Source organism: Corvus moneduloides, chromosome 5, assembly GCF_009650955.1.
Source record: "Corvus moneduloides isolate bCorMon1 chromosome 5, bCorMon1.pri, whole genome shotgun sequence".
Classification (NCBI taxonomy): domain Eukaryota; kingdom Metazoa; phylum Chordata; class Aves; order Passeriformes; family Corvidae; genus Corvus; species Corvus moneduloides.
The window spans coordinates 61,322,974-61,383,921 of NC_045480.1; the positions used below are offsets into that span (position 1 = coordinate 61,322,974).

A 60,948-nucleotide genomic window follows, 5' to 3' on the forward strand; every position below is an offset into this window, starting at 1 on the left:
AGAATAGACAAACTCCCCCTCCAAGCTCTCTCTCGTTTCCGGTGCTGGCACAGGTGACTGCGGGCCCCGTGTGGGGACCACCGGGCCTGGCCAGGCCCTGCTTGGGCCAGGCCGGGCCGGGCCACGGCCATCCTGGAGCCGATGGACCTGTTCCACCCGTGGAACCCCCCCACTGCCTTGCCGTGGGCAGCCGGAGCGGCTTGGCTCTCCCCCCTCTCCACTGCGATAAGAGAAATTCAACATTCCAGCTGCAAAGCTGCAAGGCCGAGGTGAGATTAACCCTTTTATTGCTGTGAAGAGCTGAAAACCTGAGGGCAGAGAGAGAGGAGATGCTTAAAGCTGAAATTCTGTTGTGAAGCTATGATATATCAGAGTATCCCATTGTAATTTCATGAAGATATGGGGGGTGGAGTGTTCAGCTCGTAAGCAAAAGCACCTGCGCTGAGATAGGCAGATGCTGACAGAGCTGTAATTTCATGAGAAGTTTGGACAGGGAGAGATGGACCAGATGAGGACTTTTGCTCCAAATGGGAAAGGAGAAAACCTCAGTTCCTAGAGATGCTCCCAGAGATAGTCCTAAAGATGAAGATGATGAAGACCCTTTGCTCCCAGGGAAGGAGAAGGGCCTCTGTTTTTGTTTCTGAACGGCTCAACCTTAAAATTGTACCCCAAAAAACTTCAAGAGTGGACCCTCGAACGTGGGAAAACCAATTGCTATCTGTGTGTGACCTTGAACAAGCTGCAAGTCAGGGGAAGGGACTCACACGCAGGCAGAGAGACTCCTCTTCCTAAATGGACTGAACAATATTTGGAAGTGGGTGGCTGTCTTGTTGTGATACGTTTTCACAGCATGAGCAAGAAGAGACTTCTCTTTCTAAATGGACTAAACAAGGTTATTATGGAAGTGGTAAACAGACTGAACATCTTAAGGGTTGTCTTTTCACATTGTCAGTGGGAGAAGGGAGGAAGGTGGGGGGAGGAGGAGAGTTCTGAAGGTGGTATAATTTTTTTTTCCCTTCTTTTAGGTCTGTTAATAAACTTCTTTATATTCTTTCAAGTTTGGTGCCTGCTTTGCATTTCTCCTAATTCTTATCTCACAGAAGATAAACAGTAATGAGTATTTTAGACCAAACCACTACACTAAATTGGTGTTTCCGCCCGGTTACAAACCGAACCCGCGACAGTGGTGCTGGACCAGGCAGTGTCTGTCTCCCGGCTTCTGAGCCCAGCCTGGCTTTCCATGAGGGATTAGATCTGCTATCTCATACCTTCACCATAGCAGTTCTCCTTCCAGTGTCCCAAGCCTCTCCTCAACACCCTGGCTCTAACCTCATGCACTTAAAACATGGCACATTCTCAAGTATCAAAAGGAGTTTAGAGGAGCAGTAAGCATCAAACTGCACAGCCAACAATTTTCAGAGCTATCCTGCCCTCCAGGATTACAGGGCCTTTCCTTTCAGTATCTATGGCTTCAAAAGCTACCAGCAAAGAACAACTGCTAGAGCTGCCAGAAAGCTCTGCAGACCAGCCTGGGGAAAGAGCTGGACAGTAGGGGACAGAGGCTAAGTTAATGCATTTATTAATAGCTGGCAGTGATAGCTGGGTTACCTGCCAAAGTCAGACCTGACTCTTCGTTCTTAAACGCTGTGTCTGATGAAAAAGCCAAAATCACATTTCACCACTGCACCTGGTATGCAGCTACAGAGCCATCTTCTAATTCTTTGTTTTACAAAGTGCCTCATAGCCCAGAGGTACTTGACCACACTTGAAAGGTTTGTCAAGGGATGGCAACAAGACTTTGACCAACGCCCTCTTTATCTGCTACAACCCTTTCCATATGCACTTTTGACAGCATCACAGCATAACTGAAAGGAGCATAAGCTCATCTTTCTGCCTGAAGACTTCTGTCATTGAACATTCAGAATGAGGAACCAAAAAGATCCCTTGTTCCCTCACCTCATCTTCCTACACCCAGTAAATTTAAAATGGAAAACACTGAATATGTAAGGAGTACGTGGCACAACCCAGAGAGTTTTTGATGTGCTCATCAAATACGATTTTACAAAACTTAATTTCTATATATACATGCATGTATGTTTGCACAGAAATGTACTTATCACCATACAGTTTTCTAAAAAAACTACTGCTATACCACAGAGACCATACTTGATCCAGATACACTGTGCAAAAGAGGCACAACTGCAGGGAAAATCCACTTCTTTGACCTTACTATTACCGTCAATAAATACAGGTTATTAGCATTTAAATGTATTTAAGCATATGCTTTTATTTTTCTGGAAAAAATAAAAATCTCAGGTCACTTACAGGGAAAAGGTCTTAGACTGCATAGAATGGAATCTGGCAAATGGGCACAACCTGAGGGTTAAAAAAAAAAAAAAGGAAATTTAAAAAATTATCAGCTAGTAAAAATTCAGTGGATTGCAAGTGGCAGCAGCATTTTAAACCACGAGAAAACTTGGCCCTGAATTCTTCACAGAAGGTGTATAAATAGTTACAGTAAAACTGTTTCTAGTTCCAGAGCTTCTCTGAGACCACACAAGGATCTTCTGCCATCCCTCTCCAGCCTTTTTCTTTATCTGTGAACAATGACAATGTCTCCATTATCAAAGAACCTGGGGTAGAAAAATCATCTTGTCTTTGCATAAAGCATGACTCGTTTTTATGCTTTATATAAAATGATAATGAATGTGAAAGGATCGCTAAGTTCCAAATCAATCACAGTCTTTTGATGTTATTATTAACTGCACATACTCCATTCTTGTGGTTTATGGTATAATCAGAACCCCTCAATTGATTTATACCCTAGTGATCTAGTTGTCTCTATTCATTATCCCATATTTAATTAATATATGCCTCAGAAGGAGTTGTCAAAAGACAAAGTTAATTATAGCAGGAAAAAAATCTAGTTGAAATCATGTCATATTTTAGCTTAGTGACAGCCCCCACAAAAGACCATTTTAGCTGCTTCTGTATTTTTTCTGCTCATCTGAATAAACACTATTGTATTTTCCTGCCCAAGTAAGAAAAAAGACTTGTCTCTACTCTTCACTAGGCACTTTGGATTGCAGAAAGATTTCTTAGATAATTAATGTTTTACTAAATATTTGCAATTCTTGAGCTGTGCTGAAAAACCTGATCCTGAAAAATGGAGAATTTGGCAACAGATTATTAACCTTATTCATCAGGCTCAAAGAGCACCTTTTATGAGGGGAAAGCAAGTATTATACAAACTATAGGTAAATACATCAGAATTTTTATTCAAAATTATCCCAGCTGTGTGGGCAACCTTCTTTGAGATGCTTTCACTGTGTTCAAACAAATTACTCTTCTGGAGGAATATTTGCAGAAACAGTATGTTTTAACTTCATGTTGGAAAATATTGATGTAAAATGAACAATTTAGGTCTTAAGTATAAGTATTCACTGTGAGAATTTGATTCAAAACTTTACAGCCATCCAATCAGAGGTGTGAGGCTCACATATCCAAAGTAAGTTATCCTGCTTGTCTTGACTTAGGTACATTTAAATTACGTCTGTCAGAGCCCTCTTCCAAAAAATCCTAATATAAAGACGCATCTGCAGAATTTTAGTGAATTATTTTGAATTATGAATGTATTGAGAAAATCTTACCTGTTCACAGGTATAACTTAATAAAAGAAATAAAAAACCACTAATCTCAGCAAGCTGGGGATGAGTGCTGCTGCCTATGTAGCACTTACACTCTTTACATTACACACGCTGATGCAGGGAAGCTCTCAAGCTGATATTTTTAATGCTTCTTGTTTATGATTCTTCTCTCAGAGTTCTGTTTTGCCACTGAACTTTTAGTCTAAGTCAGACAGTAAAATCTGAGAGCAATGGCAAAGTTAGAAATAGAAACCATGTCAAAAAGTGACCTAGAGCTCTTCCATCCATTAAAAACCTCCCTTATTCTGTGTTCTCATACCTTGCATTGCACAGAACCTTTCTGTATACAGCACCTGTCTAGATTCCTTTCCAGACACTGATGTTCCTTCACCAGAAAGATTCCCAGACATTTTAGATTGGCTCTTGCTGCCACCCCCCCCAAATTTTCTTCACCACTAGCACTACTGCTTAGAAGTCTGTGGTTATATAGATGTTATTCTAGGTCTGAAGACCACCCATCATGATCCCATGGACCACAAAGGTTTCAGAACTCTTCTGAATGCTGTTGCTGGTTTGGAATCTGCAACATTAGCATCCACTACAGTCACACAGTAGTGGAATGTGTAATTGAGAAATATCTGCCTCTGTGGGCAGGAACAACAAATATTCTATCACGCTGGAAAACACACCCCACTATCCTCCTTGTTCACTGCAAGAGGAACACTGCTTCATGAGCTGCCTGGATGTCAGCAGCATGTCCCAGACAAGGATACAGCAGAAGCAGTTTTTGCTCTTCTGTAGAAAACAGGACTATCAGCAAAGACCTGACATCCCTCGAGCCCTAAAGCTGACATTTCAGAACTGGGTGGACAAGACTGGACTCCTTGGTCAGCATTTCAATATTTGGTGTCTTGGTCTTGCAGAGCACATACTCATCCTCTTTTCCGTGTGGCAGCATTTTTTACACCAAGAGGCTGCTCCACATGCAAAATTGGTCCCAGTTTCCAATGGTTTGCTAAATTTCCAATACCTGATCTAAGAATGCCACTGTGGGCCCCACAGAGCCTCTCTTTTGTTACAGTAGCACTAAAGGCACAGTTCTGCACTTCCCCTGCCACCCACAAATCCTAGGGGATGCAATTTCTGGAGGAACTATAAGCATCTAACAGAGTTGGTCAATTTATTCTTTAAGTTAACCAAGCAAACTGGGCAACATTATTTATGTTCATTAACCATTTTGAGCAGGCTTCAACTTTTTACCTATTCATTTACTGTTTGTAGCAAGTTTTAGCAAGAAGAGAAAGCATTTAAGCCTCACTCCTTATTTAAATTTCTTGAATGCACACCTTAAAATGTTTGAAATAAAGAACACAAGTAAAGAATGTAAGAAACAAGTACAAAACAAAAATATGGATAAATATATTAATTGCATAAAATATTGTTTAGATGAATACTACTAATATATATATTATGATTATTATAACTAATAATAAATAAAAATAATGTCTATATAACTAAAATTATATCAATATATAACAACACAGGTATGTACAGATAAAAACAAAGAACAAACAAAAATCAAGCTAGACTCTGTAACTATGAAAAAAACAGAGATGCATCATGTACAAGTCATTTGAAAAGGGAAATATACTTTTTCAGTGCTTGCAATATTTGACCCTCTATGATTTCTAAAAGTGAGGCTGACCACAGAGCACCACAGATTATAACCATTCACCTTCCATAAATCTGTTTATTGACTTCCATATTTCTCTCCTAATTTTTAGCTTTGTTCTGTATTTTTTCTCCTTAATATGCATGCATTCACAGATTTGGGATTTTCTAATAAATCTCTTTAGACAGGATTATTGGCATTTATTCATGAATAAAGTATTGGGCCCTTTAGATTCTATCTCAGCTGGGACAGTACAGTGACCAGAATCAGAGAGCTACTCTGTCAGGGTAGGGAGCAAACATCTCCTTCTCAGAGGCACTTCCTACTCCTGTTTAAGGATAGAATATTATTTCCTTGCCATATTCTTTTCAAGTAATGGCAGAATACACATTGGCACTCAGGTACAGTGATCATGGATACAGGCTGAGGGAAAAAGGAAAACAAACCTGTGTAGAATGGAGGGTATCAACATTCTTCCACTGATACAAGGACGCTAAAAACACATTTGAAAAAGCTTCATCAGATCACCTGTGTGCATGCCTGCCACAAATCACCACCGTCCTCATGAATTTACAGAGGAACCTAGTAAGTAAATACCTCTTCTTGACTTGTATAGTAAAAATGGTAGGAAAAAAAGGTTGTGAAGTGTCTGCTTGGGAGTATATACAAACTAAATCAAAGGTATTGTTCAAAATTTACAGCAGGTCATCTCTTCTTTTTTCCTATTTCTTTTCAATATCGAATGAAGGGCTGACCAGCAAGGTCAAACTTTCCTTATTAATGAGGCATTGCTAGAGCTTTGTCTCATTAGGGCACTCAGAACTATGCATTTACTGCAATTTGCAGCACTTAATAGAGAAAGGTCAGAGCGGGTTACGTTCAATTTCCACTTGGCAGAGGGAGGAAAAATGGAAGCAATTCATTTGCACAAATTTGAATAATTCTTCTCAGTCTCCTTTTCTTTATCTATGTCTAGATAATTCCTGCATCTTAGCCCACTCACAATCACCCCAAACCTGCCAACAGCCGGCTTTCTATGAAGGCTGTAATGGAGCTGACAGATTCTATGAATCCAGGTGTCAAAATAAAGCCATTCAGCTCCCCCTCCTCCCTCTCTCACAACAGGGAATAGGAGCTGCCTCTAGTGAGCTCTTAAACTTATCATAAATGTATCAAGATTGCTGTGGGCCATGAAACAGCTGTAGACAATTAATCTTTCCACAATTCTTCGCCATAAGAATTGCTTTCCCTGCGAAGTAACATCTGCCATGCTGAGGTGATTATTCATGGGCAATGGGCGCCACCATAGTTTTATGCATAGAGCCATCAGTGGCAATGAAGCAAAATTTATAGTTTTCCCTGGTTCAGTAAAAATAACATTTCAGCTGCATTAAAATGTCATCCATCAGCATTGTCCCAGAGCACAGGGCTCCATCTCATCCAGAGAAATTAAAAAGTATTCATTTTAATGGTAACTTGCGAAGCTTGCAGTGACATGGCTTTTCTTCCCCCCTCCCTCTCTTTTTTTTGTAAGCAATATTGAGGAGGAGGAGGACTGGAGGAAAAGGTTATGTGGTGCAGTGAAGCTGAGGATTAAATGTGCTACTAGGCAGTAATGATATACCAATTACTGGGCTGCTGGTTCTTATTTATTCATAACCCCTGAACGCTTAATCAAAAATCCTTGAATCAAACTGAACAACTAAAGAAGGAAAGTTATTTCACAGAGATAATGTAATTCTTCAACTTAAAAAAAAAAAAAAAAAGAGAGAGAAACTCTGCCAAATGGATATAAAGGCAAGACGTGGAACTTGCCAGAGTGGTAGGGTTAGTCTTTTAAAACATTAGCTTAAAGGAGTAGGGAAATTTCAGCCGGAAATGTAATGGTCGTAATTTACAAGCGAGTTTCTATTCTACCTCCTAGAGTAAAGCTGATTAATGTCTGCTTTGGCAGAGTGATCAAGGGAGAGAAGTGTGCAAAAACTTACTGTGTGAGTTTAACACTTTATTCTGTGTTGCTCCTGTGCCACTGCATCAGATTGCTCAGGTAGCACCTCGCTCTGGAAGCACTGACCAGTCAAGGACTGCTCAGGAACTGAGGTGCCATTCACCTGAGCAAAGATAACACATCCCAGATTTTAGACTATTTGGATGCTTATATGGATAAAAGACATTCTTCTGTGTTAAAGAAGTGACTGAAAAGAAGAACTAATCACATCTGCACCTTCTGGAATTGGACCTGGACTATAAAGGCTCCACAGCCCAAAGGCAGTGGTGAGCTGCAGTGGGTCTAATTCACATTTCTCAGTTACTACCACTGCTTCTGACTTATTTTAGGGTAAAATAAACTGGTTTTAGTGTAGGATATTATGCGCAGAAAACCTTTCAAAATCTCTGAGAGCTAAATCTGAATATGTCTACATTCAAATTTTCAGCAAAATTGTGCTGACTCGATTTCTAAAGCATATTAATTTAATAATCTGCACATCAAAAGTATTTTGGAATGAGAGTTAGAAAATATCTTCCCTTAGCCTTTAAGGATAGACTATTTACAAAGGCGTACAGGCAGTAAAATATGAGATGAAACACAGCACTGAAGGAAGAGCTTCCGCTCTAGAGCAGATTTGGTTCCAGGCAGACTGAAACACCCACATTTCAAGTTTTGTCTTTTTTATTTTTTTTTACCTCAGGGTGACTACAGACTGATTTTACCGATCAGTTTTAGCATTTTACCTTTAACCACTCAGTTGTTTTTTTCCCATAGTGTTTCTGTGGAGACGAGCTCTCTCTGAGGGTTCAAATCCTCTGTGTTTTGTGTTTCTCTCTCTTGTGATACACCTCATTATGACATGAGTGTCCAAAACAGAAATTCAGGCTTGGACCAGGAGTCACAGCTCAAATCCTTGAAAAAGTTAAGTGATACCAAAATATATGCTGGCAAGTCTGGAACAGCTTGAGTTTCAATAAAACACCATAGCAGGTAGATGGACTTTTTTTTACACTACCTGATTCTGAAAGTACAGCTTGCTATAAGAAAAATACCTCCCTCTCTTTTCTGAGAGTCTCTAAAAAATGTCAAACGCACAGCAAGAGACAAACTCCCCACCTATTGCTTTTGTCTAAGAATGCAATTAAATATGGTCTAAAAGAAAAACTAAATTCCCTTAGTGAGAGGGAGGGCTGTCAGCAGCTGAGTGGTGGTGAGCGATTCCAGTGAAGAACAAACAGGTTTGCGATAAATTGTTACATGAAATGCTTGAGTTTAGCTCCATTCTTCTGTTTCCTGTGCAGTAGGGGGACTGACTCAAGGCCCACATCTAGGATGAGGGAGGCCTGGGCTGATCTTTAATGGATCATACACTTTTTACTGTTTGCTGCAGAACAGAAAAAACTGAACAGTGCTGTCAGACCTATCCCCAATACGGGAAACAACAAAATAATTTTGATGGTTTGCATAAATTCTTTCAATCCCACTGCTGATTCATTGGAAAGGACAGGTTCAACTCCTGGGTCTTGACTGACCTCTCTTGAATTATGAGGGACCTTGCCTGGAAGAAATATTACAGTTGGCAAGATTGGAAAACAGCAACAGTGCCTGCCAGACCGACCCTCTTGAGACTTCAGCGATCAGCTGAAGTGGCACATGCTGAAGGACACAAGACTCAAGAGCAAAGAAAATACTGAAGGGGAATTGCAAGTAACAAACCCTGTATGAATTCAGAGAGAGAAGGTAACAGCTAGTGAGAAATCCTTTAAGAAATATTTTGACTTAAGGAGAAAATACAGGTTGACTCATCAGTGTGGAAAGGAAAAGACATCTGACCAAGGACCCTCTCAGTTCCCACAAGCAATCTGGACTTTCCTAGATTCAGCCTATCCCCAGGAAAAAAGCAACAATCTCTGTTTTGTGTGCTATGGAGCTGCCTGAAGGCTTATAGCAAACCATTTTAGTTATAAGGTGACAAATGGGTTTTATGGGCACTAAGAACAGACTCAAGGACCATTTAGTACTGGACCTATCTCTGCCAGCCACAAGTGGCAGACGCCACAGGAACCTGCTAAGAACAAGGCAAAGCATTTGTTCTCCTGGATATTATTCCCAGTTTCCAGCAATCAATGTTTCAGGGATCTCCTGAGCCAGAGGCTGCCTCTTCCTCTTACACATTACTTGTAATATCCAATCCTCCTCAACAGTGTAATTGTGCTTTTGATCAATTAGCAGTTTCAAGCAGCTCTAGAGAGCTGCCCCTAACTCGGTGCTATCCCTGCCCCCTCCCAATACCACCCATCTCCAAAGAGGGGCACTAAGGTAGATGTTGGTCAGTGCTACTGGCAACAGCCCAGACACAGGAGCATCATGTGAAGGGCTCATGGGGAAATTGGCCTGCCTTCCTTCCTTGGCAATAACCCACCCTGAGCTCTCCAGCTTTTCCCAGCAGCTCTCAGAGTCTTTGCCTTCCTAGGAGGCCAAATGTCTTCTGCATTCAGAGGAGAGAGAGAACCCTCCACAGGACTCCTTTGAGTCTCAAGAGGTGTTCAAATATGTGAACCCTTTTATGAAAGTTAGCATTACAAGCGTGATTTGGCTTTCAATTTTAAAATGTTTCAACTGAAATGGTAAGCCACAGGCTTTTACATTTTGGCTCTTTTTTAAGCTGTACAGTTACCCTTCCCAAGAAATGTTAGGACAAGACAATTAACCATGCTATTGATTTTCTAAAATAGCAATCTTACTGTGACTTCATCAGGAAATCTGCTGATGCCGGGCCATAACTGCACTCCCTGGCCACACCAAGCCATCCTTTCAGACTGGGAAGGTCTCTGTCACCTTGAAAACAACTGGGTTTCACCATAACACAGGCTGAATACTTTTAGGGATTTGTGATGAGCTCTTAACTATCATTTATTATCTGAGGTGCAGAAATTCCAGTGGAAGTTCATGCTCGTAATAGACCATTATCCAACACCTCTGAACTAGTTTGCTCTGACAGAGTAAAAACACGCAGGGAAGCCCCAGTCCCATAAGCTGCAGCATATCCCAGCAGCCTGGATACATCCCCAGGTCCTCCAGGAAATCTGCACCTGAGTTGCTCATCCAGGGTGAAACTGAACCTGTGTCCTCCCATCCAAGTTCAGCCATGCAATTAGACTTAACCCATCAGGCTCCACAAGAAAGTACAACTGTTCTTCTTTTTGGATGGGCAAACGCACATTAATTATGAACAGTAATTAGGAGCAGTGTGTCAGCTCCCGCCAGAGGAGTTTCCCACAGGCAGAGAAGAACAAGGAAATCCTGGCAGATAAGTGCTCTGTTAGCCACTGAGCAGGTGAGGTGATGAGGGGATTACAGATGGCCTGCCTAAAATCATGTGAGACTAAAACCAGCCTGGGAACTCTACCTGCAGTCACATTCATCCATCAAGCACTCCTTCACATGCCTCTTCCTTCTTGGAACACGTCAAGAGGCACCACTGTCCAGCAATTTCTCAGCACCAACCACTGTATGCACTGAAAGAAGCAATTCAAGGAGAGCTGAGGGTTTTCTGTTAATTTTGGAAACCCCCATTGTTTTCTGTCCTACCAAGACAGAAAACTTCTCTCCACTGCAAGGAGAGAACCTGCAGTGAGAAGGAGCAACATGTTTCTGCGACATCAACTCTCATCCAAGAGCAACTATTCATTCACTTTCTAGCAGTAACAAAAAACATGAGGTGTTCACATTTGGAGCCAAGGAAAGAGAAAATGAAATCTTCTCATATTCTTCCCATGGAGCTAAATACATTTTTCTACATGTACATGGTTATGTAGTATAACTTTACTTCATTAGTGTTAAAGACTGTATGTTAAATGTTGTGGGTCTTTTAAAATAGGACACACTGGAGAAAAAATAAAGTGTTGCTTCATCAAACACATTAAACCCTATCTCTAGCTGATTTTAAAAAATTGTGAAGCACAAATTATCCAGAGCTTAGCACTCAGTGTCTCTTCCCTGGCCCATAAAGTCAACAGTTATGGTGTTAAAGTTTAATCAATCCCATAAAATGTTACTCAGAAAGTGACCCTGGTGTTACGGCTGAAGTACATCTCCTACATTAAAAAGCACTTTCATGGAAGCCAGAGCAGTGTTATTGAAACAGAGAGCTAATAGGTATCTAGATGAGGTTATGGAAAGGGAGGAGAAAGTAAAGGAGAGCCCTGGGAAAGGCAGTTGAAGGAGGAAAGTAAGAGGAGAGGGAGGAGAAAATCCTTTTTTTCCCAGTGGTTCTCCACAAAGCTAAATATAAATACATGAATGTTCAGGTTGAAGTATAAGAAGCTGTTTTGACAGTTGCTCGAAAGCAGAGATCTTCATGAATTTCATATTAAAGCCAGATGCAATTTTCACAGTCAACACAGGAAGATTACAGCAAACAAGAGCAGTGGTAACATCACTGTAGACAGATGACAGGACATGATGGCTTCCTCCAAAGTATAGGCTTTTGGATACTGTTAAGATGAAGTTAATTAAATTATAACTCCATCAGAACATATATTTGCTGGCAAAAAAATTAAAGCCAAAAGATCAGTAGTTATTGTCGGTGAGCATCCTTTTTGACTATTATCATCCTGACTATTGATTCACTTCCTAACATCCAGCTGAACTCCATTGCAACATGCAAGCACTAGATAGGGCACAGTGAGTCTTGCCACATATTCTACTTTATATATGTTTTGGGTAAGAACAACCAGCATTCTTCAATATTTGTGTCGTGGTACATAAATCTGTTTGGAAAGTGTCAGCAGTGAAGAGGAGGAAAGCACACAAACTCTTCTGAGGGAGGCAATAGGGCTTAAAAACAGAACAGTTAAGCCTACCAAGAAGTATAAAACTGCACAGTGAGCTGCCAGACCTCTGTATTTCATCCAGCAGAATTTAGGCTCTGCCACTCACCAACAGATTCACAAAAGTTTGTCACATTTCAGGTCAAGATTATTAACCACACTGAACCTTTGGTGTGATATTTGATGTCTTCCAGACCCATGTCCAAGTATACTCAAACCACTGAGATTATCAGAGATATTCAGAAACTGCCCAAGTTAGCACCTTACCAAAACTATTTCTATGTGTTAGATGTTATGCAGGGAGAACTAAAGAGAAGACAGAGCCTGAGGACAACCCAGTTTTGAGAAGCAGCCAAACAAAAGCTATTTTAAGAGGGAAAAAATATTTCTCTTTCAAAGGTCTCTGTCTCCAGATTAACGCACAAGTGATTAGCAGTGTATTTTCAAACCCTAAAGAAAACAACATTTGTTTGCTTACTACCTTTGGTGAAGGTTTTGGAGCACAAATCCTATGAGGTGAATCTGAGGGAGGTGGGCATGTTTAACCTGGAGAAAAGGAGGTGGAGGGGGGATCTCATCACTCTCTACAACTCCCTGAAATGAGGTTGTAGCAAGGTGGGGGTCAACGTCTTCTCCCTACTAGGCAACTAGCAGGACATAGCCTCAATCTGCACCAGGGGAGATTCAGAGAGTCAGGTTGGACATCAGGAGGGATTTCCTCACAAAAAGGGTTGTTAAACATTGGAATGGGCTGCCCAGGGAGGTGGTAGAGTCACCATCCCTGGAGGTGTTCAGGTCTGGATGTGGAACTCAGTGTCATGGTTGACAAGGTGGTGATCAAAGGTTGGACTCAATAACCTTAGAGATCTTTTCCAACTTAAATGATTCTGTGATACCTATGAGAAATTTCAACTGACTTTTTTTCTCAGGGATATGGATGAGGAGAAGGCCATATTTTGGAGATAATTTCAAGTTAGTTGTACCCTGAAGTGAGAATGTTCATCTGCAGCATTGGATGTAAGGTGCTGGTGTTTCAGCCTAATTTAACTAAGGTAGTTAGGACTTGCTATTTTATTAAAAGATTATGTAAGCCTGATCTGTGCTGGAATTCAGTACTGCTATTCCAGAGCAACTTTGACTGAAGTAAGGATTTTCTTGTAGTTCTGGAGCAGAAAGCAGAAAAGCTCTCATCTGAAGGAAGGCTAAAGAAACATTAAGAATCACCCCTGCAAGATTCATGTAGAAAACACGGCTGGACAGCTCCCTCCACCAGGCCCTCCCAGGCAGACCCAGCAGCAGGCAGACTCCTGTCACAGCTGTTCTACAGAATCTGCTACAGTATCCAAAGAGAAGCATTCTCCAAACCAATTTGAGCTACATCTCAAATAACCGAATGTTCATTGTGAATTGCTTACAAGGAAGCAGATATCTGCCATGGCACAAATAAAAGACAACTCTGAGGGCTTTGCAGATCAGACCGTGTCAGCAAAAAGAGCACAACCTAAAGAGAAAATTATGACAAGTTATTTCGAATGTACCTGTTTGCAGTTTTGCACAAGCTAAGCTGTAAAGGCCATTAAATGCCGCAACTCAGCTGAACAAACTTGAACCAAGGCATCAGAGTGTATCTTCCAGGCCCATGCAAACTATACTAATCTGAATTTAACTTTGAACCTCTCAGTTTACACAATGTGGGATTCCTTTAAGTTTTATAGTGTACAGAGTTGAAATTTTGACTAGTTTAATCTCGAAATGTATGGCAGTACAAGAAGTAGTTTAATAAATGTAATCCTTTGATCAGGAGAGAAATCATGCTAAGAATACAGTTGTTACTTCTAAGCAGGACTCACACCTAAAACACTGAAGCATTCTGTACAGTCTTTATACCTAACTACACCAAAATTTGTCTTGGACATTCCTATTCTGACTGCAAGACAATGAGAAAATCCACCTTACTAACTCAAAGGTGTCAATTTTTCAAGTGAATTCGCAGACATGCAGAAGTTGACATCAATGGAACACAACTTCTAAAGTCCTCAACTTGCTAGTGGGCTCAGATCCTCAGAATGACCAAAGCTGCAAGTGCAAAAGACCAATTAGCTTCTTGAATCTGTCTTCCAGTCTGCTGGAGCTTTATATGCTATTCTATCTCCCAGGATGTTTTTAAACAGCTTTAACCAGAGTTTTTCCTCCCTATCAAGAGACTACAGCAAAGCCATGGCTGCCACCATCAGTTTTCCTTCAATACTTAAACTAAACCTTTTGCCCTCCTTTTCACCCTGCTATACTGATTTTTTATGTCCTATATACAGTAAATAATTCTTTCCCCTTTTTATTTTTTTTCTGATGAAAAATATTTGTAGACTTCTTGTGATTTCTTGCTCAAAAATGGATATCTTGTAAGGCAAACAGCGAATCATTCATCTCCCTGACATCTCTCAGAATAACAAAAATAAAAGTGAAGTTCTCTTCAAATAATTTTACACTGAAATAAAGTTCTTTATCACCATTTTGACTAGGAACAGATTGCTAGTGAAGACATAGATAATCTCCAGTGGGAGTTAGGTCTAGTATTTAGCAGAGATGCAATGAATTATGAATAAATAAATAAAACTACAAAATTGAGACAAAGATTAGTGTTTGAATCTCCCCAACACAGAGGAAGTGTTGCTATTTCAGCATTCTTCTGATCAGTCTATTCAAATTATGAGCTAAAAAGGGTTCCTTTTTTTTTTCTTGTTCCCTTAAATAACTTATTAGTTAAAAGGATGTGAATTAACTTAGAATGGACGTTCAAATCATATAGTAGAATCACCATCATCATTATTACAGGAAGCTCTAATCATTATGCAGCACTAATATAAGACATTCTGCTAGCTTGCCTTTAATGAACATGACTCACATTTCACTTTAATGATTCCTACACCCCTGTCTCCTCTGAGCCTTCTACTCAGCCATGGGGGAAGGGTGGCCTAAATACCTTTCTAAAGATAAAGAAGGGAGTCACTTCCAGTACCTCTGTCTTATAGCAGCTCACACCAAAGAGCCTTGCAGAAATCTGAAGTCCAGAAAGCACTCAGAGCCATCTCCTTTCAGGAAGTCTCCAACTGGGCTACCCAAAATTGAGGCACATGGAAAGAGTGATCTCAAAGGAGCTGAGCCATCTGCAGCTTTTCCTCCAGAAGAGTCCTTCCCACCTTACTCACTGTTTTCTACAAAAGCATGCGGTGGCTTAGGCAGAGCTCCCAGGGAAGGGGCTTGCATTGGTGGCAGTGAAGAGATGCATTAAGTGCATTATTCTCTTCCCAAAGAGCTTGTGGAAATATTCCAAAGAGAAGCCCAGCACCCCACGCCCTCCGTTCCACCCAAATCTAGCCTCACGATAACAATCAGATATTGAGAGACTGAAGCTTCAGATTGCGAAAACAGTCTCAATGGTCCACTTACCTCCAGGTCTAGGGTCTTAACTATCTTCACAGCATAGACCATTTCTCAAAAAAATCCACCTCACTCAATCAGGTCAAAGTCAGAAACATCTCTGTGGCAACTATAAACTATTGCTTGAGAAACATTACTAATAACAGCACAGAGATAAACACAAAGGTAGCTCTTCGCGTGTCTGCTACATTAAAAAACCACCCCACCAAACCACGTTCATGGCATGAGGGATAAATAAAACTGCTAATTTTCACAGGACTTCCATTACATTGCACCTTTCTTGCCACTAAGTGTACAATTGAACTGCAGACCAAATTTCACTACGAATTCCGTCACTTAGACAGAAGTCTACTCCTAATAACCTCCCTGCCAGAGCCAGTGCTCTGCCATGTGTTATCATAGCCTTCCCAAAGGATAAGGTTCCAATAGTTCAATGAAATCAGGTTCTGGTTTTATGGATGGTGATTACAGGTATGAATAAATTACTTCTTTACACACCAAGAAATTCTCAATTGCACTCCTTGGTCAAATAGCCAAATATTTTACAGCATTCCTGAGAAACAGATAAAGGAAAAGCAGAGACAACTTCACAGAAGTTCCCTCATATCCATCCCATCCAGGTGTGATGTCTGGCACATAAGCATGAAGCATTCAGACACGTGAAGCCAGGACTGAACAACACTACAGCCACTTAAAACAGTGGCATCAGTCTAGGGGGGAACGATGACATTACTAAAACTAGTTGAAAAGTTTAACATTACAGTTTTCTTCCCTTTATTTCATAGTCTCTTTTGTTTCCTTAACTTTTACACAAGCTCCTTTCCTCCTGTCATTAAATTTAGAGAGGCTGGCAAAGTTAAATATCACTAACTTTCTTAAATTACTTTAATTGTCCAGAACGTGTTTAATATCCAGCCTTACAGGCAGTACTGTACAAGAACAAAGTTTGGTCCTCTCCTGACTTAGAAGCTCAAAAATATCATTGCAACTCCACAGAGTGCTCCTTGCAAGGGACAGGGAGTGCAGCTGCCATGTCAAGAGACTTGATTACAAGAGAGGGACAGAGGACATTTGAGGAACAGCACTGGGAGCAAAAGGGTTCTCTGATACTGCTCTAAAGCAACTAAAGCAAACTAAAGCAGCTAAAGCAATCCTCTCCTTATCACCTGAGGAATGCAAAAGACTGTCCCTTCCCTATTCCCTATCCCTGTACATGACACTTATGCTTATGCTTAGCTATGCAGTTTTATTCATTATCTGTTTACAGGACATCCCTTTATGCCCGAAGTTCTTAGGAGATGCAGGACTGTTGGGGTCTCCTCCCCTGCCATGTAGCCCTGGGAGAGGGGCCCTGAGGGCACAGACACGGGGCTTCCCTGCTCCTGCTCAGCCTCGTTCCCATGGGTTGGTTTGTGTTCCCTGCGCGGGCAGAAGGACCCTTGGTCCCGTGACTGGAGCAGTTCCTCGGCAGAGCTCCGGCCATGCGGCTGGAGAAATAAACATCTCTCTGAAACAGCTATCAAGAATCTGTCTGTCCATATATATTTCCTTTCCACAGGACTCCTGGTTTGGTATATGTATGTTGCAGGATCCCCACTGCAACACAGGACTTTCCTCAATTTCAGTTTTGGAGGACCATAGCTGTTACTTCATGCATTCAGCTCTGCTGTAGTTGCTTCCTGTTATTCCTTAAAACTACACAACAACCTTTTCTCACTCTCTGGTCTATGGCACACAAGGATCTGCGGGATCACAGCTGAACTATTCCTGGAAATGTTAAACATCTCATGCTCAAAATTCATCTGTGGTGTGGTTCAGCAGCTCAACCCATCATTACTCAGTTAGGCCTAACATGTGTGAGTAATTTTGGACCAGGAATGGAACAACAAAGCCAGCCAAAACTACATTTTTGGTATTAAATGTTGACCAAAGATTTAAGAGATCCCAGAACAAAATGTTTTCCTTTTTGGCTTTGATGATGACAAAATTAAGATCCTCCCCGCTGTACACACCTGTTCCTGTCATCCTGCTTCACATCTCTTATGATCGAGGGTACAACTAGAACTGCTGATTGCCCTCGGAAAGGCTGACCATCAAAAAATATGGTACAAGTTGAGAAGCCTGCAAACCATCCCAAGGCAGCCAGGCATTGCCCATACAAACTCCCCAAGTCTTTCAGGTCAAATTCAGACATTTCAGCTGGTGCTGAATGGCATCTTTCTCACGTGGCTGCACAAGTGCCTGAGCCTGTGAGTTAGACTCTGACCTCACAGGCTTGTTAGAGTTTGCAATTATCCCAAAATGTATTCTTGTCAACAACACACGATTTTCAATACATCACTTGCTTTTCAAGTCAAATTAACACTTCACAGGCAGATTCTGCCTCCTAGACAACTCTATCCTAATTGAGACTTCCGTGATTTCATTTCAAGGGAGTGCAGAAGCCTTCATTTGTGATTTTAGCTCCAGGGACAGATAGATAATGAACTGCGTAGATTTCTCCAAACCAAATATCACATCCCCTGAATGCAGCTACCTGACAAAAGACATTAGACTACAGGAGCTGGGACTGTGCTTAAGCTCAGACATGTATTGTTAAATGTGACATGCTCAATTTATCATTAGCTATGAAGTGAAAACGGATGAATACACATTCAATTTAGTTCAGCTGCTTTCTTCATTTATCACACTCTTTCATCATCCATCATTCTTCCCTGCCACCCTTTTGATTTGAACAAATAACACACTTTCATAAGTTTAATCTAATTAATCATAATTGTAAGGTAATGTTCCCTTAATGAAGCGTATATTGGGCTGTATAAAGTTTGTTGCAATTTTAATAAAATATGTTCCAGATAAAATCTACAAATGTTTTCAATGGAGCCAAACCCAGCCCTACCTCTCTCCCACTCATTACTAAGGTTGATGATGATGTATCAGTACAAAGAGTTGCTCAAGCATATTGTTCTTTTATAGAACCACTGTTTCAATAAATTGGAAAGCGTTCATCATTTTATGAGACAAGACATGCAGTTTAAAAAGTTAATTGAAGTAGAAACAAATTAGAAAACCAACCTAAAAGATTTTTCACACAATATTGCTACAAAATATACAATTATTTGCTATCTTCTGAGTGCATCTCACACATCAAAGTCAGTATAAAGAAGAAGTTGCTCCTTAGCAGCACAAGCAGTGTGCAGAGCTACTAAGTTTTGCTGCAGTTCTCCAACTGCAGGTAACCCAGAGCAGAGCCACTTTACAGCAGTGCCACTGTACATGTAGCTTCATGCACCAGGTCAAGTCAAGGAATTTTAGTTCTTCTCAGGACAACTCAGCTTTGTTCACTGAAATCTGTCATTATGACCCCAGATTTCATTTCCACCCCTCCACCACCACTGCCTATGCTACACAAAATTTCTCGCCTTGTCTTGCTGTGAGTTTCAAAGATTCATAAAACATTTTTGAGCATCTGGGTGGGAAGTGCTGTAGAGATCAATATTACTTATGGTGATTATTAATGAGCAGTTTAATTTGATCATTATTAACATAACATGGGTTCTTCATGCCAAGATTAACATAACCTCGATTTGCTCACACCATAACATACTCATTTGTATCTCTTTCCACTCTTATTTTGGCAATTATTTCTAAGTTTCAGTAGCAGAAACAGCACATTGGAAATCTGACTTATTTTCCCACTGGTAGGCTTTCACATCCCTGGGCCACTAGTGACAGATGTCTGTCCTTTTCCAAATCTGGCTGAAAGCTGTACTTATTTGCTCCAGGGATTTTTGCCCAAGTCAGTGTCCTGGTTACAAATATTGCTGCAGAAGTATTGGCAGGTTCATGTTCCACGCATCAAATCATTTATCCACAATGTAATGTCCATGTTTTCATTTTCAAGTGCAATTTTACCAGCTTTACTTCAGGTTTTTTTCAAACTAGTGAGATATTTCCACAAGAGAAACAATTCTAACCATCACTACTACCATCTCCATCAAGATGAAGTTTCACCTGGCTGGAGGATGGGTGAACAACACACAAAACATCAATTCCAGCATCTTATTCTGATGCAAGTCACTATAGGATCCCTTCTTGTTCCATCAGGAAGGAAGGAAGACAATGCAGCTCTACAGCTTGTTCCCTGGTTTACGTAAGGAATTGCAGAGCTTTTTCCTTCCACTTTGTGAAATGAATGTGTGATGGTTTCTGGCAGATTGTTAGACAAAATGTGATTGTGACTCTCCCTTGTTGCACACAAGATTAGAGCTGCACAGCTGCCAGTGTTCCCTTTAGACCTGGCAAGTTATTTTGCATACCCACACAAACAGGGGCAGAAAATAGGGATTTACTGGTTACCAAGACAAAGGCAACAATAACAGGAACTAACTCCATGTCTAACATAGACTTACTGTGGCTGACTGCTGCTTTTAATAGCCACTTCTGTAGCTCACCCCCTGGAACACAAGAGTACAGGGTTTAATAATCCACCAAGGACACAGAGCACCTGAGCAGGAGTGTCTGGAAGAGGAAATAACACAACAGTAGTAACAAGCCCTTGTAGCTCCAGCAAGCTGTCATTTGTAAAGGAGTAGACAACCAGGAAAGACACCAGGGTCAGCCTCTTTCTAGACAGAGGCTGGTACAGAGATATCATGTGAGAGGGAAACCTCAGACATTTAACAAAGTTCTGCATTTTTCTGAAAAGAGAAAAAAAAAGAAAAAAAAAAAAAAAAGAGAAGAAAAGAAATGGGTCTCAGCCGGTAAGGGAGGAGAAGGATGCAATGCAAGCTCTTCTCTCAGGACAGGGGGAGTTTCCACATCTTCCCAGCTGGGGGACTCCTGCTGCAGTCCCCTTTCCCAACTCTTCCCTTTACTCCTATTTTGCCCACAACAATTACGTGGGCCAGTGAGGTGGCAATTCCTGTTCCTTGTCCTATATCCCTTCACTTTTTTTTTAATTTTTGACTCAGATTGGGTTTATCTTCTAAGATTCTACAGCAGCCAGTGCATCCAAAGCACTGCTACCAATTAAGTACAAATTATGAGATCAATTAATCATTCATTATCTTCACAATGCAATAGCTGAAGCTCCAGGGTAGGCAGTCCAATAATCCTTACAACCCTCAAGGTACTCATCTCCTTCTAAGCTGATCATTCATTAGCCAGAGCATATCAGCACAGAAAATTCTTCAGTTTCCAAGGCAATCAGTCTAGTAGAAATGACAAGTCTTTGAAACTCTGGTCCACCTTAACTACATGAAGTTTAAAAGGCCCATAAACAAATGTTTAATCAGTGCTTTCAGTGAAAGCGAAGGAAAAAGTTGCACTGAGCCCTTGGAATTCAGGTTCATTTCACAGCCTGGACAAAACCAGGCAGCCTTTACAAACACTCTGGTCTGCACAAAGTGCTACCTCTGTCCCAAGGCAGAAATACATAACAATCCAATCCAAGAGATGCATGTGCAGGGAAGAAAGCTGCCTTCAGTAAACTGAATGAGGCAGGAGCCTTCAGGCTCGTGGCGAATGAAAGCCTAGAAAGCGCATGTGCAAAATATCCCAGCTCCTGCCTTCCCTGCTCTGAAATGATCGGTGAACTCTGACACAGGACAAATAGCAAGATGGCAGCACAAATCACAGAAATCCCAAGAGGCACCCATGAGTTAATTCCTCACTAGAAAGCACTCAGACACAAAGTGGTGCTAATTGTCTTGGGCTATGGTGCACCCATACACTTTTTTAGCAAAAAGGTATTTTACAACTAAGCATCTCAACTTTACAGAGGAAGGTTCTGCATGGGAAGAAAGGTAATTCAATGCCTCTCTGCTCCTTAAAACTGGTCAATAGCAAAGAGAAAAGAAAAAACATCTCTATGGAAGTGGTGAAGCCTGTGACCTTAAGCTCTCAAAATAGGACCATCCAGGGTAATATAAAGCATTATTTAGAGAAAAGTGACTGCCAAAAAGAGAACAACTTAGATGATGTAATGGGAGTGTCCAATTCAAAGGAGCATGCTGGTCTGCACAGACTTTGATTTACCACTGTAAGATCACACAGCTGTTTTTCCTGCTCCATTTTACGCCCTAAACATCTTTCCTTTCAGTCTCCTAGCTCCACAGCCTCCCACATAACCTTGTTTCCCAGTCAAGGCACGGTTTCCAGCACGGAAGTTGCTGCACAGGCCACAAAACAGCCAGAGGGTCTGGGACCCATCACACCAGGCACTGGGGCTGGGCCAGTGGTGGGGGGTGAGTATGTGGAATCCATGAGCGGCAAAAGCTGATTTAACCAAAAAGTGAGACAGCAAGCAAGGAAATAAGATGTTTTCAGCTCAGAGATCTGCAGAGAGAGTAGGGCTTAGAAAAGGGGTTTACCTGGTATCCAGAGATGGCTGCTCAGCCCAGCAGGATCCAGGTGAGCTTACACAGCAACTGAGTGCCCCAGATCCTAGGCAGGTATTACCCGGCTGTGACTTTGCCACAGTTTGGGAAAACTTTCAGAAGCAGAATGGCATTCAAAATCCACTCAGACATCGGTTTTAAGAAGCTTGCCTCCAGTTCTCTCCCTCTCTGTGAGCTCCTTCCATGCAGTAGGACTAAAGAAGTTTGCTCACATCTGGGAAAAGTAAATGAGGAGGAATGATATTTCCCAAAGAAATCTGCTACAGCTTTTCTAAATAAGAGATCTCCCATTTAAACAAAAAAGAACAGAACAAAAAAAACCCCACCTTTTGTCCAAAATGGAAAAAAAGCCTCCAAAAACAAAACCCCAGAACTTTTTTTCTTTTTTTTTTTTTTTTTTTGTAGGAAACTGATGACTAGGAAGAAGATTTTTGAAGATTTTTCTGCATATAGCAGTGTTTCTCCTGCTTTTCCTTGGAAATTAAAGCAGAAGAAAGGAAAAAAATCTCAGCACAGCTGATTTCTCACATAGCATTTTTGCTAAGTTCCTTCCAAATTCAATTCTTTCCTGCAAAGCACATTAGAAAAGGAACTTTGCAGGTCTTCCATGGCAGTTTCCCTAGTTTTTTCACCAACTCTCATGCAAAGAGGCAACATCCCCAGAGCAAACTGCATCCCTCTGAACGTCTTCAAACTGAGAGGCACCTTCTCTATCTGAAGGACATTGCCCATGTGTGTTTCAGACCAAATAGTTACAGTGCTGCTGGAGTTGTCCCTTTACTTAAAGCCATCAACCTCTCCCCCTATTACTTCTCCAGTAATTTTCTTTTCTGGTTTTCCCACCCCCACAAACTCACATACTGCAAAGGACTTGAGGCCACGCAGGGGTTGTGTCCTACTTATTATTGGCAATTGTGTCCACTCCAGTGCCCTCACTGAGCCGGGAGTTTTCATCCGGTGAAGCTGGTGGAAGATCCTTCTATTTAAGAACTAATTTGTTACAAAGAATGATCCCTTGCATTTGGTTGTTGTTTGCCCAGGGAGTTCCTTTGTCATTTACTTGCTTGGTGCAAGGTATTTACTGAGCACTGCATTCCTGGCAGCAGCACAGAAACCGCCTGGACTCAATTCATTAGCATTCAACCTTATATTTGTAATAAGACCCAACACTTAAAAACCACTAGCAATCGTTGCCACCACGTTATGCTGCGAGCACAAGATAAGAAGAGGAGAAAATGTACTGAGCATCATCTTTGTTACATGTGTGCCAATGCTAACCTTGCTGTATGTGGCCATCATAACCTTGCTTTCAACTCTAGAGAAAAACCTCATAAAATCTGCCTCTGCCACAGAGCACTGTCTGCTCACACAGTGCTAATGTTTAATTAAATGGATACTTCCTAAGAAGAGCACAAGGAAGGACAAGTTTCCACTTTGAGCAAGACCATCACTCACATACATATCCAGTGTTTCAAGTTTCTGAGTGTTAAACAGCACACAATCAACACCCCCAGCTCCTGAGCTTCACAGGTGTATTTGTTCAACACAAGAAAACATTTCTTTGCAGCAAAAGCTTGAATTAGAACAAAACAAACAAAAAAAACCCAAAACCAAAAACAAACCCATAAAAATCTTAACAGTAGGTTACCATCCGCATTTTCTCAAGTAAGCAATTCTTATTTCCTTCGTTTTCCAGCTTTCGGTTAAAAAGGCGTTTTCTTGGAATTGTTTAAAAGAAAATTGCCAGAGAATGGAGCTGATCAATTAAGACCCGGAAAGAAGGATGTCATGCATATGGATAAGCGAGGAGATAGTGCAGGGAGAAAAAGAAGTGGTAATGAAAGGATAGAGAAGGAAACTACTTGAGTGTTTCCTGTGAACTGTCTTCTGCATGTTGGCACCTTATCCCAGCTTTTAAAAGGAGAGACAGAGTCTAGAGAGCAAATTTAGCAGCGTCTACTTGAAAGGTAAGAGTAAACTTAGACCCTGACAATTACTAAATAAGAACATAATTAATTATTCCTTCAACTGAATAGTCCTGAATCCTACCACAAATCAATCAGCTCTTCTTGCCTAAGAAGCTCTGACTCTATTTTAGCTCAATGAAAACAAAATCAATGAAGGCCAATTATAGCCCATCTCGTTAGAGTATGCAAATAGTGCCCCGCGGAGCTCAGCTGCTCTTGCTCTGGGCACTGCCGGGGAGGACACGCGTCAGGCACACCAAACATGAGCTGGTGCTGGCACCTAGCTGCCTGTGCTGTGATACACCAGCTCCTCACAGCTCCTTTGCAGGGGGATGCAAATGTAGCAGAGACCAACTGTGCCGAACAGCAGTTCTTCAGCAGCCTCCTGTCCTGGAATTTCAGGTGCAGAAAGCCCACCGGTGTGTCTCAGACAACAGATTCAGCATTTTTTACAAAAAACAGTGTGTGCAAAGCTGCAGAAAACAGAGGGCCTACCTACCTTTCATCACCTTACATCGAGAGGAAAGGGCACTTTAAAAAGCATATGATAATGATATAATTGTAATATTAATAATAATGATACTGCAAGGAAAGGATTTCATCTAAGTGCCATCAATCAAACATCTCGCCCTCTCAAATGGCAACTGAGAGCTCTGGGTCTCCAGACCAGAATTCTGGCTACCAACATAAGGCTGTAGTACACATCCACCCTGCCACCACTCTAACCTGAGCTCTAATCCCCACCAAAACCATAGCATTTCAGGAAGCTTTCTCCTCTTCCCTGTGAAAATTCAAAATGTTTGCCAAAATTTTCCTGCATGCAATGCATGGTCCATAGCTGTCTGGAGACACAAGGCTACTGTAGCATGAGCTGTTTTGAGTTTAACCTCCTGTTCCAACCAGTGCCACCCCAGCCCCACAGGAGCACTGAGAGTGCTGATAGTGACTGGGCACACATCCTTGCAGGATTCAGGCACCGGGCAAGTGCCTGCCAGACCACGAGATCCAATTTCATGCACCCAAAAAGTCTGGCCTTCCCGAGTCCTGCTCATCCTGACCAATTTCTGCATCACTTGCTCACAACAGACAGGATTATTCCTTTCAAGGAGCCACCTGCAAGGACTGAGCTTCCCAGTTTTCTGGCTATAGCCCAAGGACATTTTTGGCCAAAAGCCCCCTCACAGTGGCTTTCTGCCCATAAAGTGGGACTCTACCCTTGGCCTCAGAGCCAGCTTTGACAGACAGCTTCATCTTTCCACTGGCTACCTAAAAGTTATGATGTAATACTTACTTTACTGCCACACTTGGAAGTGCTGCCAGGGCTTGGGGTAAACTACATAGCAGCAACTACAGAAGGATTTCAAATTAAATATGCAACTGCTGCAAGAACAGGGTGCCTCTAGTTTTGTTTCTGGTGCTAAAACCTTGGTGTCACAGCATATCCCAGGCTTTTGGGCTGTGTGTGATTGGGAGCTTTGGGTTCGTGTTTGTTTTTTCTCATATTGTTATTTTTATGTTGGTCATATTATAGCCAAAGGGGGCTTTTTTGAAGCACCTTGAAAAGGAACATGATTATGCTACTCATAAAGGATGGAAGACAAACCATTCCTATCTTTAAATCTTGACACACCGACCCAAGGGATGTGAGGAGCCAAACCTGAGATTTCAAGTGCTCCAAACACTGTTGATCTTCACTCTCTCTGCATATTAGTTAACACTGATTTCTAAGCTAAATCCAAACATTAGCATTTTTGCCATTAAAAAAAAATCTTCCTATTTAAATACTGAACAACTCTTCTGTTCTTCAGGAACAGAAAACATTAGAACTGAAATCTTTAAAGCAAGAAAGTGGGGAAACAAAATTGTTCATTACTTCATAAGCAGCTACATGCAATAAAAAGTACCATCATCAGACAGTTTTGAAAACCACGCACAAACCCTTGTGCAAAGTAACATGATGCTCCATAGCACAACAGCCTCCTTGACACAGTATCCTTAAGAGTTTATTTTGCATTTCTGCTAAGAGAACAGTGTGAAATACCCATTTTTACTTTAGCATGCATGCACAAATGCACACAACTAGAGGGCTGCTTGAGACACTGCAGTAAGGGAATTCTGCAAGCTGTAAAGAGGTCTGCTGGAATTGCCATCACATGTCCATGGAAAAGCTTCAGGGCTATCAAGGGCATTCTCGAGACAGCACTTCTCCTGTCACGTCCTGGGATGTATTTCTTCTGCTTACTCTCTGGGCCACAACCAATTCAAACAGCAATCTTCTTAATGGCTCAGAGTTTTACTCTCTACAGAGTCCACCTTCCTAAAGGACTACAGTGACATATACAAGCAACCTGATTCTGTATCTGTTGCTGATCTCTCCCTTCTTCAAGCCTACAGGAAAAGATGCTCCACAGCCAGCACAAAATAACAGACAAGAAGAGGAAGACTGCCTTACTGATGGAAAAATCCCAAGGACAGCAACAAGCTGGAAGAATTGGCAGGAGCAACATAGTTAGGTTTTCCTTCCTCACAACTATGTAGAGAGGGCTAAAATGCAACATCGTGCAAGCCTCAGTAGTGGCCCCATTTACAGATTCCATCTTTTTGCAATTTCATTTCAGTTGGTGATGTGGCAAGGCAAGTAAAGCTACTTCAAGCAAAGATTAATCCAGAAGGTCCTGAATTGTTAAGCCACTTCAACTTTGCAAAGCTGGACAGTACAGACTCAAGTAAACAATTCTTATCTTTTTGACAGTAAGCCTGGACTTGGCTGGTTTCTGAAACTGGATTTCTATAATACAAGTTTACTGTGACTTAGCCAGATCAAACTCAAATTCTATGTGAAAAGCCAGTGTATTTCCACCAGGAGGGAGCCAATGGTCTTATTTGATCCAAAAGTAAAGCCTGGAGTGAGAGTAGCAATATCCCTGAAGTTACCAGTTCCTGGTGCTGCCATCAGTGAGTACTGTAACACCCACACCTCATGGAGAGCCCATTAGAGAAACAAGGTCTGAATGATAACAGTGACTAAAAGAAAGTCACAAAGTGCCTCAATTTTGGATATTGAAGGTGTCATCTACAGCAGTGATTAACTAAGGCTGGTTAGTAGTTGCAAGTGAGCACACACACACATCTAACCTTAATCTTTTACACCAGTAGTAACATGACAGTGATGCCACTCCGGGTAGAAGTTAACTCTCAGTCTTAGCCCTTAGGACAAGCCTTAGCCCATTTGGCAAACCAGTGCAGCCCTCTCACTGTGCTTTGGAAACCTCTGCAAATACAGCAGCCAGCATCCTACTCAAAAAACTTCAGGACCAGAAATCAGCATTGTCTACAGGAACTAGAAGTCCTTAGATAGCCCTGATGATCAACTCCCCAGGAGTTTTCTTGAGGAGCTAAATGAGTGCATATGATTTCAAGGGAGGAATGGGGAGGCCACACAAACACTCCTGCCATCCTCAAGGTTTATTTTGAGCTCTTTGGAAACACAGCAAAAAACCCTGTACTGACAGAAGTGGGAGGACAGCTGAATCTTGACCAGCGCACATTCAAAAGTCCAAGGACAGCATGTCAAGCTTGAGTACAAGCAAAGATTTTGCCCATTTGGAGCATGAAGAGATGGTCATAAGACTACACTGCACAGCTCCAAAAGATACTGAGGTGAGTGCAAACTAAGGACACAATTTGGCTTCATCAAGTTATTTCTAAAGCCATAACTGCACCTCTTCCCAGTTGGGTCTTCTTAATTCCCCTGTTATCTCTAGTTTCACAGAGCTAGACCAAGCCCATGCTACTTCTGAAATTCTTAGGACTGAAGATTTACATTTGGGCATCACCTTTTTCAAGATATCGGGGACAATTTCCAAAGATCTTTTGGCACCTGAAGATTAAAGGTACACGTTTTTTAGGCATGCCAAACAGTATTTTATTAATACCTACCAGGCATTTAACAACCCTAAAAGCCTAAATATCCTCCCTCACCCCTCAACTCCTTCCCAAAACTTCAGACATGTTTAACTTTTACCCTAAGCCAGCCTAGCTAAACAAACAGGTGTGTTTGGGACTTCACCTGGTCACTGGTTTCTTCATGTGGCTAACTTGGGAATTGACAACCTCCTAAACAACATTATTCCTCTCCCTCCCCAACAAGTAGTGCCACTACTATTACAGAGCGAGACAAGGAAGAAATTTCTGCCGCTCTCAAGAGCTCATGCTTCTGAATTCCCATTCCTTCCCCTGAGCATGAGCCCAGCATTAGGAGTTGAGCGCACAAGTGGAAGTTTGATTGCAATTGTTGGAAAGGATTAATCCCTGCCCGGGCAGCTCACTTCCACAGTGCAATAATTAAGTGGAACCGTTGCACAAGATGAAGCATGAGGGAGGAAATTAGAGTATGCCATGCCAGGGTTGTTTTGTGCTAGAGCTGTCCCCACATGGGCTTACACTCCATCACGCTCACTTTATGCATTGCTGTCAAGCATCTGGACTAATCCATTATCCCAGGATGAAGTGAGGAGAACACAGGGCCAATCTCATCATTCTTCTTTGTAACTAATTGCAGGAGACAGTGACTTGCTAGTGTGTGGGAATGCAGGTAGAAGGAGCCCACAAGCAAGCACTATGAGACAATCAAAGCTGAAAGTACACACAGACATCACCCTTCAGTGAAAAGACTGGTGCCTTTCTCAAACACCAGGCATAGAATTGCACAGCCAGGTAACATTAAAAAGCAAAATAAAAATTAGGTTACAACAAACACATGACACAAAATACAGAAAGAAGTCCTAATGAGCAAAGCACACACAAAAACCTCCTGCTGCCTAGTAAAGCTCTGACTTATGCCAACAAGTCACTTCGGAGGCAGAAAGTTTTGGCCTGCCTAGCCTGACACAGACACAGGGCCCGACACTGAGGGTGGCAGTGTGCTGCTGGGAATGCCCTTTACTTGAAAACTCCAAGAGCTTCAAGGAAGACTTAACTGTAAAAGGCACAAGTTCCCTGCTCCCATCCTAGCTCAATGCCAGGTCTCCCAAAAGCCCTCTTCACTACCCAAAACAACAAAAAACCCCCCCACCAGCTGATAGATGGCGCTACTTGGCAAGGAAATTTCTATCCTGCAGCGTGGCTGGATTAAGGTGATGGCCTCAAGGTTCCAAAGCAAATTTCCTTTGGACTTCTGTGCAACTTGCTCTTACACGAGACAACTCTGGAATTAAAAGCTCAAAATACTAAGACAGGACATGATTTAAGGTGTAGCTAAAAACCTCACTCCAGAGATCCATTCCTCATGCTGGATGGACACCCCACCGCTGGAAATGTTCAAGGCCAGGTTGGATGGGGCTTTGAGCAGTCTGGTCTAGAGGAAGGTGTCCCTGCCTACGGCAGAGGGGATCGAACGAGATAATCTTTAAGATCCCTTCTAACCCAAACCATTCTGTGATTCCTTAAGAGCTGACATGAATCCAGTAAAATGAACCAAGTTACACTGGTGGAATAGTGTCAAGCCATCACGTGACAGAGCAATTCACAGAAGTTAAAGGTTATTCAGCTCTCAGTCTCTCTTTGAAATTAAAATCCCTACAAATTAGGTCTCCAAGACATGCTGTGTGCACAGAACATCATCTGGTGTGTGAGAAAAAAACGGATACAGTCCAGCCTGTGAACTGCACACTACCATAGCACAAGGACATAACAGTGTCACTGCCACTGGGGGAGCTGGAAATGTCCTGGATTTCAGTGACCCAGGTCCAGGACAAGTGGCCCTTCCCACCACAGAGATGCACAAACTGCAGCCTGGCCACAGTCCAGCCGAGTTTCCAGCCCTGTGCCATGCCTGGCCTAAGAAGAGAGGTGGGAAGCTGGCATGGAGATTTCCTCGTGCCTCCTCACTGAGCCATGGGGCAGCTCTGCTGAAGCTCAGCTACAAGTCCATACCTCCCTGCCCCAAAGGTGGCCACAAGTTGAAAAACTGAGCCAAACACTTTCTCATTCCATGCTATTTAACAGAAACATCAGCCATATCGATACAATTATCATGCCTTGTGTCTGTCTTTTATTTAAAAACAATATAATTTTTCTTATTAGACAAAGAGTAAGAAGAGGTCACACAAACCATTACAGAGCCTAAAAGCCAGACACTAATTTTAAAAGACTGTAATAGCTTTGTGATCCGTGCAAAAAAAAAAAAAAAAAAATCATCATTATTCCAGATGATGTCTTATATGCACTGGCTTCTTTGCAAAACGAATTTACCTTTTCATTACTATTTACTGACGGTGCTTGTACTTCATTTGTATGGATTTTATCCAGCAAAAAAGAGCCTCAGAAAAATTTAATAAAAAATGGAGACAGTGAACAATTATTGGAGTCCGTATCTTGACTCTTGAGGTTACAGTTCTGTTAATTTCAGAGAAACAAAAACCTTTTTTGATGGGAACAAATCAGGATTGGTAATTGCATGGACACATTCTTCAGGCACAGCAGTGCCCAAAAACATGTCTGTGACAAAACCAAAGAATTCACACCCTCACTGTTAGGCCTGAGCAGCCAGTTCGTCACACAAATAAATATTAAGAATCCCCAAGACTTTTAGCAGCTCTCTAAGTCCAGCTGCATATCCTCACACAGCGCTGAGTCAAGCTCTGTTCTGCAGCACATACTGGCCTACATCATGCCCCAGTGGTGTCCCTCAGAGTTAATACTGGGACCAGCATTAACTTCATCCATGACAGACTGGGAACTAGTGCCCCCTCAGCACATTTGCAGATGACACCAAGCTGAGTGGTGCTGTTGACACACCTGGAGGACAGGATACATGCAGAGGGACCTGGACAAGTTTGAAAAGTGGCCCAGGGAGACCCTGTGTTGGGTCTTCAGTATTTGTAGGAGGCTTACATGAAAGATGAGGACAGACTTTTTAGTAGGGTATAGAACAAGGGGCAATGGTTTTAAACTATAAGGTAGATTTAGACAGATATAAGGACTAATTTTTATACAATGAGGGTAGAAAAATGCTGACACGGGTTGCCCAGAGAGGTGGCAGAGGCCCCATCTCTGGAAATACTTGATGTCAGGTTGGACAGGGCTCTGAGCAACAGGGTCTAGTTGAAGATGTCCTTATTCACGGCAGGGGGGTTGGACTGGATGGCCTTGAAAGGTCCCTTCCAACCCAAACCATTCTGTGATAACACTGTATTGCACCACAGCTTCAACTAGAGCTTGCAGTGTAAGTTGAGGCACAATTGCATATAAAACCAGGCTTCCTTAGTGCTAGTACTGATAAATATTTGTGTTGATCCAACAGCTACTTTGTGTCCACCATCCACAAAAAAAATCAGAACTAGGAAGCTCCTTCCTGAGCATTAGTACTCTGTGCTTGGAGAAGGCTTCACAGCCAAAGCCTGCTCTTATCTTAGTTGTGTCTCTTGGGGCTTTCTTTGGCCCTTTCCTTAAATATCTCAGTACTGTCTGAAATCATTTCCATTCCTCAAGCAAGAATTTGCAGCCTGGATAATATCAGGACTGTCCAATTCCTGAGAATAAGGAAGAGCAGAAATACATCACATTTGCCAATCTGACACTTGAAGTCTCCTGGGAATTAGACCAGATAAACACTGGGGAAGACCTAAATATTAACTAGAAAACTTTTTATCAATCTGTTCAGTAATGGGTAGGACAAGGACATTTTTAAGTACCTTAAATCTCAGGACTGGCCCAGGAGCTTCCAGAGTCAACACCGAGATTTTTATAAAAAGTTTCCAAGGACTCTCAATTGGATTTTTTTTTCATTAGCCTCCTTCAAGTCAATTAGGAGCAGTCTATAATGACAGCCTGCCTACGTTTAACGTATTCGAGGCAGAGCAGCTTAACAGGACACAAAGGGAACCCTTGACTATTTCCACTGTGCTCAAGGTAGAAATAATAGATCTCAGCAGCAGAAAAATAATTTTTAACATTTGAATTGGATTCCATCACCATCTTTAAAACCACCTACCTGTCCAAGGCTTGTAGAGTTTCATCAGAGCTTGAAAGGGGCCAACCCTTCTCTAAACTCAAAGGTCTTTCTCTAAATCCAAACAAAAATATGTACTTAGGTCCTAAAATAAGAATCAGTGCTCTATGTGCCTGGCACTAGAAATTAGAACTTTCAGTTCAATCACTGATTTCTTGAGCTATCTCTACTCATTCAAACCAATAGAGCTGCAGTATTTCCCAGGTGTCTCAGGGGAAAAGGAAAAAAATGTACAAGAAACTTTCCTAAAGGCAGTAGAGAGCGGCCTAACTGGCACTGAGTCAAGTTAACACCTTCTACGTACTGGCCTTCTGCTATTAGTCATCGTGGTGTACATTGCTGCCCTATAAAAATACTCCTCCAAAGTAAAAATTAAACCACCCCAAGAATGTGGATCTCACGTCTGTAACAAATCTGGGACGCAGTCCTGAACCACCTATTAGCTATCACCACTGCCCACACAGCCTCTCTGAATACATTTTCGGAGCTAAATGAGAAGTCTGGGGATACACCAAAAACCCACCAAGTCAAAGAATACACAGGACTTTGTGCTTCATAAAGATATACAAGCTGCTGCAGTTCAAGAAACCTCAGCTTATTCATTCACCTACATATTTTCAATTAAGAACTGACAGCATGATGCCTCTTCTCATGGCCCATGCCACTCATATAGCTAAATCTACACACTTCCTTGATAAATCCCCTCCAAAATAAGGCAGATTTTCTTAAACAGTTCAGTGGAAACTATTTGTAATTAAGTCACAGAATTCCATTGTGCTTGTCAGACAGCATTTCATTACAGTGTCATTGTATTACCTTGTCATTATCCTTCAACTTAGCAGGGCTTTTTGCCTTAAAATTCAGTTTTGCCCTAAGCAAGATGCAAACTGCAGCCTTGGGCACTTTTGCCAAAGCTCACAATCCTGTTGCTGTAAACACATGCACCTAACAAAGCATCCCAAAGAGTACAGTCAAGATTCCAAAGCACCACTGCAGTTCAGTTACTGATGATCAACTCCAAGAGCAGGAAGAAAACAAAGGGCCCATAAACTGACTGTGAAGGTTCTCTTAGGAATCATATATTTAAACCTTCAATCAAAACAATTCTTGTTCCATCTACAGAGAAATACATCACAATCTACACCTTAAAAGAAATATTTTATATATATACATACCCCAATATTTAGAGTAGATTTTTAAATGTGTTACCTAAGCTGTATTTTATGTGTGTATGCATATAAGAGGCAGGCATATTTTTTAAAAAGTTGTCCTTACAAAGCTTCCTATTGTGAGTGCAATCCAGGAAAGCTCAAGCTCACAGCTAATATCCATAAATTATGACAAACACATTCATTAACCCAAAGCTTGCATGACCAGTTCATCTTAACAGTAATAACATAACTCAGACCACAGTTGCTCTAGGTTCACCTTAAGCAAAAAGTCTTTGCTGTGTCTCACTTGTCTTACCACTGTAACCCTTTTAACATAAACAATTTCCTTCTTAAATGCCTGCCATGCTAAATCTGAAAACACTTCCCTATGTATTTGTCCTTGTGTAAGTGCATAATGGGAAACAGGAACTGTTTTTCTGGGAGACTACATTCTAACAAGATTTAAGTTTTTGATTTATAGAACAGTAATTTTTTTTCAGCATTAAATTTAATTTCTCCTTGCTGAAAGGAAAAGACTACTTAGAAATGAACTCGGTTAAAAAATCAGGAGCTCAGTTGTTTTCCAGTTAATTACAGATTCACTAATTGAGTCTCCCTGATAAGACTTCATGTTGTACTTTCAAGATGAGCCTGCATGATGAGTCACTCCTACCCTAGAAAGGATAAACACCAAGCCATCTATCTGTCCTAAAGTACAAGGAGAGGATAAAAAAAGGAAAGAAAACCAGGTTAGAAATCTGTAGAACTCAGCTACAATTGGTCCTTTATGTCGGAGACTGGAGTTTCCATGATTCCAACGTTAAGTTCTCAGGAAGTGTAACTGTTTTAATTACATACATTTAGAGAACAGTAGTAATGCCACATAAGACCCATTAGAAATATAGAATTTATTTCTCATTACATTCAGACAGCAATACACTGCAGATTTGGACACGCCATGTCTCATATCACAGCTGACTTACAGATCCTATGTTTATAGTTGTGATAGCTATTGCTGGCCCAGAAAACACAAAATGTGTTACTGGAGTAGCTCTCTTGAGAGCTTCAAGCCATTAGCAATAATTTTTGCAGATGGGTACTCTTGACAATCCACAAAAATTCATCAGTCACAGCCTACATTATCCAACCTTTACTGTACCTTACCTCTACAGCTCCAGAGCTCAAGAAAGCAATTTCAACAACAGCAGTGGACAGGGAAATTAAGGACTTGCCCCTTGTCTTCCCTCAGGCAGCAGTTCTCAATAAAGGCAATACCATGTTATAAGGCCACCAAATTCCTCATGATCCATGATCTGTGCTTTTGGCAGGGCAGCTCCTTTCCCATCCTATAGGCTCTGTGCAGCCCTTGCTTCCATTCCCTCCTTGCACATCCAGGTGCAAGCTAACAAAAAGAGTCAATCTTACAGTCCTGACAACATCCTAAAACATGTTATTTAAGTCATCTACAACAAAAAGCCTGTGAGCAACAGGAAAAAAACCCGACAAAATTGTGTTATGTTTAAACCTTTCAAGTACCATGAACAAGAGGTATCTTCACAACCAGTGTCCTGACAGCATCTGTTCAGTGTACTTCCCTTCATCCTCACAAACACAGAAAAACTGGGGTGGTTTTTTTCATCTTCTAACTCTGCAGGCATTCAGCTTGGGAATACCAGGAGCTGCAGTGCATCATCACGTGAAGAGGGAGAGGGGCAGGAGAGTGAAAGAGTGAACAGGGAGGAACACAGACACTGCCCTTGGCAGGCTCTGCACCAGCCACACACAGAGAATATGCATACACGCAATGAAGGATTTTGTTTTCTTGCTCTATTTTTTGCCAGGTTGTTTTTTTTTTTTTAATTATAAAAACCACATTATTCCTGCTAAGGCTGGTTGTGCAAAGTTAGTTTTCAAGAACCACCACTCAGTCTGACTCAGTTCCTGCAGACAAGCTTCCTATTGATCCATTTCTCACTAGCATCTTGCTGTAGTTTTTCTGCTGTTCTTCTTTGAAAGTATCTTTGACTTTCGCTCGTTTCAGACCTCCATCCCTGGAACAGAGAAAGAGGGAACAGTAAACCATCAGGACTGTTATGGCTATTGCTATCAAACTGTGCATTACAATAACTATCTCAATCAACTGTAGAGTTTTAATCTAAATTATTATCATTAAAGGCTTTTCTTCAGAACTTCTACAACATCCAATTTTAAACACACTTACTAAAACCTTTACCTTAAGCCACAATACTTACGCAGTCCAAATTTTAAATTCAGCCCATTAAAGCAGCCTATTCATGTTGGGAGCAGGCTGTATCTACAACAGAAATCTCTGGCAATCTGGGATGCTACTTCCCCCGATTGTAGAGGCAGCCAATCTTCTGCAACACTACAGTCCTACCTTGCCTTATATTTTTCAGAGCTGGGTCTCATAGTTAAATCTATTTGCCCATTCTCTTCATCTGAATTTTGCTCTCAAGTCTCTGTCATATGAAATCTAGGCATTATCCTGCTATTTACCGAGGAAGGACATGAGAAAGTCAAAACAATGCTTGAGGCTTTCTGCTCTATTTTTTGTTGTCCATCAGATTTGTCAAGTAACTTCACTTTTGCTACTTAACCACAGCAGAAGTCTCAACATAAGAAATATGAGTGGACCTTCTTCAAAAGCATCAAACCTTTACATGACACACACTGCATGCTACATGCTCCAAAGACTTTATACATCTTTATTTTTATTTTGACATATGTGCACATGGAGTTACTCCATTGTTTTCTCTGAGTGGAATAAAGTGCTGTTGAATGATATCTGTCACAAAGCAAAGGAGGGAAAGCACCTCTCAGTCAAACTAACTACAAATACCCCATGAATTCTAACAAGGATGTCATCACTCACCAGGGGAGTTCAGTCAGTCCTCCTTGGCGAGCAATGGCTGACCTCACTCTGTTGGCAAACTGAACAGCATCTTCATCTTCCTTCAAGGGTCATAAATCCAACATAATCAAAGCAGAGAGAAGTCAATTGAAGCAGGCTTTCATAATGTTTTTTATCTGCTGCCTCATCAAATTAGCTTACTGCCAAACAAACCATCCCTTATCATGCCAACATCACAACCTGATGTTCCCATGTGATAATAACTCATTTTTCCCCTAGAGTGTTGAAATTAGGAGAAAATTTTGCTTCAACAGGATGGAACATTAACACTACTGCTACTGTGAACAGTACTGCATTTACTGCTATCCTTTGCATATTTGATGCACTGCTGACAGCACCAAGCGGCATCAGGAAAAGCCAAGTCCAATCATACATCAGCCAGCACTGACAAAAATCCAGTATAAAATTCGGATTTGGAGACATGGGGTGGGTAGAGGTTTTGGGGAGGGAAAAAAAGAGTAAAAGCACACTTGCAGACACAGTCAAACAGCAATCAAACAGATGCTGGATTACCTTTCTAACCATTGGCGGCAAGTACCACACGTTGCAAACAATGGCCCAGCTGGTCATTATTCGCAGCAGATAGCTCACGATATTGTATTTGCTGCTGTTCCAGAAGGCATCTCCAAACTGAGGATCATACTGCAAAGGATCACAAAAAAAAAATTAAGCCTTTTCCCAGACCATCACAGCCTCTCAGACCTGGGATTACGTGGCAGAACCAGCAGCAGATGCCACCCACTTGCCTGAACAGCCAGAAGAGCTAAGCCTGCTGTGAGCAGGACGCTTCTCTTCCCTTCAGCTCCAGGAAGGACTAGCTGGATTTCTCTTCCTTCCAGCTTTCTGGAGGAAGAAGCTGACCCCATCAGGGCCTACCAGCTAGGCTCCATAGGCCAAAGGACTTCACTTTAATTTCAGCCACTTATACTCCAGGAGCCATCCACACCATGCATACAATTGCCTGAGATACTGTGCTTTCAATAGCAGCTGTATTGAGACAACTTCCTGCCCCTCTGACAAAAACCCATCCCAAACTCCAAAATTCAGCAGCTAGCTATTTCCACTTACTTTGATTGCAACAGGATAGATTGTCCCTCCTATTTCAAAGCTCCCCTTCTTGAACATCATCACGGATGTATTGTTTATACAGGTACCTGTCCAGAAGATAAAGTCATTGCTTCACACAGCCATTTCAGTACAACACACCACCAATGTAACAGGTCTTACCCATAAATGGCCTGCATTTGCTGCTCAGTGAGTTAAGCATCTCTCCCCTGCTTACTTTTATCCTTTGTCTTGTGACTGACTCCCTGAATGAAGCCAGAAGGTGTGCAACACAAAAAGCACAATACTGAGGTTAAATCTGTAGGACAGTGAATTGATAGTCTCAGGGCAAAATAAGCAATCTTCCCGTTCTTCTGCCTGGAGAAGCAATGTCCAGGGACAGTATTGTGCTGTCTTCATATATATTCATCTTATATTAAAGATGAAAAACAAGAATGCCCTAACAAAGTTGAAGCCAGAGGTGAAGATAGATTTGAGCAGCAGAAGCCATGAAAAGAGAACAGGGATGACATCAACACTGAATGGAGATAAGTAGTTCAGCTTCTTACCTTCTGGAAAAATTAAGATCGGGAGCTTGTTTTTATCTGCCACGTGCTCCCTGAGTCTGTGGAAGCAGAAGGAAAGTTTAAAAAACAGCTCCTTTCCACTCTTCTTTCCCCAGGCAGGTGCATTAAAAATATCTTTATGTATTACATATGTTTGAAACCAAAGCCTTTTACTAGACACTAATTTGTACTTGGTTTTCTTTTCTACAGAAACTGAAGCCATCCCTTAGGCCCCTGGAGCATTACACTGAGGCAACATCCTGTTTCCTTTCCTCCACATTATTTTACTAATGACTGTCAGAGAAGCCAACAATTTTATGCCATTAAGTCAGTCCAACTAACTCTGATCAACTCAACCTTCAAGAAATTGCCTTCATAAGAAAAAAAATTATTGATGCAGTGGTCCATCCAGACTCTGTGCACTTAAAAGCAGATTTCTTAAAAAGGGGACTCCTAAATGCCTACAGCTCACACTACTTGAATAACACTTGGATAACATGGCAAAGCTGTCCTGCTCTGCAGAGGCCAATAAGCCAGTGAAGAAGTTAACCTGTCAAAATTAACCTAAAAAGTTCTCTACAAATTAGGAAGAATTTTTATCCCTGTACTACAGTATTCATGGGTATGCTTTTGGTGACATTCTGCAGAAAACCACTTTTGTACACAGCTTGCTCTTATAACAAGACATTTTGCCTCCCACCCAAACAAAAAAAGCTTTTTATTTCTAGTGGCTCACAATTTCCAGTGAAACTGAGACAGTTTTTGTCACAGAAAGCCCATTTTATCATCAGTATTTCTCTTCAACAGAAAGTACCAGCATTTAAGTATCTTCACATCCTTCCAAAATGCATACCAGAATTCATCAGACATTAGTTATTTTGCTGATGGCTTCTCAGCTGAGATGCTTTTTGAGAGTCTGCAATTCAGACCTCACCAGAACCTTTGGTCTGAACCATGACACCCTGTATAAACGTTTCAGGCCTTCCCTGGTGACATTTTGACCACAGTGTACTGCACCGAAGCTCACACAAGCAAGCACATTCAGGTCGTTCCGAGTGATGCAGTGTGCCGCACACCATCCCTATAACTCGCTCCCAGATCCTCTCATCCGGGTCTTTGACTGCCCGATGCCTCTCCAGGGAGGCAGCCCAGAACACACCTCACCTTTTTGTCACTAGATGGCGGTCCTTGATCTCGGAGCGCTCGAACCAGACGTGAGGACAGGCCTTGACTGTGGCTCGCTGGATAACGCCCATAAGCCCACCGTGAACCTGGCCCACCTGCAAGCCCAGCAAGACACATCAGTATCTGAGACACCTGAAGGGCAGAACTTCCTCCTCTCCACTCCTCCAAAAAAATCCAACAAACCCAAATGCACTGGGAGGCTGCAAACCAGGATTGAGCAGTGACAACAGAAGTGTTAAAATGCATTCACTTGAGAGGATCTAGACACTCACATGGAAGCCTATCTCAAGTACTTCACCAGATGAAGAGCCCGGCATTGACACTCCCAGGACAACTTCCCCAGCACATAATATAGACCAATTTCAACACAATTTACACTTTTCCCCACTGACCAGTGCTCAAGTGAATATCTCTGCTGTGAAAGTTAAGTACTGAAGTCTACAAGCCGTACCCCACAATCTTTCCCTTTCCTGGTCCCTCTCCTGTGGTCACCTTAGAGCTCCTCATACCATTGCATAGCATCCATCATTTGTCAAAATGATCGCATCTATCGGTGATGTGTGGTTGGCAACACAAATTCCTCCCTTCTGAGGTCTGTTTTCCCTGCAATTACATATTTTTTTGTTAGACTGCTAGTGCACTAAGCCCCACATTACACACACAACAGTTCCATGAAGCTGTCAGGTGAGTCAGCCTCTAGTGTGACATCAATTTGCACCTCAGGAGAGCAGTCCCCATTTCTAATGGGATGCTCACACACACATACAAGCATAGACACACTTTTGCTCACTCACTTGTTATGGTAATGGATAGTACCAGACAGAGCTCTGACGAGGATGCGGGAGCATGTGAGGTGAACCACTTCACTCAGGTAGTTTTTCACACTGAAAGAAATCAGACACCTGAAGCATCCTGGAAAGCAGTTAGACACACATGCAATATTCTCCAGCCTACTCAACACAACTCAGGGCTGAAATTTTCCTGGTATTCTGGAGCACAGAGGGATATTCCCAGCTCTACCACTCACTCGCTACAGCAGCTCAGCCAAGATATGTCATACCCTTGGTGCCACTACGCTAGGGAAGGCTGTCCTCTCTTTGCTGTGTGTTTTTCATCCCAACCCTATTACCTACCCTACAATGCCCCATTTGAGTATCTCATGGCAGTAGGAGGAGCCCATCAGAAATCATCAACCTCAGTGCCAAGACTGGCAAGAACCCAACCTCAGCCCAAATTCAAAATGCCGCTAAAAACAAGGTCCCAAGGTCCACAAATTTGTGGGTGAAGTATCAGTAGCCTGTTATAAGTAAAATCTGTTCACTCCTAATCTTCAGCTGTTTTGACTGATGCAACTTGGCAAGTTCATCCCTCACACACAGTACCTACCTGCCATTTGGCAGCTGTCCCACCGCTGTTGTTCCCACAATCATTGACGTAATCCCGATGGCAGCGAGGGTAAAGCTACAGACAAAACAGACATTTAACCAAAATAAGTAGCTTTGCTCATTGTAATAACACTTTGCCCCTTTAAAATGGAAAGGGATTGCAGAAATTCGATTATTCATCAGATACTTGACACATGCAGTTCTCTAACCCAGCAATTCCCTGACCTATTGCTTAAAGTCATGGTGTAGCAAAGGCAGCAGATCCAGATACTCCCATGCACATAGTGTCAGGGAGACTAGAGCTTGCCCACCTTATATTTATTTTGTCAATACATGACTCAGGGGAAGCATTAGTGAAAAAGATGACCACCAGCCCTACTCTACTCTCCACAGTGAATGGGCAATATAAAAGTATTCTGAAGGGCTTCTTAACCTAAAAGAAGCCTTTAAGCAAGTTAATCTTCTGTATCTGCCAATGCTGCTTTTGGGTTAAAGAAAGCTGAGATGACATTTACCAAGAAAACAGAAATTTACCCATTCCCAGACTGACAAAATCCCTCGGCACCAGAGCTTACCGTAGGGGCAGCAGGAAGCAGTACCGCACTATCACCCCAACAACCCACACCACGGTCAGCCTCACGCTGATGTAATGGAAGTTGACATTAGTCCTCGTGAGCAGATTCCAGGAGAGCAGCTCTTCTGAGGAGAATCGTTGAGTGACTTCATCTTCCACAATGGCCTCAAACCCTTTTCTGCAGAAGTAGAAAATGTGGGAGAATTCGAAGTCCGCTCGATGCAGACGGGCAATTTCTTTCTCCATAGGCGTTTCATCCCTTTCAATGATACCTTGGGAAGGAAAGGGTAACCACATGAGAAAATAATTCTGTGAAGTAACTGTCACCCTCCACACCACTTGTCACTCTGCATTACTCAAGGAGACAAATCTACTGTCAGAGCCCCTCCTAGGACTGGAGGAGAAGCTGTGCAGTTGAACACAGCATACCCTGCAGGAGGCCAGTTCCAGCTCCCCTTCCTCACACCAACACCCTGAGCAGCAATTATATCAAGTTCTGTTACCTACTGAACACGAAGAAGAAGGCTCTTTTCTTTCCCACCATCTGGCATGTTCTCAACTCAAACTTTATCCAAGATTCTCTTACACTTTCAGAAGAAATCAAGTGAGACTTTGGCCTTTCAATTCCCTTCTGTGCTCTGTGTATTTAAGAGTATTCAATCTCCTTGATGAAGGCTTCCCTATCCCCTAAGCCCATCTCTTGCCTAACATTCTGGTGTCCCACAGCCACAACACAGCCAAAGCCCCAGACCACAACACTGTGCATGGATTAGCTTTGAACCAAACACACCTCCCTGCCTTCACAGCACAAATATTTTCTGTAAGTACAGGCACACCACACTATTCTTTTTATTTTACTTAAAATCCACAAAAAAACCCTCGAAAACACCACATCAAAGAAAGTTGTGCCTAGAGGAGCCTTGATTTAGTTCAGCACTAACAACTGTTTTAGTTGAACTCTGACTACATCACACCTGGAAAGAAACCTGGAGAGTTCAGAACTGCAGTGCGAACAGCAAGTATTTCTCCTCCCCCACCCTTTTCATTTTTTAAGCTCATGGTCTGATAAGCACCAATTTCTCATTAGAGCTTTCAAAGGCAAGGACAACTTGTGTAAGCTAAACAAAGCTCAAGTAGCTGCTTGCTGGTAAGCAAGTCTGGCTCCAGAAAGTGATGACCGAAGAAATCTAGAGTAACAGTTAACCAGAACAACCATCTCCTGGGACACTCAACTTGGATTACAGAGGTCCAAGTTCAGGCTGCCACTTTGTCAGACACCCTCTGATAAACTGCATAATCTCTGTGCTTGCACGCTGACATAAAAACGGGAAAGGACATAGCACCCAACTTCTTCAAGCTACTAGGAACTTTCCATGTTGTAGGATGTATTTTTGTAGGAAATCTGCCTCTCAATGAAGTCTTGCCAGCAGAAAATCTCTCAACAAATTTCCTGTGCCAATAATTGTAACATTTAAATTACAAGTGATATGGAAAATCTTCATATCGCACTGTACCATACATATGGGATAACACAGGAAGCTCCAGGATACAAGTCCCCCAAATCACTGAGGTAAGCACTGAAGAACAGCACTGCAACAAAACCTATTGGCACCTTCAGCTTTGAACTTGACAGCCATGACTTCCAATTGTACCAGCGGGCCACCTCACCGCATCATCCTATCACAAGCCTACAAACATAAACCATTAATATGGTATACCCAAAAAGCCACATGCTCTTCAGGATCTAAATTATACAAGCATGCATCACATCAACCATTTACCAAAACGGACTACGCTTATGTCATACATTAAATACAAATCAGAAATCCAGTTTTTGATTCAATTTTTCTCGCACTTGGAAAAATCTCCAAACTGTGGAGCATCCAGGACTGTAGGCCAGTCAGTCCAACCTGTCTGCTCTGTGCTGCTGGAGACAAGGTTGTAGGCAAGAAACCAGGGGAGCGCTCCAGGACCCATCACACAAGTACCACCCTTCTCTCCAGTTCCCAGAGCTGGGAATGTTTCCTCCTTATCCAGCCCTTATTTTTCCCCCTTCTTCAGCACCAGTCAAGCAGCTGGCCCATCTGGCTCCAGCTTCTCAGCTGAACTCAGCCCAGGGCTCAAGTTTATCACACTGCTAGCAAGTTGAGATAGCAGGGCTGTAATGTCTTGCCTCATCAGCCTTTGCTGTCCTTGTCACATGACACCACATACACCAGCTGTCCTGCAGCCTTGGGACAGCTACTCTGAGCCAAGATCTCAGCAGCACATGAATGTATTATGAACAGAATTAAACACACGCTGCTCTGGTGATGTACTTAGCCTTCCTGTAAACACAAGTCACATTTAACGGCCTTTAATCCCTTGGCCATAGGCAGAGATGAGCTTGCCAAAGACAGCACTATGCAGGAGTACAGCAAACATTACTCTGAACAAAAAAAAAAAAACCCCATAGTCACTGTTTTTCTCAGTGTTGCAGTGCAAGCCCCAAGCCTTCAAGCTCACGTACGCCAGTCAACTAATTATACCAGGCTCAAATTTGACACTATCTACTTACATAGTCAGTAGATCTACTTAGTAGTATCTACTTAGTAGTATCTAGTAATAAGCTCCTTAGTAGTATCTACTTATGTAGTAAGTAGATACTACTAAGATTATTTACATAAGCTTTTCTTTTAGTGGATGTAATTTTCAAAACTTATTAGCATTTTTGTCTTTTTTAAGCCCACCACCTTGAAGCAACACAGTCAGCACCCACACAGAGCTGAGAGCTGGTCATTCAGCTGCAGTGAGACAGACACCTACCTTCCGAGTACCTGCTCAGCGAAGAGCTACCACTGGGTCCAGCACACACTGCCCTCTAACAGAGAAGGGCCTTGAAGCAACAGCACCACATAATTCCCCACATAACCACACCAGCCAACATTTCCCTTCAAACTATTCCTTATCACACCACCAACACAGGGGCACTGGCTGCCCTTTCTGCCAACAGATGTAAAGCACACTGGATTTGGTACTGCAGAGAAAGGTGGTGTCTCCTCAATCGTGCCCACTTGTCTTTTTGCCTATTTTTTTTTTTTTTTTTACTTAGGAACACAATTTCAAAGTGTTTGGGGAGGACCATTTTTGCTCTGCCAGGGAACAGGAAAACTTGCCCTTGCACATACATCTGCAGTGCTCCCTCAAATCCTGACCCACCTCCTAGTGATGGCTGGATGGTCAGGAAAGACGTAAGAAGTGGTACGTCCTTTCAGCACTTACACATAGGTGTACACACACAAAAATTTACCTTTACTCTGTTTTAAATCAACTACTCTGTAATTCATTATCAGCAGGAGTTTCTCCTCCCTCAGTAAATATTGTGTAATGTAATTGGGCCTCTCTGTCTGCTCATGTTCCGTCACCTGAGGGAATGCCAACTTACATAATGTACTGTTAGACCTACACCTGCCCTGGCCCTCAAGTACTTTCTTCCACACCCAGGAACTCTTAATCATAAGTCAGTTACTCCTACGCTTAAAAAATTCCCAAGAGCAAGATATGGAGCACAGCTTGGCACTGCAGAATTCATGTCTCCCCATACTTTCTCAAGTAAGAACAGTTAAGACTCCAGCTTCCTGCAGAAAGAGCCACCTCCAGTGGGGAAAGGTTTTAACTTTTTATTTCAGATATACAAAGGACATTAAAAAGGGCTTCAGCTACCATTGTGATTGTGTATCCCCATCCATAAGACTGCTTGAACATAGCCAGCATGCAACTATCTATATGAATTACCTCAGGCCATTTTTACTATCTCTAATGTTCCTCCAGGCAATGGAGTACACTCAATTCAGCGCAGGTTCTGAACCACTACACACCTCTCAGCTGCACAGATAAGAAATAGCTACTTGTAGCTTTTGAAAGCTCATAGGACGATCTACTAGCTAGGACCTCTCTCCCTTGATATCTCTTTACTAGAGAAGAAATAACTGTGTAAGAATGATCAGATGTCTAGCAGGACAACAGCACCTTCTGTGCAGCTAAGCTGCACAGTAGGGTCTCTTGCACTCTCACTGGCCTGTGATGTGATGGGGCACTGTCAGCCTTACAGGAAGAAAAAGGATATCTTCCTACATCACTGACAACCTGGGAAGCAGACAACATGGCAGTGACATTGTCCGAAAGGACCTCTAACCTTGACTTTCCCCCTTTCCTCCCAAAAAACCTCACAACTTTCAGGACACTGGTGAGTGATAAAGGATGTTCTTCTTCTCAGCCACTTGAAAGTCAGCAATTAAACAAGGCAAGCTCTAACCTGTTCTCAGAGCTGCTGTGCAGTACCACTTATTACCACAGGTGCTGACAGTTGCATGTGCTGCCACGGAAGCCAGTTCCATGCCTGGCCTGCAGACAGTGAGATGCCAGTGTTCACAGTATTGATAAGGATATCCCTTTGGAGCTGAAACACGCACCCCCAGTTCGGCAATTCAGTCTCCATTGCTGGATCATGTTCACATGAGCTAATCCATAGGCTCAGGTAACAACTGACTTGTTTGCCAACTGGCAAGCTGGGCCTGCTTCCAGCTGTGCTGCCTAAGGAGAGAGCACACAGAAAATGCTCACCCTGCTGCCAAATGCTGTCAAAACAGAGCAATTGAATAGCAATACTGAAACATTCAGGAACCAAGAGGAAACCAAGTGCTAGCTGCAATGTCTTGTTCAGCTTTCTCCTGTTTCCTGGGCAAACTCAGACTTCTCTCATGGCTCCAAAGTCTTAAAGCCAACTGTGACCTACTACAGCCTACCACGACTCACACAGTATGGGTTAAGATATAGCAAAAGAACTAATTTCAAAATTGGGCTAAAGGAAGAAATATGAAGCAACTTTTCAACTGTCTTTCTACAGATAGTGAGTGTAAGAAGTTTGGCAGACACTAACTCCAGAGGGTAAAAGGTCAGTAGCAGCAGACTGAAAAAAAGACAAGTAGCCCACCACACACTTTCAACTTGCAGTCCTACCACAGAAAAAGCACTAAGTTTGGGAAAGAAAAGTGCTGTCCAACAAACACTCAAATCTCTTCAGAGAATATTTAAGTGCACTCTAATGCTGTTAGCACTGAGATAGCTGGCCAGCAACCCTGCAAGCAGCAAAGACAAATTTCAAGATGAAAATCAACCTCATATTTAAACTTGAAAATTTCCATCAGCTGAGAACAGTCTCCATCTTCAGCTCTACTTTGTTTTGTTAAACTTCATGTTGTTTCATATCCTTCATTTCCTCATGCCCTGATTTTTCAGCTACTCAGTACAAGCCAGTAGAAGCAGCATTTTATTCTGCAGGAGCTGTTTGCTAGCCAGTAGTATTGCAAAACAATTAGGTACATAAGTCTGCTGACTTTCACTGGGATAGAGTTACTTTTATTCACAGTGGCTGGTACTGGGGTGTGTTTTGGATTTGTGCTGAACACAGGGTTGATAATACAGAGATGTTTCTGTTATTGCCGAGCAGGATTTACAGAGCCAGGGGCTTTCCTGTTTTTTGTGTACAGCCAGGCTGGTGAGGAACTTGGGGGTGCTTGGGAGGGTGAGAGGAGACACAGCCCAGACAAGTAACCCAAAGTGACCAAAGGGATCTTCCGGACCATATGGCATCATGCTCAGGATATAAAGTAGGAAGAAGGAGGAGGAAAGCAGGACATTTGGAGTGATGACGTGTTAAAATAAGTCATCATGTTACCCACGATGGGGCCCTGCTCTCTTGGAGAAGGCTGAGTGTAGGTTACGGACGGGTTCGGACGGACGGTGACGAGAGATCTCTATAGGCAGATCTTGGGACACAGTCGGTTTATTGTAAAGGCGTGGGTATAGGGGCACTGCTCAGAGCTGCTAGACTCAGCTCTGAGCAGGCCCAAGAGAGCAAGAGAGTAAGCGGGTAAGAGAGAGAGAGAGAGAGAGAGTGCAAGAGCAAGAGTGGAAGTAAGAGCAAGAGTGGAAGAAGTAGTAAGGAAAGTCTGAAGTCCTGGTTACAATACAATAAATCATCTTCTGTACTGAATATTCTAATTGTCACTAACCAATCAATACAAGATACAAATCCTATAGCATTTACATACAGCCTATAAGAGTTCTTATATTACCATAGAGTGTTACATCTTAACTTCTAAAAACTACTCTTTGGACCCCTTCTGCTGAGCTAGTAGGGTCTGCTCTGACCCTTGGACCTGCTTGCAAGCAGAGGGTATTGTTCAATCAAGAGGGGATTACCTTCAGTCGGCCATACCATTGTTTTCCAGTTGTTCAGTAACTAAGACTTGGTATTTCAAAAGTGGCTTTCATTTCGATGTTGCCTGTAGTTTTCATATTCCCAAAATCTTTTGTCAGGCAATCATATTTATAAGGCTTTCCTGTTTCATCTTCCCCAACAGCTGAGCACCTGCCTGCCCATGGGAAGCAGTGAATTAATTCCTTGCTTCACTTTGCTTCTGTGCGTCGCTTTTGCTTTCCCTGTTAAACTGTCTTTATCTCAGCCCACAGATTTTCAGGCTTTTACTCTTTGTGATTCTCTCCCCAATCCCGCTGGGGCAGTGAGTGAGCAGCTGCCTGAGGATAAGCCATGACTTTCAGTGAGCATGTAACACCCCACCTCTTTTCCAGTTCTCTCATGCACACATCTAACTGCTTCATTTGAGAAGGCCTCAGTACTTCCAACGTTAGAACATTAGTCTTATCAATGTGACTTTACCCCAAGCTCTCACCATTAGCAGTAGGAGTCTGTGGCACCTGCGGCTGCGGCTTTCTGACACCTTTTTGTAACCGGATAGTGGCCCACTGTTGAACAGAAAGAAAACATTAATTCACAAATGCAGTATTCACTTAAGAAAAAAAGTTACCAAAAAAACCAACAGTTAGTCAAAGACATGTTGTGATTTTCAAAGAATATCTTCGCCAGGTAATCATCACTCACCTTCTTCAGATGTGTCTACAAACCCAAACCTATACACAGTTCTTATGAAGAAACTCAGAGTAATTCACAATAATTAAAAAAACCAAACCAAAACAACACTCAGTGCTAGTCAGTACTTCACAACTCTGGTTTCAGTCTTCAGAGAGCCAACTCAGCACTCCACAGCTGCTTCAGTTCTAGTTCAGATACACGGCCACCAAGAGCCTGAACGGCCTCCGTCAGCCTTGCTACTGGCACAGCAACCACTGACTCCAGGCTGCATGGAAAGCCCCAGAAGCCAAGCTAGACACAGGACACACAGCACGTGTTCACAAAGCTGACAGACACATCACAACCCAGCCTGCCTTCTTTCAGAGTAGTCTCATCATACTGAAGCAAAAAAACAGAAGTCCTAACTGTGTTAAGTGAAACTCAAGCCTGCATATAGCTGATTTCACTAAAACCAAAACCAGCATTTGCAGTCATGGGAAGTTTCAACTAAATTCAAACTCAATCCAAAAAGGATTGCACCCAAGAATTTGCCAAGCTGAACAAACCTGGCATTTCCCTTGACTGTGCAACTGCTCATTTCTTGGCATCTTCACAGAATCACAGAATGGTTTGGGTTGGAAGGGATCTTAGAGGTCATCTAGTCCCAACCCACTGCCATGGACAGGAACACCTTCAACCAGATCAGGTTGCTCAGAGTCCCATCCAGCCTGGTCTTGAACATCTCCAGGGATGGAGAACCCACAGCTTTTCTGGGCAACGTATTCCAGTTGCCTTCTCTTCTTCAGGCTGAACAGCCCCAACTCTCTCAGCTCTCACTTCGAAGCTCTGAGCAGCAGAAAAACAGGCCAAATCACCAGCTTTAGGGTGAGCTAAAGAGAGCCCCTTCTCCCCTGCCCTTGGGAAGGGCTGCCAGCTCACAGGGGCTAACCTGCTCTTTGCCAGTGGGCGGTCTGAGAGAATGAGATTGAAATAGGGAATAAAGTAAGCTTTGCTCTCCAATGAGTGTCAAAGCTTCCCAGCTGCCCTGGTTCCCGCAAAAGCCTCTGGCAGAACCACATCAGAGTCAGGAGACTTCCTCTCATTTCAAGCCCTGATGAGGCTGGAGCCAGTTTAACCTGTTCTCAGGGCAGAAGGCTTTCTTGACCTCCATCTGACTCAGTTCCAGAGAGCTTTCATATAGCCCTCTATCTCAGGCTTCATTTTTACTGAGTTAACAATTATAATACTTTTTCCACCCCAAAGCCTGTGATGTCAGAGTAGCCCTTCTGGCCTGAATCACAGCTGCCTACATGGCAGCTTTGTTAAGGGATGGAAAGCTTAGTCCATGAAGGCTGATTCGGTGGTTACCCATTATCCACATCAATTCCTCCTCCACAAGACTCCTTTCTATTTCTAGGAACATCGTTATTATGGGCATTTTCAAGACAGACAGGTGACCTGGTAGAAATGAGCTCATATCAAGAGATCAGGATATTATCCTGTTCAAATCATAATAGCTTAATCAGTATCAAAGGCATATTTTTTAAGAGCATACAGATGATGCTCAGTCTGCACAGGAAGGACCCAGCCCCATGTTAAACCACGCATTTTCCACCTGCCCCCTCCAAATGAGCTGTGGGACATAGGGAGATGCAGTTCCCTTTTGAAAGGTCAGCATCCTGACTCATGGCATTATCTCCACCAAGTAACTTCCCAGTATGAGCCAGTACTGCTTACTGTATCAGATTTTGCTGCATCACAACCTACCCTGCCAATACAGTCACTCATTTTCTCAGTTCTGCTGCTGCTAAGGCAATAGCTCTCCCAGAAATTAACTGTAGAAATAACTCAGTGCTTTCTGTAGTACTCAAGTACTCTCAGTAACTTTCTGGCTACACATCAGTCTTAGCAGTACTGTGACCATAGAAGTTCTGGGAAATACCAAACCAAAACACTGCTCAAGGAAAAACCCATTCACACCACTGCCATTTTACATTTTGTCTATGAAATGGCTTTGGGGGTGCACCGGGACCAGCAAATACATTTACACAGTAATTTCTGACCAGACTTGAACCACTGCATTCAACGAATTAAAATCTCCACAAACAGCTAAGTCACTCAGCACACAGAAGAACAAGAACATATTTGGCTAATGGTCTCCGCCATACACACTAGCAGAAAAAATAAGTTTTCATCTTTCAAATCCTCTCAAAGGGGTAATCAAACCGTGGAATCACATTGTTTGGTGCTCAGAAAGAGCATGCAACACTCCCTTCAGAAAGCTCTTGCTACAGAAATCCTGCAGTTACTGGTTCATACTAGACTGTATCAAGGCCTGATCCTCAGCACAAACCATGAGGACACAGGTTATTGAGACATGCCTTTGTAGTGCCCAAGAGCTTGCAACACCCTCCTGTACTGCAGTATCTTTTGACATTTTGCTACGCAAAGGAAACAGTGGAATCTTCCCAAAGCAGAGAAGCTGCAGGGCCATGTAACTCAAGTCAGTTTCTAATGCTCAGACACATTTATCAACCCTATTCAGAAAAGCACATTCCTTCTTCCTACGTGGTCTGACCTTTGCTCCTCAGGTCCATCTAACTCCAGAAAGGTGCAGCAGCCCGCCTGGGGGATGGGGGAACAGTGGCAAAGAGAAAGGCTGGAGAGGACAGTTCCCTTTGCCCTCTACCCGTGCCTTCCCAGGGAATGGGAGCACTGCCATGAGCCTGACATCAGCATAGCATCATGTACAAAGGTTGCACAGAGCATTCCAAGGGACAGCTGACTTGTCACAAGTCAATGGCTGAGGCAGTTTTACATTCCATGCCAGGTCTCTCAGGGGATTTAAACACACTTAATAAAATAGGCAATGATGAAACCAGCTCTCCCTCTTGGTCAGGAACATTTGGGCATTCCTAAGGACCCACATCTACCAGATGCCACAGCAAACATTTCTTAAGTTCTCCATGTGAGCTTTCTTCATACCTCAGTCCATCATATTTCCAAAAACTCTGCATGTTCCAGCAACCAAGGAGCAAGAAGTGAGAAATTTTTACTTAACATCTAATTCTTTCACGTATATTCAGGCACCTGAATTAAAGGCACTACCATCAAAGCCAGAATCTCAATTTTGACCAAGTGAAAAGCCTGTTCATATCCAGGCTGGGAAACAAAAGAGACACCACCTGCAGTAATGTGAGTAATTTCCCTTCCTTCCTGCTAGCCAGGGATATGTGCCATCCATCGCTGTTTCAGCTGAAGGACAACTTTATGCTACAAAGAACTATCACAATGTGAGCTGATCCATCCCACAGAGGGGAACATAATGTGTTTGTGTATTAGAGATCAAAGCATGAAACAATTATAAGCCATAACCTCCATTCTACTCAGGAAATGAGCAAAAAGCAGACTGGCAAGTCTTTTGGATCTGTCAGTAACACCGGCACAAATCTAAGTAGCTTGTCCCAGCTGGTGCTGAGCTGGCAGTCCCAAGAACCTTGGTGCAGACCTATGTTTTCTGGAGGGATTCTTGAAGCAGCTTTGGAGAATAAGTATAAAACATCAGGCTCCCAAACAGATTAAAAATAGTTCTGCAGTGGGACTACCCACTGGACTGAAAATGTAAGGTCAGAAAACAGCACGATCCCAGAACTATAAACATCACCACAAGTCTGATTTTGAAACTTTAGTATCCTAACTGCTGACAAGAAAGCAGCTTGGATGCTTTAATCACACAACACAGGATCTGAAGATACCACACTTCACTAGGCAAGGAAAACATCAACTTTCCCCGGAAAAATTCTCCCTCTTTCTCCTCCTAGAAAAGGCCTCTAATTTATCAGCACCTTAAAAAAAAATCCAAAATGGCCAAAAGAACAATTTCACTTACAACATCACTAAGCAGCTGCCACACAGAGAGGACCTGTGCAGTACTTGAGAGAGATTGCTGCCTATTTGGCAACTATCTTATCTGGAATTAGGGAGGGCTTTTGATATCTCTTGTAAATAAAGTGTAATTTTTGCCTCTGAGGTCTAACTATCTCCAAAGCCAAGCCTAACACGTCGTTTCATGAAATCACATCTAGACATTCTTTTCTGGGATCAGAAATCAAGTCATTAGGAACACTTCAGAGTGTTGCCCTGTTCCCCTAAGAAATGAGGCTTAGCCTTTCACCTCATTTACCACATTTACATCACCTCTGACTTCACAATGTTTGACGATTTTTCAGAAGGGAGAGATGACTGAAATCTGCAGTCATATGGAGACAGACCACTGGTGTTCCTCTTTTCAAGGCACCGCCGGATCAGAGCCAAAAGTTTATGTGCTAGTTTAGGTGAGCACTCCTCCTTGGAATCTCTCCAAACCTCAGTAACAACAGAAAGATTGCAGAGCACCTCCCACACAATGCCACCTTGTTTAACACAGCAAAATCTGCATGCCAGTTATTGGGTTGTTTTGTGTGAGGCAAGAACACCACCACTACCACGAGGAACTATCACTTCCGAGTGAGGGCAAAAGGCCCTCTCTCACCTCCCATACACTTCTCATTCTGATGGGACACCCTTGGCACTGCCTCCAAGGACCTTCCCAAATTCTTCTGCACACAGGAATTGCATAGCAAGTCCTTCCTGGTGGACAGGTATCCAAAGAGCAACAAAGAGTCCAGCTTGACAGGATAACACCAATGGTATCAGCAAAAGGAATGCCAAGCAGCTTCTTTTACAGCAGCTTCACAAACTCTTACTTCAAGGCAAGCTCTGAATACAGCTGTGGATATTTTTTTAACAGCATTTGCTTATGAACAGTGCTCATTTGCTTGTTGTAAAATTGAGAGCGGTTTCAAACAAGAACTGTTGATCTGGAATATGGTGCATTAATTACTGATGCAACCACAGCAGAGGGCAACCCCCAGCTCTGCCAAACTTACTGATGTGCAAGGACTCTTGATTTTTAAATCTGTGGTAAACATACATAAAGGCCTTCAAAGGACTGGGGTCTATGTTAATACAGGCCAGGGATTTACTTCAAGATTCTGCACAAAAATTACTAAAATACTACTCCAAAAGTCAGTCTGAGCCCTGTAAACGAGGGTGCATCGTTCACATTAGGCATGTCTCCAAGACATGTTTCTCATTACCATCTGAGCTGGCAGCTTTCAGAGCTGTCAGATTCTCCTCTGCCCAGCAGTCTTTGAAGGATACCAATTACATAGACAGAGGCCTTCATTGACTCTGTGCAATGACATTAGTCAGCAAAGCTTGCTGCCGAGGCCACTGAGTTACACAAGCAGCAGTCAAAGCCCACAATGATTCATCTATTTATCAGCTTCCGTATTCTCCTTTTCCCTTCCCCACCCTCATTCCTGGCACCACACACAACCCTGATGGTGACTCATGGGAAGAAGCTGCAGCCTGGCATACCTAGGACAAGAGTAACAGTCCATCCCAACTGCCCTGCACAGCCACGATCTCCAGTTTGACCAGAGGCACTGAGAGGTCCTCTCTTCCTCACATCTAGGTCCATTCATATTGCCAAGGTCATCTTGCAACACAAGGAACTTGGGCTTAACCTCCAGCTACAGAATAATATTACAATCTTGTCTAGCAAAAGTACATTCCCAGCAGGCAGCACAATAAGGTATCAGAAATTGCTTCTGTTACCAGGGGTTGCTGTTAAACCCCAATGGATCACTTACAGGATGTGAAAAACACCTACAAGTGCAGCATCTGCTGTGCATTACAGCCAGCAAAACCAACCACACAAGAAGCACCCTCTCTGCTCACTGCAAGCCCCCACAAAGAGCCTCAAGAGACTGGGGAGGGAAGTGCATTCAAAGTGCTTGCAGTCATCCTCAAACCACTAGTCCAGAAATAGACAATAATGTGACGTTAGTTAATAGCCAGGTTGCTTGTTTCCTGACACAAATGTGACCTAAAGACCTCACTTCCCTCAGGCTTTCTTATTTCTTAATATTTCACAAGTATTATACACCGCACAGTTTAAAAAAACACAAGAAATGTTTCCCATTAGAAAGGGCGAGCAGGGTAGTCTGTACAAAGTGTTGCTGACAACTCTACTGTCTCAGGCAGCATGGCACACCCCAAAAAAAAAAACCCCAGCAGACTGGAAAAAAAAACCCAAAGTATTTAACATGGTGAGCTGTAATCCATCAAGCAGAGACCATCACTCAGGGGGTTCATTGCTACTGCCAAATATATAGACACCAGTCCAAACCAGTCCTCCAGATCTTCTACAATCTGATGGAAATAGAGGAACTGATCCTCTGTGACAGTGGCTGCTCTGTGGGCCTCAATGAAAGACAAAGGACTTTCTGAAAGGCTGGATTCTCCAGTGCTTGGCAAGACAGCTCCAATGGCATGTTTGCAGGGGCCACGACAGTCACAAATCAATTAAGAGTTCATAAGAGGCAATGGATTAAGACAGAGCAAAAACGAGACCAAGAGGTAAAGATGCACTAAATTTAAAATTGGAAGCTATCTGTTCATGTTGAAAAACAAACAGGGAGAAATGCAGCATGCTGTGATGACTGCAAGAGACAGTCCCCAGCATTTCAGCTGTCAGGAATATTTCTGTGGCAAGTGATGTCACAAGCATCAGGATGGCTGGTGACTAGTCCAGACTAGCTCCTCATAGGGGCAAACAGCTGCTGCAGATGTTTTTGCAGCAGTACTCCCACGTTTTAAAAAACATACCAATAAAAATCCTTCTATTAACAGTGAGAGGAAAGCCACAGGCAGAAATGAGCAATTTCCTAAAAGTTTGCTGAGTTTGGTAAGGTAATTCAGAAGCAAGATATGTACTTTCAGGAATACCCACATGATGAGGGAAGCAGGCTTTCTAGTAGCCAGTGGTCTGCCTGCTGTACTTCTTTAGCACAACTTTCTACACTTTTTCCCCTTATCGCACTGAAAAAAATACAATCACATAGGAAAAAATGTATCCATATACTCCATATAAAGCTGGTAATCCCTAGTGCAATACTTAAGGGTCAAATGCAACCCAACAGAAGCACATCCTCATCTGTACATGCTGCATTTTGCTTAGCAGCATGTGCTTGCTGAGGCAGCTTAGCAGAGAGAAAAAGCTATTGTGCACTGACTCATGTCCCTTGTCAGAAACATCAGATGGTCAAAGCACAAAACCACTTTGTTCCTAAAAGGAGCTTTCCCCTCCCTTGTCTCAGATCATGCTTGCAGCACTGGGAACAACCTTCTGCCCTCCTGAAACAAGCAGAAAAAGGTTCTTTTTTTAATTGGCAGGAAAAAATTCAAGTATAAGCCCCCTGTCATCTTCAACTTGCTCCATCCCACAGCCTACACAACTAAGCACCACAGACCCATGCTTGGATGTCTTGTTTTATCTGACGTGACCTGAAGAGGTATCACAGCAAACTGTAGAACTGTCCCTGAACTATGGACAGACTTGGATGCTCAAAACAGATTAATAAAGCACACGTTGTTACCTGACAACACAGGCCATGTAGGAAACAAACCACCGTCCTTCCACTTCACCGATGTTTGGGATACAAACAGGCAAAGCCAGGGAGCAGCTCAGTATCAGCTAGGATGCACAGCCACCACTTTGCAGACAGTTCCTGTAATCTGGCCCATTAAAGAGGCAACAAAAGCAGCAGCATCCTGACTGAACACTCTGCAGGTCCAAGAGCTCACCCTCCTCCTGGGAAACAGGGGAAAAGGCCTGGGGAGATCCAGGGCTGGGTGGAAGAGGAAGCTTAAGGAAGCTATTAAATTAACACTCTGCTGAAAAAGGTCTCAGCCATCAGAGATTGCAGCATCCTGTGACTTCACAGAGCCAGAAAACTTGTCTCGGGAGAAAACATGCACACTCAATTCAACATCCCAGGAAATCTCACCCAGCTAGCAGCACATTTCACTGTTAACATGATTTTGGCAACATCACATATCTCTAGGTGCTCTTGCAGGCGCTGCTTGGACCTGGCTGGCAGACAATCAGCCTCTGTCAGGCTTCTAACCAAGACAGACCCGTGAGCCAAGGAAGAGGAGACATCCCACAACAAACCACTTCCTTTCAGGGATTATTCCCAAGCAAGTATTCTGAGGACAAAGAATTCACAGGCAAAGCAAGGCCAAATTGAGATAAGCAGAATACCTGGGTGGATTGAGCTTCTTCACTCTCCCACAGCAAGTCCAACTTAGCTGACTCTTCTTCTCAGAACACTTTGCAATTTTTCATTGCCTTTTCTTATATTTACAATATTTTATATCATATCTATGTCCAGTATAATTCTGTATTAATACAATTTTTAATATATAGAGTGGCATGCAATTCCAGAAAGTATTTCATGCAAAAGTAATGGCAACTCTCAAGATAAGTCATTATTTCCTCCCTTAGGCAACAGGAGAGCTCTTGCAATTAACAATCGTCGATATGCCGTCAGACACTTCTCCATAATTTTGCCCAAAACATTTTGAGTCACCTCTTGTTGCAACATTTGGTGACACTAAAAAATAACAACTAATGATCTAGGAATAAAGAATGCAAATTGTGGTTATTCACAGGTGAAGGCAAGTCATCCAAACAAGACTATCTCACTAGGCCATCTGGATTGCTCCCTCAGGCCAGGATGATCTTTAACTCCTCAGCTTCTGCTATTCAAAATCTTTTTTCCACTAACAGCTGCATCTTCTCTCCTTAACAGTTATCCTGATATCATTCACAGTCCCAAAAAGTACTTCGAGCCGATTCATTCTCACCCAAAAGCCTTAAAACATTTTGACTTGAGATGCATTTAACAGATGCTGATTTAATAGGCGAGATTTTTTTAGCCAGGCACTGAAGTACATGAACAAGGCTTGCCTGAAAACCTCGAAGAACAAGATGAAATCAGACAAAATCTACTTTCCACAGTCACACACTGATATATATTGCATGGCCACTGACTGTGCCGTGAGTCATTTCACTTTTCCTCCTTACAGCTGTTTCCTTGGTTTGGGTGCCCCTCCTCCTTGGAAAAAGCATAGTAAATATTTAAATCTCATCTTGTCCAGCAGCAATTTAAAAACACTCTTCCTCACCACTACCATGAGCTTCAGAGGGAAGGTTTTCACACACATATTAAATATGCCCCATGCAGGAAGCAGTTCCTCTGCGAGAAACTGGCTATCACGGAGAATTTTGGGGCAGATGGCAACTGAGGTGCTGGACATGCTCAACTTGGATGGGAGTCCGCACCTCTGAGCATCAGCACTCCTGGCACTTCCCTTCGCAGACTTCAGACCTTTACACCGTCCTAGAGCATGACCCAGCATCATTTCCCCCAGGTGGGGCACAGCTGCCACCGAGCAGCGACAGCCTCGCCCAGGCCACGGTACAGCCTTAGGTAACAAGGTTTATTCCGCTCTCCTGCGGGTTCAGGGAGAGCACTCCAGAGCCTACACAACCACGAAATTAACAGAGATCTCCAGTTTTGCCCAAGGGCTTTAAGCCCGAAGCTACAGCCAGGCAATGCCAGGCAGGACGTGACCCAGCCGCTCCCCTCTACAGGAGGCGACAGATGGCACCGGAGCGGACAGACGCTTCTCGGGGATACCCACCCCCGCACACCCCCCGGCCGGAGGGAGCCGTGCCCGGCCCGCCAGCTCACCTCGGCCCTGGGGAAGCGAGCGAGGCCCAGCCCGCGGGGGACACGGCGCCGGGGACACCCCCTCCTTCCCCTGGAGCCCCCGCCTACCTCCAGCGTCTTCACTAGCACCCACATATAGGCCTCGGAGATGCCCAGCGAGATGCCCAGCGCCGAGGGCAGCACGATGAGCCCAAGCACCACCGCCATCCACACGGCGCCCACCTGCCCCACGGCCCACACGACCTCCATGGCGGGCAGGGCCGCGCGACGCCAGCGCCGGCAGCGGGGACCGGGCGGCACCGCCTCCCGCCGGCCCTAAAGGCCCGCGGCCGCCCCGGCCCGCCCCGCTCCGCCCCGCCTCGGGGCCGGCGGCTGCTCCAGGAGGGCTGGCTCGGTGCAAGTTTGGAAGCTGGTGAGCCTCGGGAGACGGGAAGCAGCTAAAAGCGGGTTTAGCGGACGGCACGGAAAGCTCCTGGTGCAGGGAGAAACGGCTCCAGCGGGTGCGGGCGGGAGCGCAGCGGCGCTGCCACGGCGAGCTGGGTGCCTCGAGGCGGGAGCGTGGGCTGGAAAGCCGTAAGGAGCCCGAAAAGAGCGGCTCGGGGAGCAGAAGAGAAAAGGAAACCTGGGGAAAGCTCCTGGGTCTGTGAATATCAAAGAGGACAAGGACAGCTAAAGAAAGGAAAAGGGGCAAGGTCGGCACTGTCCGCCTGTGTTGTCTCGTGCCTCGAGCTAGGAAGAGGGGTTCACGAGGGTCCAGCCCCCATCCCGGCGTTAGGCCCACTCCAAGAGAAAGGAAACTTTGTGGCAAGTGCTAGAGGAGGGTTTGCCTGCCCGGGCCTGTGCACAGCCCTCCTACAGCCCTTGGCGTGACACAATCCATACCAAGAAAGCAGTGTTAGCAGAAAAAGGCTGAAGAGGGATGGCAGCCTTGACAAAGCATCCCGGGGAAAGGGAATAACATCCTCTTCCGAGAAAAAGGCAGTCGGCATATTTTCTGCATGCATCTTTCATAACTGCTTCATAGAAATGGGATGTTTAGTTTGCCTCTCCATATTTGAGAGATCAGAAATATATCTGAGAGCCAAGTGCTTAGGATCCAAGGAAAAACCTGAATTAGAGTCCAAGGCCTAAAGAACTATTTCAGGAGAGTCATGTGGATGAGGGCGTTGCTTTTTGGCTCTGGTGTCTCTCCTCCTAGTCTTTGCCTCATCTGGTTAAATAATTTCTCTGAGGCAGAGGCAGGATGATCCCTGATGAAGCCTCTAGACACAACAACCACCGTCCAGCTAGATTTGACATTGCCAAACAGCACTTCAGTGTCTTCATTCTTGTAAGTGTTTAGTTATGATCATGCCCAAAAGGCCCAGTTAGGATGAAGGCAATAACCTGTTGGTGCCGTACACATGGTAATAAAGAGTCCTTACTATTCGCACTATAAGTGATTTTTAAATATTACAAAGATATGTGGATCCAAGTCAATTAATGTTGGCCAAAGCCCAGAACAGAAACAAATCAAAAGTACATTACTTTCCAAACTGTCTGATATTTATGACACACCCATGGGTAACATATTTTAATTTTGTATTTTGTCTGTTGCTTCCCAAGCAGAAAGTGCTTTTTAGTGCTTGCTCATGAATTTTTATCTGGGGTGCAAATGGCAGAGGCCAAAGGCTTTGTTGGTTTGTTTTCATCTGGCATTGAGGAACAAAAGAACAGATGTAGCCCAAGTAGCAACAGTGGATGCTGTCTAGATCCTGGGGAAAACAGTACAGTGTTCATAGCAATGGGTCATACAGCTTTGTATCTCCCTGATGTTTCAGTACCTTCCTTTACATAGCAACATCTAAAATTGCCATCTGAAGCAAGAATTGCAATACAGGTAATCCTGTGCAAGGTGAAGTGTTGCCTTGTGTGTTAGTTGAGAAAACAAACTTTGCAAACTGAAAATAATTTGATTTAGTCCATGTGTTGGTTAATCTCTGCTTTAGTGAAATGGCACAGCGTATGTCTAATTTGATGGTGTGTGGCAAATTCCTGAGTCTCAGAGGGCTGAGATCCATCAGGGTACCTGGAGCAACAAAAGAAGGTTCTGGAGACCTCTCCTTGTAATATTCGTCACATGGAATTAAGGCACTGCTTTTTTTTTGCTGCAATAGCCTGGCTATTGGACCTGCTGGCACTGTCCTCAGGCTCCGTAAACAAAAAGTAAGAAGGAGCAGTCTCTACCAACATTTGTGTTTTAAGAGCAGGGGAGGGTGGCTGGTTTGACCCCTGCTCTTACTACACAGCAGCAGGGAAAAAACACTGGTGAAAATGTATCATGACAGGAAGCAGTTTTAGGCACAGGCAGCCATCCTGTGTGAGCTGAACAGGACCAGGACGGAGGCAAGACTCACACGTAAACACAAACTCCTATTTATTGCATCCAGGCTTCCCCTCCGGAATTGCATGAATAATTCACAAAGCTATTAATGTTAAATGGGAAGAAAAAAATCAATTCTCTTATTGAGTTGCTTGAAAAACCACCTTCTCTGCCTGGGACAGCAGGGAGGAAACATGCCTGCTCATCCAACAGCCTCCTGGTGACAGAGCTACTGGCAAAGTCCTGTCATGACTGTGCTGAAGTTCAGCCTTTGCACAGATCTTTCACTCCTATCAAAGACTAGCTGGCTGTTAACTGCAAAAACTGTTGACTTATTTAAAAAAAAACAACAAACCAACTTGCTTTCTTTACCAACTGGCCTTTGCCTTTTAAAGATAAAGCTGTTATAAACTGTTCATCACCTATCTACTGATAATTTCATTTCAAATTAATTACATCATTACATTTTTTTGTTTGTACTGTAAGCTGTGAAGACATAGAATTTCTCTGCCTCACTTTTACCAGTGAGCCTGTGTTCCTGAGAGGAGGATTTTTTTGGTTCAAGCACTAAGACCATTCTTTCATTATGGGTAAGATAGCATGATTCTGTTGAAGATATACAAAGAGTGCCAGTTCTAACAATTTTCCATATTTTCATTTTTTCAAGACCTATTTTATGTAGAAAGGCTACAGTTAGTCATGTTTCTAATGGAGTATTTTCCAGAAAGAAACGTCCCATGAGATGTTCCTTTCCTTCCAAGTTTCTATACTTGGAAGAAAACATTTTCATATATCCTTATTTTTTAATTTATTTCACGAAGTACAGTGCATACCAAAAAAGCTTTGGTTGAAATGATATGCTTCAAGTTTACCTAAATCAGGTGCTCCAAATGGATACAAAAAGTTTTGTTGCTTTTTTTTTCTTTAACTTTGTGAGAAGTTTCCGAGATTCTTAATTTTTGCCCCATTAATACCAGCAATAATGTATTTTTATGTCTGTAGCAAGAATACATTTATTGTCCAAATAAACATGACTATGTGATGTAACACATGATTTTAATGGGGGTTGGATTGAATCAAAGACAGAGGAAAAGGATCAGTCTTACTACAATGCTTTTCTAAATTTTTTGTTGGTTTTGTTTGTTTGTTTGTTTGGCCACACTTATTTTATCCCCCCTAATTACCAGCTCCTCTCAAGTTTTGGTGGTATGAACCATGGCTGCAAACTTGTTTTCCAGGATGGGGTAAATCT

At 42.8% G+C, this 60,948-nt stretch overlaps 1 protein-coding gene and 1 long non-coding RNA gene across 2 annotated transcripts in view; both read right to left on the reverse strand.

Annotated features, from left to right (window-relative positions):
• Positions 1–4, reverse strand: part of LOC116444309 — a 6,465-nt gene extending 6,461 nt beyond the window's left edge. Inside the window, exon 1 of the long non-coding RNA XR_004240273.1 lies at positions 1–4. This exon is cut by the window's left edge and continues 7 nt beyond it. This is a non-coding gene — a long non-coding RNA (uncharacterized LOC116444309).
• Positions 5–33,021: 33,017 nt separating this feature from the next.
• Positions 33,022–57,642, reverse strand: GPAT3 (glycerol-3-phosphate acyltransferase 3). The gene is made up of 12 exons (XM_032109391.1): positions 57,443–57,642; positions 47,530–47,602; positions 40,797–41,067; positions 40,223–40,297; positions 39,631–39,720; positions 39,346–39,439; positions 38,816–38,931; positions 37,655–37,710; positions 37,110–37,195; positions 36,555–36,683; positions 36,003–36,082; positions 33,022–35,160 (listed from the first exon to the last, which is right to left on the reverse strand). Exons 1-12 carry the CDS (start codon positions 57,581–57,583, stop codon positions 35,034–35,036), a joined length of 1,338 nt encoding a protein of 445 aa, XP_031965282.1. The 5' UTR covers positions 57,584–57,642; the 3' UTR covers positions 33,022–35,033.
• Between the last annotated feature and the right edge of the window lie 3,306 nt (positions 57,643–60,948).

Bases quoted from the DNA above. Each gene is read 5' to 3' on its own strand.
- GPAT3 (XM_032109391.1), bottom strand. From the start codon at position 57,583: ATGGAGGTCGTGTGGGCCGTGGGGCAGGTGGGCGCCGTGTGGATGGCG. The intron at 41,068-47,529 runs GTGAGAGCTTGG...TTCCTTCCCAAG, and splicing joins ACAGACTCCTACTGCTAATG to GTATCATTGAAAGGGATGAA. The intron at 35,161-36,002 runs GTGAGTGATGAC...TCTCTGTTCCAG, and splicing joins GGACTGACTGAACTCCCCTG to GGATGGAGGTCTGAAACGAG.